Here is a 72089-nt window from a genome sequence, read left to right as displayed (position 1 = left end):
ACAAATGTATCTCTGCATTTATAAGAACAAATCTACCTACGTATGAGAAAGGTATATCTAGAAAGATCAAAGCCAGAGGGTGGACAAGGCTACCCATTTCTTTTTGCATTATTACTGTGCAGCAAACATATCTAAATTCATTTATTGAATTAGCACATTTACTGATGGAGAAGGCCCGACTTGGTCCGTCATGGAGCTACCGGCCAGTCTCCCAAATCCATTTCACTATTGTCCTCTCCATTACCTTTAAACCCAGGTACCTATATTGCAAATCCCACTGTAAAGAATTCCCTCAGGATCTGGAACCAATTCAGAATGCACTTTAATCTTTGTCAAGCAACCACATTTTCTTACCATCACAAATAGATCCAACATTTAAGATATGGCATAGAAATGGGCTGGTCTTTTCCTGTGACTTGTTAATCAAAAATACATTTGCCACATTTTACCAAATAGTATAGTAGTATCTAGGTCTCTTGCTCTCAAATTATCATACAAATATTCAAAAATATATTGAATTACTGTAGATACAAGTTAATCAATACTGATTTGAGTGTCTCACTTAAAAAATGCTCTTTGAAGAGACTTATAGACACATGGGACATGAGTTAGGGATACCCTGCACAGGAATATTGAAGGAAAACTCACCAAAGGACTCCCATCTGTCCAGCGGAACTCATTCTGCACATCTTTGTCATTGAGTCCGATCCACTGGTAGTCCTGAGCATTGGCTAGATGGAGGAGGGAGAAATAAGAGCGTACATTCAAAATATACACAAGAGCAGTTTTCCTGTCTTGTCGATACACAAGAACACAAAGCACACACACACACCCCTCCCTGTACTCACCGTTGACAAACTCTTGCTCCTGTTGGGAGGTGATGCTGACCAGGTGAGAGTTAAGCTCTCTGCAGCGCTGCTCCGCGTCAGGCCAGGTGTCCCTCTCAGCAAAGTGCAGGTAGCAGCTCCCCATGAACTCCACCCAGCCCTCTGCACAGCCCTGCACCGCTGCACACAGACAGGGGGAAATGGTGAGACCGTACAGTATCGATACCAAATCGATTTACTATGCTTTGTGGAACAAAAATATAGATTACATAAATGTTATTGGATGTGAAAAAAAAAACGTTTAGGATATTTGCTTCGTGAAGTACCTAATTATGATTTTTGTATAATGTGATAATCTCTAATACACGTGTTGGTACAATGACTCACGTGTGCTGCAGTCCTCTCCGGTCATTCCATGTGCGCATTGGCACACAGCGAGGTCACCCTGCACAGAGCAGGTACCTGCACCACACGGGTTAGGGTCGCAGGGATCAGGGGACGCTGGAAGAGAGGTTGCAGAGCAAGGTGGGTTACATGCAATGCATGGCATCAGTGATCCCTTCTATTTTGAACAATTAAACTATTACACTTAACCCCTAAAGCTTTTACAATTGTGGGAGCTACTCAGAGCAGTCATGCTTAAAAACCGCCTTGTTAGATGACATACCATCTACTACAGCAGGCTCCTCCACCACAGCAGGGGTCACCATTGAGACAGCAGGTGCTGTCGTAGGGCTGGAGAAGACAGCTGGGGATACAGTGACATAGATCTCCTCTGTAGACCCTGCAAGCCCTTCCTGTTCCACTTCTTGTCCATGCTCCTCCTCCAGACCAGAGTGTCCTAGACTGTCAATGTACTCTGGGTAGGTGAGGGTGGAACCAGAAGGCAGTACCACAGACATGCCCTCTGCAGACGGTACGCCCATAGAGACCCCACTGACCCCCGAGGTATGCTGGTCCCCACTGCCGCTCATCTTCACATGACCACCCCGACCCTGTTCAGGATGCTGTTTGGAGGGGTGCACAGTCACCTCCATCATCTCGTCCTCTGTCAGGATGATGACATCGTGGCCACTGGAATGGTGGGATCTTCCAGGTGAGACTCCGGAGGTGAAACCACTGCTGGGAAAATAACCAGAGGGAAATCCGCTTGGAAAACCTGAGCCGAAGGGCTGGTAGCCAGATACCTCGTGCTCTCCGGAAGACTTCTCAGTCAGGTCGATGAGGTCAGTGTCCACGAAGGACACATCAGGAAGTCCGGAGGTAGAGCCGGAAGTGCTGGTCACACCCCCACTGTAGAAGCCACTGATCCCCGATCCGGACATGCCCCCAGACCCACTGACATCCACACCCCCTTGGCCAAACTCCTGCTCGGTGGTCGGCGGCGTAGAGAAATCCACCATCTTACTGCCCACCATGATGATGAAGGAGTCCCCACTACCACTGAGGTCTCCAGAAGCCCCACTACCACTACCTGAGTGGGGAGGGAGACCAGACGGTAGACCACCACTGGTAAACCCAGAGTATTGCTCTCGTTGACCCGACCCCTTTTCCTCCTCCCCAACCTCAGACCCTGTGGGGTAGGTGATGGTGCTCCCCTCCCCAGCCTCCTGAAGCCCCCCGGAGGCAGACCCCTCCCCAGACAGGACATCCCTGCTGCCGCTGTAGGTGATGTGGATGCCAGACCCGGAGCCCTCTCCGCTGGCACCAACTGACGTGTCCCCGCTCGGACCAGTCAACCCACTGCCACTGCCGCTAGCAGACTGCTCAGCTGAGCCTGAGCCAGACACATCCACAGAGACAGGTGGCACAATGGGGCTTACTGTGGGGCAGAGAGAGAAGGGAGGAAAATAAATCAACTTACCTGTAGGTAAGCACCAGAATTGCATTCTGAAAGATAGTCTACTAGAAATATAGAGGGAATCAGAAAATGAAATGATTAGTATTTAGTTTTTAACAAGAATGGATAATACATACAGGACTTTGGATAATGGAAGTGGGTATGTTTATTACCAGGCGTAAGTTGGTCGGTTCTGGTTGTCATGTTGATGAATTCTTCCACCACTACTACAGTCACGTTGATTCCAGTATCATTGTGAAGGATTGTGCGATCAGCTTTAAGAAAAACTCAATTGTCATTCTCAAGCATTCAGAATTTATTATATGTTCCAAATTAATTTCTCAATGCATTTGTCATTATTACCTATAATACATTATTAACTATAATACAGTATGTAGTGGTATGACTGTTTCACATGCCCAATGGGACTTATCTACCAGAACCTTCCCTACCTCTCAAGCAGTAGGCATCGTATCTGGAGTGCAGGTCTGGGTGTCCTGTCTGGTTGGGGTATGCATAGATGGTATGTACCCCGGCCTTGCCTCCTCCACAGTGGGTTCTGGGGGTGCGGATGGGGTAGCGGACGCTGCGGTCCATCAGCCAGCCTGGACGGCATTTGTCCAAACCATGTCTCCAGGCTGCGTAGAGCTCCCCAGTAGAGGCCAAGGTGGCGTTTAACTTCTGACAGTGGGCCACCGCCTCCTCGTAGGAGAAGCTGTCATAGTCGCTGGTGTAGAAGACTTCCCCTGAGACAGAACAATGACATGAAAGAAAGGTAGTTTTAGTCAGAATTAAAATTTGTACTCTCTGTGGGGGGAAACATACTATATCAATGGACATTTATGGTTCACATTAATTTTACATAATTAAGCTAGATATACTGCCATAGAAAATAAAGAGAGGTCTATTCGCATCCTTCACATAACAGATATCTTTATTTCGAGATCAGTATAAGAATAACTTTTATCATAGATTGATCACAAATTATACACATTAATTCAATAAGAGTGGTCCATGTGTCTTACCCCTGAGTTGGTCGACGTAGCAGTAGACGTCATAGTGCTCTTCAGCAGGTCTCAGCCCATAAGACCTCACCCCTGGGAGATGCTCCAGATTACCTGAACACTTGTCTCTGGGAGACACGATGGGGTACCTGACCACAGGAGAGAACCACAGTTGTAAACTTGTAAGGGTTCTTCTGCTGAGAACCCTGGAAAGGGTTCCAAATGACACCAAAAAGAGTTCTTCAAAGGGTTCTCCTACACCAGGAGAGTCAAACTCGTTTTGGTCGGGGCCGCAGTGGAACAAATGCACCCTCAGGCAGGCCGAAAAAAAGAAAAATCTTAGTAAAATGAAACGAATGTCCACTGCTGTGTAATATTACTACAATACTCTATATTACAGTAACCTATACTCAGCCTACCCAACTCAATGCCTCATTTCCACAGAGCTACATATTACAGTGTTGAGGTTGAGAAGAATGCCTCTAATTCAAGATGGGTTCATCTGTGGGCATCTGAAGGTTGGAACAAAAATTTATCAAAAATTAATCAATAACTAACTAATATACTTGTAGGTCCATAGACAGATATACTTTAATGTCCTCCAATCAGGTGAGGTGGTGGTAGGGATTAAAAAAATACATTATGCAAGCAATGCTTTCTGATAGAACTTAATTGCTATATTCTAATTTCAAAGCTGATCTATCCTTAAAATATTTTTTTAAGGGATCCCAATGGGCCGTTCTGGCCTGCGGACCATATCTTTGACACCCCTGTCCTAAAATGTGGAACACCACATTTCTTGCTCTGTGGTCTCAATGTATACTGAAGCCTTATGGGCCACCCTGATCTCACCTGACAGTCTGATCCCTGAGCCAGCCTGCGTCACAGTGGTGGAGGCCTGCCTTGTAGGCAGCCAGGAGCTGCTGGGGACTGGCTATGACAGCCCCCACACTCTGACATGCCAACTGGGCCTCCACAAAGGACAGGCCGTAGCGGCTGGAGCCAGCCCGGTAGTGGAACACCACACCTGGAGGGAAGAAGGGAGGGGGGAGGGTAGAGGGAAGTAAGGGAGTGAGAGAGAGAGAGCGACAGAGAAGGAGAGACAAGGAAGAAGGACAGAAAAATGTCAGTGTTACACCTATAATCAACTTTGATATGGCTATAGTCTTTGTATGATTATACAATGTTTGTAATTACAAGTTACAACTACGGCTGTACAACAATGATTTCAACTACTACACTAAGCAAATTCACAGTCAAATTCAAATTATTCATCGAAATAGATTAATCCACTAACCAGTAGGAGCCATGGCAGTATCATTTTCATGAGTGACCTCTGACCCCAGGCCAGGTCTAGCAGTCACCATGCTGATGACCTCCTCCCCTACGACAGGGGTAACCTTGGTGTATGTGTCAGTCACACTGGGGGGGATGGGTAAGGGCTGTTCCTTTGTGGTGTCCAGGGGTGAGTGGGTGGCCACCTCCCCCCTTAGCTCCTTTTCTGGGGTGGTGGTACTTCCCGGGTAGACCACAGGGATGGCTGTCATGGTGACTATGTCTGGGAATGGGGTGGTCATGACTAAGCCCTCATCCTCTCCTGCTGTGAAAAAGAACACATCCTCATCAAATTCTTTTGTAATTACCCTTTTCATAGGGAATATCAGCTGCATGAAGAAGATTTGCACCCACTGCAATTTAGTCATTTATTTTTGATGCTTTGATTTAAGTACTTTTGCTCATGGTGGCTTAAAGAGATGAAATCACATTCATCACAGTCAAATTGGTTTTCAGATTCAATTAAACTCTTCTCATATCCTCAGTTTTCACACTTGTAATCTTCCAGTCTATTCTCGGAATAGCTCATCTAATAATTGTCACAGTGAAGACCAGCGTCCAAATGACTGCACTGAGAGAGTTGTAGTGCTCAGATACCTCCAGTGGCTGTTTTACCTTGGTAGCAGACAGCATCGTAGCGGGAGTCTGGGTAGGGGTAGCCTGTCTGGTTAGGGAACAGATAGACAGTCCTCACTCCCAGGAGACCTCCACCACACTGGGGTCTGGCGATGTTGATGGGGTATCGAACACTCCTGTCTGCCAGCCAGCCTGCGTTACACACGTCCATGCCACCCTTCCAGGCCAGGTAGAGCTGCCCTGTGGTGGCCAGACGGGCACCTAGCTTCGCACACTGGTCGCCCGCCTGGTCGAAGGTGAACTTCTCCACGGACATGGAGTAGAACACTTTGCCTGGGGTGATAGAGTGGGTACGGAAAGAGTGAGATTGACTCACACACACAGACACACACAGACACACGCACGCACACACACACACACACACACACACACACACACACACACACACACACACACACACATACAATGTCTATGTTACATGACGGACACACCCACACACATATACAGTCAAACACAATCACTTTGTGCACAAAGTAGATCAGATAATGAGTGTGTTTATTAAGTGCAGTTGAGTACCTGACATCTTCTCTGCAAAACAGTACACATCGTAGGTCTCATTGACATCCCTCACTCCGTAGGTTCTCACGCCTGCAAACTCCTCCTTGTCTCCATAGCAACCCTCTCGGGGCTCGTGGATGGGGTACCTGAAATAGATCAAAAGTGATACCAGATCAATAAGGTAGTCTATTATTGTAACTCTGGTAATACTTTATCTCTGGCTACTTGAAATCCAACAACTGGAAGCACATTATCAGTCCCAAGTAAAGCCCAACCATCAGTTCAGACCAATCCACACTGTTGAGTGCTGACACTAAAACAGGTTATGGTCAGGTCAGATAATAGTGCACAGTTCAGTTAATTATCAGACTTACCTGACGGTTTGGTCAGCCAGCCAACCGGCGTCACATTGGTTGTAGCCATCGTCAAAAGCAGCCTGTAGCTGAGCTGGGGTGGCGATGGAGGCATTGTTCTGGATACAGGAAGCCTTGGCCCTCTCAAAGTTCAGGGTGTAGCGAGTAGAGATGGCCCGGTAGTGGAACACAATACCTGGGGAGGGAAGAAGAGTACAGTACATTGCTTTCATAGTAATGGTGAATACTATTTATAGGCTAGATTATGTGTGCGTAAGAAAATGACGTGGTTTAGCTAGAAGTGTGAACTGATTGATTTGATGATACGCCACAACACAATGATTGGGACTTTGACACAAGCAATAACAATACTATTTTGAATAGCTTTGGTTATATATAATACCAAATGTTATTTAAAATCCCTTATCTAATACTGATGTACAATTCTATCTCATACCTTGCACCTGGATGTCCACCGAGTCGTAGTTATCCTCGATGCCATGCATGACTTCACAGCGGTAGGTGCCTGAGTCCTTGGAGCGCAGCTCCGTCATCTCCATTGTGGCATCGGTGGGCACCAGTGGGTAGTTGACCATGGTGACCCGGTCCAGGTACTCCGTCTCCACGTGAACTTTGCCGTCTGAGGCCACTAGGATGAGGGAGATCTTCTCCTTGGTGACATAGGTCCACTTGATGCGGTGGGAGAGGGGGGCGATGGTGGGCGCCCCGGGGTCGTTGACGGTATTGTCCTGGAAGTAGCAGGGCACAACCACCTTACCCCCTAGCAGGGGACGCAGTGGCACCTCCACGGGGATGCTGACACTTAGGGTGCCATCTAGATCTGTGGAAGGTAGGATACATGTTTAGTACTTTTAGTGCCTCTTTCCTTCATAGTGGATGAGGTGAGTTCCTCCACGAACAATGTTAACCGCTTTGGTTGTGTGTAGTAAAAAGCGCAATACAAATCCTATAAATTCTTATTTATTAGCATTATCCAAAGTGTTCACATGTCCACTTCCTCCAGATCAAGATTGTATGAAGGAAAGAATACAAGGAAAACAGGGCCACTTGAGAGTATTGAGACATAACCTCTATCTGTGCAAGGAGTTAAAGAGACTCTAACCCCTTGACCTGAGCGAGCTAAAGTAATCTAATGGGCATCCAAGTATTTTAGATTCTCTGTGATGTAAGATACACAAACCTGCATGGTCTTCAAAGGATATTGTAGCGGTGATGAAGGGCAGACACACACACAGTAGTAGCAAGGTGATCATGGTTTACCTGTCAGAGAAACAAAAATGGTTGTATTGTCAAAAAAAAAATCTGAATTCCTGCTCTAAGTAAAAGTGACAAGATTTTACATTTTATACATTGTGACATTGAATGAAAATAAATCAAAGACAGGCAATGTAAAATAATCCAAAGAAAGATACTGTTGGGTTCAGATCATTATTGTAGGCCACACATGTATGCTACGTAAGGGTGTGTAAAATTCCCTCCCTGGACCACAAATGGTAATGTGATGAATGGCAAGAACGGCTCAAAATGAATGACTAACTGATTTAATGGCACATGTACAGTACCAGTATAGACTGATTGTACCACCCCCACAGGGAAGTGGAAATATGATGTCAAAAGTCACTCTTCCATTCTCAAATACCACACACTCGTTCATCAGTGAATAAGGCATTGAATAAGGCTCTGTCCTTAGCACAGGTAAGGTTCTCAAAGCAAAAATAGATTATTCATTTTTATACAGCATAGGATGGAAGAGGGAAAATTATTCATTAATTCAATGATGCATTACCAGTTGTTTCCCTTGTGTCTATTAAAAATGGAAATACCCGGTCAGGGCTTTTTCAAACTTTTTCAGATACAGGCCCTTTCAGTGTAGTCTCCCAGACTCCGGAAGAGTGTATGTGCGTGCCTGCGGGTGTGTGTGTGTGTGTTTGTGTTGGGCATGGTTGTTACAGGTCACTTCAGCTGAGAGGAAAAATAGACCTCAATTCAGATTCTACACAGTAATGCCACCTTTGGAGAGTATCATTGATCATCATTTGATTACTGTAAACATCTGCATATGAGGAGAAAGCCCAAGTGTTTCCAGATACCTCACATGAGTAGTTATTTGAGAAGCTGGGGTAATGTCCTCTCCATTGCTGTGACGTACAGTAGCCATGCAGTAGCTTAACTGTACCTTCATTGTGTAACATTTATAAGCTATGCTAGCCTGCAAACCGGACCCCATTCTCTCCATCAGCCAAGCCCGCAATATGCTTTATTATGCCATAAAGCACACAGTGAAAGTACCTCAGCACATGACCTGAGGTAACGGACTATGTGGCGGTCAAAGGTCAAAGGAATCAGTGAGGTCAGAGCTTAGTGAGGTCAACTTTACAGGTTCGAAGGTTACATACAACCTTTTTGTATCACACCTGGGAGTTACTTTGTAGACACAACAGCTATTACATACCCAAACGCTATGAATGTTGTGACAACTCACACATAAATTACCCACCGACACAAACACATGAGAATTTGTCCTGGGCATGCTTGCTGTCACACAAATAGTTGTGTGTGTGTGTGAGAGTGTGAGGTGTGAGGGTGAGGGTGAGGGTGTGAGAGAGAGAAGGAGGTTCCACACACCAAAGAAAAGCAGGGCCAGTATTTGTTGGAGACTGATAATCTGTTCCCAAGCTCATTTAGGATATAGTAGCTCTCACAGCTCTGTTGAAAGAGTAAAAGTGGAGAGGAGATTTACATACAAAGAACTGAGGCAGATTGCACAAAAAAAAAAGTTGGGCCTTCATATAATGGATGAATATGTCAATCCCTTGCCAGAGGGGATAACTAACCCCTAACACTTGCCAATAGAAACACTCCAAATGGCCAACCAAAACCCTACACCCTGGTTACACTCCACAATATCTCTCTATAGCCAAACCAATCCACATGCCCTTTAATGTATCATTTAAAACCTGGCCACTTCACATCTACACTACCGTTGTGAGTGAGCCAAACCGGGGCAGCGGTGGCAGGGTCCTACAGTACCACAGTATCTCCATTCAACTAGTGTGGTATGTTCCGCTCCCCATGAGGTGGAGGCCAATAAGGCCTTAGTCTGTTCCTGCTGTGGTGGAGCCCTGTGCATGCAGAGCCCTGTGACTGCAGCAGGAGCCAAGGTAAACACAGAGGGCTGGCTTCCAGAGGAGGCCCCTACCCACCTATACCCTGCAGGCAGTCCTCTCTCTGGAGACCCCCACCATCAAGAACAGAGTGGACATTGACAGAGTTTGCAGAGGGGGGGAAGGCAGCAGGGGAACATGGGAGCCGTGCCTGCTACCCATCATAGATATACATGGGAGTGTGTGTGTGTGTGTGTGTGTGTGTGTGTGTGTGTGTGTGTGTGTGTATGTTTATGTTGACACACACATGCCACATAGGTACTCACACCCAAGGCAGGAAGGTACAGATGCTTATACAGCACACACACACACACACGTACATACACTTACTGTATACATGCATTTGCATAAATACACACCCTTATGAGCACACACATCCACACGCACAGACACACATGTGCGTGTGCACACACACACACACACACACACACACACACACACACACACACACACACATGCACACAGACACACAGACACACACACACACACACACACACACACACACACACACACACACACACACACACACACACACACACAGTACACTGTATACAGTATGTACAGCCTGACTCTGACAGAACAAAGAATCATTTATGTGTCTTAAAAAGGCTACAGAACATTCCCAAGTGAAATAGAACATCCAAGAGTAACCATAATTGTCATGATGAACTTGTTCTACACACTATATTCACCAATATCTTTATCTGTTGAAATTGTATATTGACTTTAAAAAACTATACTACATATGCTGCTGATACCTTGTGATACCTTAACAATTACTCTTAATATTTTACAGTTAGCAAATAGTAAACAGATCTTCAAATAGACAATTGTGTGGCACATCCCTCTCATAAGGGAGCCAACTCACCCTTGATCCTTGATCATTCATCCTTGATCTTATCATTCTATGTCCCGTGTCCTGACTGCCCTTCTCAATTGTAAATGGACTTATGTGTTGGACAGCAAGGTAAGTATTATACTACAGTATTATTTGATGTAACGCCTGATGTACTGACTCACTGATGATGCAAATATAAAATCCCAACATGCACAGCACTGTATCATGACTTTGTCTATTCTAGCACTACCTTACATAATACACCTCGGAATCTTATATTGAATTGTGTCACTTCAAGAAAACTGTGAATTCAGAATAAGCGCACTTCAGCCTCTCTTGAAAACACATTTGAAGAGATTTCAATGTTCAATGATAAGCATTGAAAACCTTTAAAAAATGTAAGATACTTTTCCTTCCTTTCAGTTATCTGAGGTATCACCAAAGACTAAGAATATCTTATCATCCTCTTCTCGCCCCATCCTCTCTAACCATTCCATCCGTACTTACACTGACAGCATAGAGGAAACTAAAGATGCTGCTTGATTGATACTGATGATACTGAAAACCAGACTTTACCTTGCGTTGCCAACCCAATAAGTCCTCCAAGCTGATAAATTCTCAAGATATTAAAGGGCTAAGTTGTATCTCTCGAAAAAAGATATGTTATAATGCAATGTTCTCATTCCTTGTTGGATTGGTGCACTCACTCCTGCAGTAAGTGTACAATAACGTACCGTTGATGTGTTGAGGCTTTCAGTTCCAGTGACTCCAACCTGTGAGCCAAATCCTTACAGTACTGTGTGCTTCTCCCGTGTGTGTTGGCAGAAATGAGCTTTATTCAAACTGAGTAAAGGTGTAGCAGTTAGAGAGAGTAAGAGAGGGAGGGAGGGAGAGAGAGAAAGTAGGAGAGAGAGAGAGTAGGGAAGAGAGAGAGAAGGGGAGTGGTATAGCTATAATAGAGTGGTCGTGTTGGCTCCTCTTGCCAGAGTGAGGTCATGTTAACAGTCTTGGGATTTGAACATTATAACAGAATCATACCACACTGGTCAATGGCTGCTATCAGACAAAGTGTGTTCACAACAACCCTTAAATTGGCAGAACACTTCTGCAGTTCATGTAAACTTAAACTAACTTTTTTCACCCCATCATTTGAGGAAAGTATCGCTAAAAAGAGAGAGAAACAGGGATGCTACTGTAAATGGATCCCAGTGAGTGACCTCAGACCATTGTAGAAAACTACAAGTACATACTTTCAGTATTGTCATGTAAAAACAAACTACTTTAGGAAAACACCAAAATATATACTTTCCAGTTCTAGTAGAATGATCCTCTAGTAGAATTTTCCTTTTACTGTATTTACAGTAGCGCCATACTGTATGAAAACTGTACCTTCCTTGCAGTGGATATCTAAAATCTCAGCTAGCTTTGAAACAGCATAGTGGATGTGTCAGGGGTGCTTTGTGCACAAACACACACTCTCTCACACACTCTCTCACACACACACATACACTGGCTGGGGAAAGACTGTGTGCCTTTCCTTTGACCTATTAACAGGAATACGCCATACATGTAGAATGGGGCCAGAGCATCCTGAACTCCAGGCATTCATCCAATAGTCTGTTAGGCCTACTGTACTGTCTGATAGCTACTAATTACTATGTCCTATGGCTATAAAATCTTTATTTTGAATACAGTCCTTCTGGATAGTAAAATATAACATGGAATATAATCTCATTATAATCTCATAATTATCATTAGGCTTTAAATAACAACTAAATAGCCTGTTTTTTGCCATTGCCCACCTGCTTTTGAGTGGCATTGAATATGGAGAATAAAGCGAATAGTTTGCCACGTGAAACTTCTAATGTTGTGCAAAATAATGATTTCCGCAATCAAGCATTCATGACCGCTGTCCATGGTGCTTATATTGCGTTGCGAAATCAGTGGTGGAAACGTTGCCGAACTAAGCCTTCAACTGTCTATCAGAATTGTCATGGAACTCCCAAAACTACAAACGTTGTCAAGGGAACGTTATAGACAAAGCTACTGCGGCGTATGAATATCATAATAGTGAATAGTGATTTAACCGAGACATTATCGTAATTAAATCATTGCTTTGGACGCCTCTCGGCCAATCACAATGCCTGTTTTCATCAACCCGTTGTATAATTGTGCAATACACCACAGGATCGATTCTTTTGGCTCTACACTCCAAAAGTTTGGATTTGAAATCAATGTTACCTCAATTAGTACAGTATGAGGTTAAAGTATACATTATCATCTTTTATTTGATTGTATTTGTGTAAATATTGATTAACACAAATTCGGCGGTGTAATGGAATGCTTAACTCTCTCCACTGCAGCGCCACCGATGTGGATGGGGCCAATTGATCTAATGTCCAAAAGTGCTTGCCGGTCATAAGAATTAGTAGCAGAAATGTTCTGCACACAAAAAGTAACAATAAGCACCAAAATAAAGAGCAAATACAGGGTTGAGCAGCAGTTTGCTGAACGGCGACCGTACATGGCGACATCTTGAACTTGTACCAGAGTGATGACGAGTAAAGTGTGGAGAAAAAAAGGAACTGCCCCATTTTCCACAGCACACCACCTCATCTGTGAAATATGGTGGAGGGGGTGTTATGGCTTTGGCATGTATGGCCTCCACTGTAACTGGCTCACTTCTGGTGGGGTCAATGGGTCGCAGACTTCAGGCCGTAATTGCATGCAAAGGATTGTTGACCAAATACTAAACATGAGTGCTTCATTTGGACATTATATGTATATGTCCCATTACATTTGGTGCCCTGAAATAGGGGGACTATGTATAAAAAGTGTTTTCATTTCAAAATGGTAAAACAGGTGAGTAGTTCAGAAACTATTGTATAGCCACAGCCCTTAGCACATATTTCAGCCTCATAATGACTTAATTCCTTTCATTAACTTATTTTAGTCCTGACAGACACCAAAGCCTAGAATGAATATTACACATTGACAGCTCTCTTATGCTTGCACAAATTATGTGACAGAATCTGACTAACCAGAAACACCTGTCAAGCTAACTGTCCCATTACTTTTGGCGTCCTGAAATAGGGGGATTATGTATAAAAAGTGTTTTTAAATGGTAAAAAACAATGTACAAATACCATGAGTGTGAGCTGGTGTGATACAGTATGTGCTTATGATATTATATTCATGATGATGTATCTGAAAGATTGCTGAGCCATGCTGTAGCTCTACAGAATGTTGTCACTCTACAGAAGTGGCATGGTCAGCATACTGAAGGGGCTCCATACGGGGCATTGCTAATATTATTACACACGCAATCATGTCAGACCCATATGGGTAAATAGTAGCTATGTTTTATTGGGTCAGAGAAGAGAAACACACTCAGTCTTTGTGTGGAGCTCAGGACTGATGCCTGTAATATAGTGAAAGCGGACTAGAATTTTGCTGGGTCGTCAAAAGTGTTGAGAGTACAGGCTTTATGTCTTTGTAGGGTCACTTACCCAAGGGAGTCCTTAGAACCAGACAGGTAGTGTTTTCATTAGTTTTATAGATTGGCCCATAAATGGATTGTATATGAGGACATTGTGCAGGGTTGACTCAAAAAAAACAATACAACACTATAAATGACTCAAATTCTCTTTTACTGACAACATGTCCATGTCAATACCTATTCCATGACAGAACCAATAAAAAATGTATTCAGCCCGTGAGTTTCAAGATATAATGCTTTTTTGTATGGAAAGGAGTTTGATGTTTTGAAGTTTGCTGTCACTGTTATTAAGATTCCAGATGAGATTTGAGATATTAAAACTCAAAGAGAGTCTGATTGGCATTTTTAGGAAGATTTCATCATGTCTTTTCAATTGGCTGATCCATAAAGCTGTGACTGACTGGCACATTCTTTGAAGGCTGAAGCACAGGTCTTGGCGTCTCCTCTCTACCCTCTCAAAATCTCATGAATGACTGACGCTAGCATTCATAGAGATCAACAAGGACGTAACAGAGGCTTTTTCTTTGGGGTGACAAATTTCAAGCTTGTGGAAAAGTGCTGAGGTGACTGTTTTGAAAGTGTATTGACACACTTTCTACTGTGTGTAGATGTGTACACACAATCACACAGACACACAAACACAGACACAGACACACACACACACACACACACACACACACACACACACACACACACACACACACACACACACACACACGCGCTGGATAAATCACTGGCATCATTGTGTATACTGAGCATACAGTACATCAAAGTTTTCCCAGCGATCATGAAATAGCTCTGGTCTGGTCTCTATGGTACAGTAGATCAATTGTCCTTGGAGTCCCCACAGTAAGCAGACCAGTGTCACTGCAGACAGACGGACAGACAGGCAGGTAGACAGACAGACAGACAGACAGACAGACAGACAGTCACATCTGAAATAGGTATGCTCAAATTAGATGTCCTGCACTCAAATTAGTATCATGTGGTTGAGTGCCTATAGAAACTTTAATGTATTTTAACAGCGTCAGAGCACTCATGTGAATGTCAGAGCATTCATTATAAAGTTTTATTTGATACATAAATATCCTACGATCATTTCACCCTATTACAAAATTGTTTGTAATTCACCAAATAACGATAAAGCTATCTTTGTTCTGGAACCTAGAACAAATCATATTTAGTATACTGTAGATACGTGTCTATATATTGAGGCCATAACTACATTGTCATTTCCACATTGTCATTTCAATGACCTTGAAAGGACATTGACGTATTTAGTAGCTCTCTGAAAGTCTGTATCGGCATTACATTTTTTTTTAATATCATAGACTCATGGTCAAGGTTTATGGACTGTTGTAATTCCTCACTATATCCAGCAGATGGCACTGCCTCGTAGAACCAGTATGTGATTTCTACCTCCTGTAGTATATCCTACAGTGCATGCATTTCAATGGATTAAGCTATGTGCTGCACTGTAATGCCCCTCCCCTGGCATTAATGCGCGTACTAATCACTCACCTTCATCATGACGTGGGGCCACAGGGCCGGCCATAAAGCTTCCATTCACTAAGCCTCCCATCTCCTCAGCTCAGGGCTGTATTGACACAGCCTCTCACTGTCTGTCAGGGGAAAAGGCCACTTTTTTATGGTCCTCCATAGAAATGAATGGCTGTATTATGGAGGCAGGGCCTAGCCAACCAAATATACATGCATGGCCTCTTCTGCTAAGCTACCTTATTGGGATGTCTGGACAAACTGTATGTACTGGAAATAATGATCTTTTGAGTCATAATCACGTTAATGCACTGGTGAATAAATATACTGTAGGACGCATTGTTGGTTAGTCATGGGATAAATAATAGGATTAGTATTTTTTTTAGATTTCAAACTGGCATCAACAGATGTTACGGTCATGCTGTGAGGGGACAACAGAATAAAGCAAATGTATAATGGGAATGAACATCACATACAAAACACAATACAATACAATTATTTGTCTCCTCTAGCTGCTGTGAAAGTTATAAAAAAAGGTATAACTTATAAAAAATAAAAAAGTTATAAAAATTCAGGTTCACAAATTCTTCAAAAAGTCTTTCATATTTCATGTTGCAGTTTTTTTTCTTTTAATCTAAATCTATTGACCAAAATACACCACTATACCTGTTCTATAAGTAGTTTATTACAGCGTTTACAGTTTATTACTGTTACATGCAGTGACGATATCTTAAAATAGTGGTAGGAAGAAATAGGGCATTGCACTGTAGTGTAGTCATTTTTATTACAGTATTTATTTTAGACAGTGATTTATCAATCATGGTTACTGACCGGCAACGTTCCTCTCCTTTTTGGGAGGTAGAACGCTAGAAAGAGACTTTGAACTCCTAACTTTTTCTATACACCATTGCAGACTAGGTACACACTCAACTAGTGGACAGACTATATCAGTACCTACAGGTTTCCTTTTTTCACTATTTGTTTGTGTAAAGTATGTGGCTAATTTAGTCAAAGCACACAACGTTTATCCACTTTTTTCTCTCTCAATATAGATATTGACTTATGTCCCCTCTGATAGTCCTAAATGTTGTCATTGCTCAGCACCGGGCCTAAATGTTACGCTGTTTGCGTTCTTTATACAAACTTCTTCACCCCAGATTTTCATCTCTACTTCTCTCGTCTTGTTAACTGAACGTCATAAACCCAGGAACAAGGGCCTGGTTTCTTCCCTGGGCAGGCCAAGCTAAGATGGCTGCCATTGACCCAGGAGCACTGGCACCAGGGCTTGTAGACCCATTGGGCTCCTGGGAGGAGAAAGGGCGCCTGCTTCGCTTGGGGCCACATTACATAATCTTGTCCAAATGTATACTGTAGAGTGGTTGGTGGCTGAGGGGTGGTGATGGGGAGAGAGGGGGGATTGGGGAGGGGTGGGTATTGGTTTTTCAGGGAACACTGTTTCCTTATGCCACAGCACAGACTGGTCTCTCATGTCCTGTTGCATGATGGGACAGAGCCAGGCCCACAACACCCGCACTAGCCTGTCTGGCAGCAGCTAGGGCTGTCTTTACATGTGCCTGAGAGTGCAAATGGAACATCCTCTCTTAATGTAAGTGGATACTGTATACTTACTCTATGGAATGGAGATTCATCTAAGTTTTGTTTCTAAATGTATGCCTCAGTTTGCCGTGTTTGGTTTCTGGAGGTTGGTAGCTACGAATATTCAGACTTTACACACCCAAGCATAACCTCTAAGGTGACAGCAGTTCTTCAACAGATGACATTTGCAGTGACGGTTTCTTGCAGTCGTGGTTTCTTATTGTAGGCATCTCATTCACCTGATGACACTATCTAGTTTATAGATCTACGATATATCAAAATAAGGCCTGATAATCATGACAAAATATAATCTAAGACAAATATCCCCTTGCTTATCCAAATGCTGACTAACTTCAAGAAATTCCTCCACCCCGTTCCCCCGTTCATAAGGACATACTACACACAACGTTTACAAATTGCTATCTCTTTGAACTTTTTGTGTCTTTTGGATTTTGACGTATGAGCAGCCAATATCATCTTCAGTTATTATATGTCGTCGTCGCCCCCCCCCACACACATTTTTTTTTTCATTTGCACATTTCAAAAGAACAAAAGATTACACTTTATGCTACCGAGAAAACCTAGCACATTGATTTGTCCTACTATAATTCATTGTCAATAGAGCCCACACTCCAGTCAGTAGGTGGCAGTGACGAAGCACTTTTGTTTAAAGGGCAAATTCACTTCAAAGAAAAAGAGGAAGCCCAACAAAAACATTTACAGAGGTGAACTTTCGCGCGTGCACAACTCTGCATTGAAAACTATCAGAAGACAAGGAAGTTGGCAGCTGGTTACGACTCTAACATTTAGTGGTAAGTTACTGTATTCAGTACTGTAAGTAACGCTCATCATTCTTCTTCGATGTTGCGGTGTGTGTTGTCCTTTGTAACAACATAAACAGAACTTTGGATGAGTTACGGCTGTAGTAAGTGTGGGCTACGTTGCAACAATGTTTGATTGGCAGGCAAGGAGGCGACAGAGCGCGCGCTTGAGATGAATTCCCTCTTTTGACAGAAACAACACAATGACCACAATTGACAGGTCACAGGTTCCAAGCATATACTTTTTCCAAGAGCGTTTTCTCTTTTAGCTTGTTTCTTTCGTAAGTTTCTTTTTCTTTTTATTATTGTAGCCTATTCTTGGTATTGTGATTTCACAAATTAATCTCGTGCTCTTTCTTAATTGAATATTGCGATGTTTCATGGTGTTAGCAACAGTTGGCTATTGACTTCTATTTGATTTCTTGGTGCAATAGGTAGAACTCTCTCATTGGTTGCTTGGACCTTGATATATGTCACAATATAGGCATAGCTATTTAGTCTATGTCTAACTATAAACAAAACAATGGTGGTCACCTGTCCAACTCAAAGGTCAAAAGAGAGAGGATCTTCAACTGGCGGTCCCAAGAAGGTCAAATGGCATCAGGGGTATCTTCCTACAAAGCATCATGAACTGGCACTTTAGACTTGAGTGTGAAAACAATGTCACAGTATTCTTACCTTGCAGTTAAAACTTGTGGGAAACATTTCTATCTCAAACCACAAGCAAAACACTTTGTTGCAGTCATGCTTAATCTCTCTCTATCAATGGCTGTAGACACTTTTTAAGGCAGTGTCAGAATGCAAATGCCTCTTGAGTGAACAGCTGCAACCGGCAGGGCACTGGTCCTCTCCTACCCTGACAGGCAGACAGAGACAGAGACAGAGCACAGAACAGAGCAGGTGTGTTAACCCCTTGATTCTGTGAATGAGCTAGCATACAGTAGCTGCACGCAGTGAACTGTCTTGACAGCATAGGCTTATGTCTTGTTAAAAGCAGTGTTATACATCTTATACCTCTTCTCCCTTTTGAATGTGTAGTAGTTAGTGTGGTAGGAATTGACAGAGGTTTGTATTAAATGTTGATAGCCCAGTCTAAGCACTTTGTTCAGTTGTGTTTGTTATTGTCTGTTGATAACAGACCTTTCTGATGTTGCGGTATCGCTAGGAGGCTATTTTGGTGATATGGGGCCCAGTGTGGGGGTATTTGCATTCCTCCTCAGTCCCTGGGTCTATAGAATTGAATAATGATTATCTGTTTTGTTAATGATTTAGCATCAGAGGCACCTCAGATAAGGAGCTGTTCACCTGTGCAGTCTCAGTCCAGTCTGTATGTATGGTAGCTTTAATAACCCTATGGCTCACTGATGATAAGGATTTCTGTTTTCATAGTAAAAGTAATTTGTGCTCACTGCTCACAAGCAAAATGCCAAGCTACATGATACTCCATATATGCCTTGCTTTGTTGTCTAACTCAATCCCTTCGAAAATTAAAAGCCCTAAACGGACAGTATATTGCCTGGCTATTTGCACAGTGCATCATTAGTTTTCTGTGCCATTTAGAGACGGTTACCATCTTATCAGAGACGGTGATAGTGAATGGCTTTGTGAGAGCTAATGACCCCTCCCTAATCATAAACAGAGGTGGGAGCCTTCCTTTCTGCACAAAACAGTCTCAAAGGTTAAAAACCTTTCTAGGGGTCGCCCCACTGTGGGTGGCGGTGATGACTCACTCATCAGTCACTGGCAGTCGATTCCAGATGGAGGGAGATTGGGGTGGATGTTAGATTCTTCAATTATTCAGTCCTCAGCAATTTTAGGGCAACCTTCCATTTATGAGCAAAGTTCTTGAAAACATTTTGTTCAAACAGTTAAATGATTTCCTTAATGCCAGCTGTACCTTTGATAAATTCTAATCTGGCTTCAAGGTTGTTAATGACCTTAAAATTAACGCTGAAGCCAAAAAGGCAATTCCAAGGTAACAGAATGTTGCTGGGACTCGATTTTCACCTTAAAATGTATGCCAAACAAAAACCTGTGATAGCTCTATGCACTAAGGACTACTCCTAACAGTTCCCACTGAAAATGAAAAGAAAAAACATATTTACTTGTGCAGATCAGTACAAAACAAAAATAGCCTACACCTTTGCCACCAAAAAACAGAATTTGAAAAGCTAAAATACAAGTAGGCCTATGTCATGGGCAGACACACAGAGACACCCAATCAGCTCTTAGTTTGCCTCAGAGATGGGCTCTGCAAAATGAAAACGTTGTTTATTATCTGAAACCGGTGTGGGAAGGATCACCACACACGTGTGTCAATGCACTCTTTAATGATGAAGACATGCCTTGCTGTCCATTTTGAAGAACAACATGTATGCCCTTTTGGAACCATTTTATAAATTCCATGTAGAACCCAAAAGGGTCCCTTAAAGGTTCTCCCACAGGAACAGCCGGAGAACCCTTTTAGGTTCTATACAACCTGTACCATATGTGATTGTACTATAGCCAATTAAGTGTCAGTAGTTCCGTTAGTGGTACCGTTTTGATTTCGTCATGCTGTTCCAGATTTGGTAACCGAATAACCAGTTTGAATCACTTATGAATTCAACTAAACCAATATCAGTAAAAAAATATATTTGGTAGGTCTACTGTACCTATACTCCTAATTTTTGTAAAGTTTCATTATCTTCACTCCTGGCAGAGACATTTGGAAATATCTTACACTTATCACAGCATACTATATGAGAACTATAAAATTGCATGTACACAATGTGATTATAATCAAATGACAAATAAATACATTTTAGCGAAACCCAAACCGTGGAGTCATGTCGGATTCAAGCTAAATCAGCACTCTACAGCAGTTGCAAAATAACTGACCCCAGCCTGTGGAGACAGGTGGCGAAATGCACATGGAACAAAGTAATGTAAAATGTATCTCATTGCATGAAATGTGTTTCTAATAGGCCAAATTCTGTACTGTTATATTAATGTATTATAATAAAATAATCTAATTGTGCCACAAAGCCCAATCATTACGAACATCATTTCATCTTAATGTTTAGAAACTGCTACAAAGAAAAGTCTACAAATCATTACCAAGAAACTCGCAAGTTATTTCTGTTTATTTCATTCCAGGTCAGTGGTTTCATTCTTTGTACTGTAGATTGATTGTAATCTATTGGATTAGCCATGCCACTAGCCATGATTTATTGAAGGAAACAGAAGGAGCAGGCATTACAGTAGCACTCTCTAATCTCTTTAGAACCTGCACTGGACAGATCTCCCATCTCTCACTGCTGGCCCTAATCCCCCTCCATGGGGCCATCCAATGTCTTCACACTGTTGTTGTAGCTATTTATTTATGAATTTGTTTATCTCTGTTAGTGTTCCCCCGGGCTCAGAGAGATGGGCTTCCTCTTGGTTTAGTGGGGCCTGTCAACGCCCCCCCACCCCCTTCCCCTTTCCGACAACCAGGAGGTGGGCAAGGCTATTCTGGGTGCCAGGATTACTCATGGTCAGAAGTGAGACAGTCAAGATATGTGCGAGCAGGAGCTGTCTACAAGCAGCATGCTGCTCTAGCCAGCTAAGTCACGCTTCAACAGCATGTATGAAAGGAGTTGTATTTCTCCTATTTCTGACTGTCAAGTGAAATTAGCTTTGAATCAGTTCCCACAATCAGAAAAAATCCTTCTTGGCCTTGTGGAGTGCCATATCAGCCTGTTGGCTTCTGTGAGTGGCGATATAATCTGCCCTATCTGTTTCTGTAGCGTTTTTCCCTGAAGTCAGCGATTTGGTAGGCAGCGAGTATCAGGGCATTGCTGAAAGACTCAGAAACCAGTTTTGGCAGGCTCCGACTAAAGACACACAGCCTACTTCTCCTTTTGGTTGTGCTTTATTTAATAGGCCACTTCTTGCCTGGTAGTCACTCAGAAATAAGTAATCGCATGTTGATTAGGCTGGTAATGTTTGGTGTCTTTTGGATTCATTTATACACGCACCACTGTACTGTATATTATTTGACCACTGTAATATATATTATAACACATTCATTGTGTTAAATCTTTTGAGACAAGTACCAAATAATTGTTACATATTTTCAGGGACCATATGAATAGTTGAACTCAAGAAAGAGAAAGATGCACTTGACCTGGCTCGACCTGGCTCAAAGGAGTTGATATCCAAGAAAGCTTTCTGCCAATAATCAAGTCAGTTAATCCAGTATCCTATAACTTTGTAGCTGTGTAGGCCAGCAGAAATATAACATGAATGAAGTCTGGTAAGTAATTTAGGGGCAGCTCTGTATTCAGGCTATTTGATTTGAAGCAGCACCTGACCCCAGAGTAAGATGATATATCTTTGGACACAAAAGGAAGGAAGACAGTTGTGCTCACCAGGACATGTGGTCATGGCAACCCCAAACAGTGGTATTGCACTTAGCAGGTGAGTTTAGCGGAGTCAGCAGGCTTAAATGAGACGGCATTATTAGGCAGGATGCTGACTTTCTCACAGGAGCTGAGCCAAGTCTTAATAGATGTTGCCTTGTAGATGTTGTTTTTGTAGAGGTTTTTTTTTTACTATGGGTAATGTTGCTCATATCACAAGGTTTGTTTCCATGTGTTGTTAGTACTTCTCAACCCTGGAGGGTATTTTACAAAGCAGAATAGAGATGTGTGAACAAGCGAGCTAACTATTGTAAATATTTGGTACCAAGTCTAGTTATGCTGAGTTTGTTTACCAAACTTGTTTGTTAACTCGTCCATCCCGCCTCAGGATAGTGTTAACCCATGTAGTTTTATCTAAGCCTGTGTCTCAACCTTTTCTCTCTTGTTCTCTTGTTTTACTTTTAGGTTGCAAGTGGTGTTAGGAGTGAGGATCACGTGAACTCCACATTTTGACCTCAGGCTGACCGATGGCTCTTTGCAAGATGAGACCTTTTTCCTGACGGTGGGAGGGGCTTGTACCCCAGCAATAGCAACCCTGGACTTTACTATAGCAAGTTTGCCCAGTTTGCCCTGCTACCTCATCCCTGACCCCTCCTCTTACCTCACCCACTCTAGAGCCTTCTCCCCTACACCCCCTCTACACACATACTACCTCACCCCCTCAAATCTGGAACCACCTTTTTTATACCCCTCAGCCTCCCCCTTACCTCACCTGTCAGAGCCTCGCTCCAACCCCGTCTCACCCCCATCATACTCCCCCTCTCAGTCTGTCCCTCAACCTACTCCAAAGTGTCAGTTTACTACCCAGTGTAAGTCAGAAGGGGTCTAGGCTTTTCATCACCTTCCTTCACTTCCTTCCATTACCTCACCCCCCCCGATTGTGTACTATCTGGGGCGATGATGCTACAGAGCTTTGAGTATCCCTGTGCATCCCTGTGACGTCTCCACCTGTGATGTCAAAGGCTGGAGGGGAGGGTCAGGTCCAAAGCGTGTTTCCCAGATTTATGATTGGCAGTGAGGATGAAGACCACAGAGACCTCGAGGACGGAGACATGAACAACGACGACGATGTGTTCAGAGGAGAGGAGGAGGAGGAGGAGGAGGAAGAAGAGGAGTATGACTCTGTAAGGGCCACATGGAGATGGATAGAAAGAGATTCAGATTTGATTAATAGATTAATTACTGTATTGATCAGTTTAGGGGCTAGGCGATAGGGCTAGGGGCTGATTTGGGATTTGTCAAGAGAGGCCGGGTCGGTGAGAGGGAGTTATAGTGGGAATGGAAAATATACAGAGAGAGATAGCAGTGAGTAATATGGGGAATAAAGAGAGAGAGGCTGATTTGATAAATAAACAACTCAAAGGCTTATTTGATACTATAAAAGGACACCATGGGGTTGTTTGAGTTGACTCTCTCTCTCTCTCTCTCTCTCTCTCTCTGTCAATCTCTATCCCTCTCTATCCCTCTCGCCCAGCCTCCAGAGAGGCAGATTGTGGTGGGGATCTGCTCCATGATGAAGAAGTCCAATTCTAAGCCTATGACCCAGATCATGGAGAGGCTGTGTAAGTTTGAGTACATCACCGTCGTCATCTTCCCAGAGGAGGTGATCCTCAATGAGCCGGTGGAGAACTGGCCTCTGTGTGATTGCCTCATCTCCTTCCACTCCAAAGGTACAAATGAACGTACGTATGTGCAAAGCATGGTACATATGTACATAAATGCAGGTATACATACTGTATGTACACACTACACCTATGCAGACATACTACTTTATTACTACCTCTTGCTCAGCGTCACATGTATCTGACTCTTCAGTCACTTGTATATCATACTACTGTTTGTCTGACTTGTTCATGGTAAGTAAGTTTTATTTATATTACATCAAGGAGATTTGTGCAGTGGAAAACTTCAATTTGTTGCATTGCTAATTCTTCACTTGTGTGTGATTATGAATGTATGCACGGGGTGCTTTCATAGGTTTCCCATTGGACAAGGCAGTAGATTATGCCAAACTCAGAAATCCCCTTCTCATCAACGACTTGAACATGCAGTACTTCATTCAGGACAGGTATGACGCTGAAGAAACAGAAACACACATGCACACGCATGCACAAAGATCGCCCTGAAATCGTATCCGTTTTCCTCTCAGGAGGGAGGTATACCGCATCTTGCAGGAGGAGGGCATTGACCTGCCTCGTTACGGTGTGTTAAACCGTGACCCGGACAGACCTGAGGGTGAGAATCTTAACAGCCTCTCATCGTTTAACTGTATCTTGTGAATACTTAACTGGAGGGTTAGGGTTAGCTATGCTATATACAATAGGGCTTGTTCAGGAGGGTGCGCAGATAAATAATATTCCGATAGAAATGTGTCATGAAGAATTATAGCCTTCATATTCTATCCTGTATAGGAAAGAATCATGTCTGCTTTATTACATCCATTACTATGCAACTTTCTTAAGTTTCACTGAATAAGACATTGAGGTCTGTCTGTCTGTCTCTCAGAGTGTAACCTGGTGGAGGGGGAGGACCATGTAGAGGTGAATGGGGAGGTGTTCCCTAAGCCCTTTGTGGAGAAGCCTGTGTGTGCCGAGGACCACAACGTCTACATCTACTACCCCACCTCGGCCGGAGGGGGCAGCCAGAGACTCTTCAGAAAGGTACTACTAATGTATTTATTTCATCACCTATACAACCCATCACTTTCTAGATAGGGAAGACATGATGGAAATTCCCTCTCTACTTCCCTCTCTACTGTAGATAGGGAGTCGCAGCAGTGTTTACTCCCCAGAGAGCTGCGTACGCAAGACTGGCTCTTACATCTATGAGGAGTTCATGCCCACGGACGGCACTGATGTGAAGGTACAGCTAGTTGTGCTTGTGCGTGTGCGTGTGCGTGCGTGTGTTCTGCTTTATGAGGTGTATTTTTTATGGTTGTTGTTTGGATTCATCTGTTTGTATACAAAGAATGTGAACCATGTCTGTTTCTTTATGCTGTAGGTGTGTATCCGTATACAGTACACAAGCAGACTGACTATGGCTTTACAGCCAAAACATTTGTACTGTATGTTGTACTGTATGTTTACTACACAAACAATTATTCAAAATAGATAGTTGATCATCTATCTGTGTGGTGTCCTCACAGATAGATGATGCATCTTACTGTAAATATATGAACCCTTTAGTTTGCTGTTTGTGTCTGTTTGTGTCTGTGTTTGTGTCTGTTTGTGTCTCTGCATGTCTATATGATTCCAGGTTTACACAGTGGGACCAGACTATGCCCATGCCGAGGCTCGTAAGTCCCCTGCCCTGGACGGTAAGGTAGAGAGAGACAGCGAGGGGAAAGAGATCCGCTACCCTGTCATGCTCACTGCCCTGGAGAAACTAGTGGCCCGCAAAGTCTGCCTGGCCTTCAAGGTAAGGCTTCTCAACCAATCAGATTGTCCTCTAACTCTTATCACATGAGATCATGTAACTCATGACTTAGTATGGATACATGTAAGTAAATAAATACATTTCTTCTAATAAATGCCTGTCTCCAATAATAGCCTGGCCACTAATGACATTTGAAAGCGCCAATCCCTAATTAATGGCAAGTCAAAATAAATTGTTTAACGGTATGTATTCTCTGTTGATTATTAATAAGCAGATTATTAAAGTGACACAGTATAGTTATAGTTCTCAATTTTATAGTTCTAAACTGTTGCGGTATTTATTATAACAGTCTGACAGATCGTTTACGCCAGTCTTGTATGAAAACGATAATTAATTACCATATCTATCAAAGATGAATCTGGTTCTGACTGATTTATTGTAGGTTAATAATTGATATATTGATATAATGTTGGTGGATATTTGTTCACGGTATTACAAATATTCAGCCCTGTCATATCGTGGGTGTGAGAAGCAGTTCGGCAACAGCGGGGGTAACAGAATAACCACCGGTCTCCAATAATAGTCTGTCTCAAATGCACGCCGGATGCGCTCTGTGTTTAAAGCAAATAAACGCCCAGGCTACTAAAATAAGTTTTTACGGTCGTCTAAAATGGCTTTGTCTCCTTAACCTGCACTGATGTGATAGAACTAGACATGTGGAAGCTAATTTTAAAGGCACCCACCATATTGCTGTCACCTATCCGTTGTTTCCAGATCATTGCACCCTAGTTGATTGGCTGACTGTATGTCACTTTGATCCACTCCAGCAAACCGTGTGTGGTTTTGACCTCCTGCGAGCCAATGGCCACTCCTTTGTCTGTGATGTCAACGGCTTCAGTTTCGTAAAGAACTCCATGAAGTACTATGACGACTGTGCCAAGGTCTTGGGGTAGGTGATGACTGTGATATGAGCTGTGATGATCACATGCGGTCCACTTAACTGACCGCATGCTTTTCTCATTGATTTGTATTTTAACATTTATTGTAGCCTCTACTTGGATAACAGCATATAGACATAATGAAATTATTGCAAACAAAATACAAACTTGCCCCATGTGACCAACAACCTGAATGAAGTTTAATCTGCCTGGCCTGGTATTCTCTTTGTACTGTGTCTTTATATTCTGTAGTTTCTATGAATTTTTAAAAATCTGTTATTTTAAAGTATTTATGATGGTAATATTTCAGAAAAGAGGTGGTGATTTACCCCTAAACCTGGAAAGATGGTGGTGAGGTGGGATTACAACTAGCAGTCATTTGTACTGTGTTTAGCTCCTGATTTAGACTTTGACTTCCAGGGAGCCTGGTAACTCGAGCTTAGAATGACTGAGAGCAACTTGGGAGAGCACAACATACCCCAGCAGGCCGACCCCAAGTGAACCTTAGAAATAACAAATACATAAATACTATGGACATGGTTTTAAAATGACCATGTTTTTTTTCAGTCAACCAATTATGATGGCATAATGGGTTTGCCATTGTTGTATTTGTACAGAAATGCTACTGAGAAATCTTGGAGGTTCAAAGCAATAGCTATGTGTGCTATGTACAACATGTTTGTTGTTTTTGTAATGTCAAACGATAGTCCTTGACGATGCGTTAATATATACAGTACATCAGTTAATTAAATAATTCAAATGGTGCACCTAATAATGTACTCATACCAATGACCACACAATCCCTTGTTTGACTCTTTCTAATGCTATATGGAGTGACCACCAGTCCCTAGTGCTCTATAATCTAGCTCTCTCTCTCTCCCAGGAACATGATAATGCGAGAGCTGGCCCCTCAGCTCCACATCCCCTGGTCCATCCCTATGGAAGCAGAGGACATCCCCATCGTCCCAACCACCTCAGGAACCATGTGAGTGCTCCTCTTCCTGTGCATGGAACCTTTGTTACATGTAGAACACTTTCCACATAGGTTTCTGCATGGCACCAAAAATGATTCTTCAAAGGGTTCTTCCATAGTCTCGCCGGCCAGACGTGCTGCCTCCCACGAATTGCATATGCTCCCGACATACCGTCTAGGACCATATTGTCTTCCGTGTTCTATAGAAGGGGAAAGACATGCACTCGCAGAAAATCCGTCTATCATTATTCGTCTTCCGAATCTGGTATACCTTATCGTCAACATCCCCCCGGAAAACAAAATTAGTTGCTAACTTCTATAGGCTTGTCAATGTTAGCTGTCTGCACAGATTTATAGAGAGCACAATTTCCACCTTCATTCTGAGCCCCACCTACCCAAACTTGTGATTGTCGGGAGAGGTGTCTGTATGTAGAAGACCCTACCCTGAAGATTTTTTTTCTCCTTTCTCGAAATTTCTTAAAAGCTTAGGGTTAGGGTTTTTATAAGGGTAGCACTGGTTGACTTTCACAAGATTTGAAGCAGTCAGCTGCAATCACCGCCTTCCTTCCTGCAGGATGGAGTTGCGCTGTGTCATCGCCATCATCCGACATGGAGACCGCACTCCCAAACAGAAGATGAAGATGGAAGTCAGACACCCGCTGTGAGTCTATGGCTGAATCTCAAAAAGTGATTCCTTGTGTCCTCTCTCCTCGCATCTGTCTCAAAACTAATTTGAGGTTCCTCTCCTTGGACCTTCTTCCCCTATGCAATTTTAATAGGCAATAAGAGGGGGCAAGGCCTCCTGGAAAGACTTACATTACATTACACCATTTCTCCATAACATTGCATTATCCCCAGTCTTGCTGCAATTGAATGGCTTTGTTGTGTTGTGTAGATTCTTTGAGCTGTTTGAGAAGTATGGAGGCTACAAATCAGGGAAACTGAAACTGAAGAAGCCCAAACAGCTACAGGTCAGCCAAATGCCCATAACACTTTATTATATATTATTTTATTTGATCTAACATGTATTTTGCTAGGTTTTTTATCGAAATGTAAAAACTCGTGGTCAAGAAAGAATGGCCAGAAATAGCCGCACACAGTTACAACACTGTGACAACATATACTGAAACATCAAAAAAGATTAATAGAAAGGAAAAAACTGTGATAACTTCACCAAATTTCAAAATCACAGTTACTTCCTTAGCTTGGAAAAGGTCTACGGACAAGGACCTATTCACACGCTCTGTTTATCTATCCACTGTCACTAACCGCTAGCTATTTTAAACCAAAAACCAATCTCTCCTAGCCTTTTTTCATGACCAAATCATCTCAAATAACTTATTATGATTATAGTAGTGGAGATAGTGGAGTTCTATGATTTATTTGAAGGACATGAAATTTAAAAAAATGTTAAATTGGGGATTAGAACCTCTGCTGGTTTTTTCGAAATGCTAGCAGTTAGCAGTCAGTAACAGTGTCTAGGTAAACAGAACCAACGTGTTTCTAGAAGTCTGTCCTTGTCCAAAGACTGCTTTCAGGGTAGGAAGCAAATATGTGATTTTGTAATTCTAGTGAACTATCCCTTTAATTGCCAGTGTTTTTTCCTAGTGATTGGGAGTCTCTTCTTGAATTATATTGTGCGTGTGTGTGTGTGTGTGTGTGTGTGTGTGTGTGTGTGTGCGTGCGTGCGTGCGTGCGTGTGTGTGTGTGTGTCCATAGGAGGTGCTGGACATTGCCCGTCTGCTGCTGGCTGAGTTAGGGCAGCACACTGACTGTGAGATAGAGGAGAAGAAGTCTAAACTGGACCAACTCAAGACTGTCCTGGAAATGTGAGTAGAACGCTTAGAATTGGATGATTGGCCAACAAAATTATATATGAAATGATAAATGATATGTGATTGGCCAACAACCACTGCACATGTACACACACACACACACACACACACACACACACACACACAGCTCTCATGCACAGCACCATAACCATGTCATGACTGCCCTGATCTGTTCATCTTTGCATCATCCATTCATAAATTGTGGTCTGCTCTCTCTGCGATGCTTGATGAAAGACTAGCCTTAGTCTCTTTGCCGTTTCCTTCTCCCCATTGTCATGCCTCATGTCTCTATACTCACAAAACACTAGAACCTTTCACATTTACTTTGTGAACACCCCTCTCCTCCCCGTGCCTCTAACTCTTTTTCTCCCTATCTCTTGCCTCCCACTTTCTCTCTCTCCCCCTCTTTCTCTCCAAAGGGAATCCAGCTTGAATGACGCAATGTACGCACCATTTTCCCCGCGTCACTTTAAAGGACGAGGTCTACTCCTCCTTGCTCTCAGCACGCACTGTAACCACCACCACTACCATTAACTGTCATTCGTACTGAGAGTTATATTGACCATAGAAGTAGGGACCACTTGCCGCAACCACTTTCGTTATGTTACAAGTGTCCGTGTGTGTGTGTGCGCGTGCTGGTATGTTTGAGTGAGTGTGCCTAGGTTTTTCATGCTATCTGCATGTCACCCCGGAAGTGTCCCATAATTCCTTTCACCTTTCACTCTCACCTCTCTTTGGTCCTCTATACTCTTAGTATCTAGGCATCTGTTTGACCATGTTGCTAATGTTATGGGATTGGAATTAACCCATTAAAATTAGCACCTCTTTGACGATAACCAAAGATAACACAACTTGGCTGGCTGAGCAAATGCATAGACCCTAAAGTCGGTGTCTGTTGGAGCAGGTCCAGGATTTGTTTAGTTATGCTGCATTTGATCTTTGTGTATAGGGTGGTGGTGGTGGTGGGGGGGGGGGGGCTGGATTGGTGAGTTAATGACACTGGTTGTATATCCTATCATGTGTATATACAGTATATCCTATCATCCACCACATCACCCATTTACCATCATGTACTCTGGTCTGTCTATGGTGTCCATCCTGATGCCTTACCGGAGGACTTCCTATTAAAGAACACTATGTTTCCATTAGCCGTGGATAAGCTAAATTGTCATAGCCGGTCCATTAAACAGCTGCTTTGTACTGTACAGCCTCAAAGGGTCCTATTGTAAGATTACTGTTCGGTAAATGGACAAGGGAGCTAAGTAAGCTAAGAATTGGGGCTAAGAGATGATTGCACAGCAGGGGTGGGGCCCTGTTGGTGTCGTCTTTCCACCCCTCACCTGGTCCTAAGCACAGCCAAAAGCCTGTCACATCCCAAAGAACAGGCCTTGGTATGGCACACAGAGAATTAATATTAACACACAGCAGGCTTATCACACACACACACACACACACAAACGTGTTTGCAGAAACATGGGAGTTAGCCTAGAGACTAACTGACTGAGCACTTGCTAATCGCGAGTGGTTACTTGGTTGAACTGTATGAAATTGGCTCTGAAATGTCATATCTTGTAGGGTGAAGTCAGTTCCATGTAAATTAAATTCAAGGACTGAAACATGCTATGTATTCACATTTAGGATTTTTCAATTCATAAATGGGGATTTCAACTAACCCAGTTAGTTAGTGGGCGTCCTAGCAACATAGGGGGACGTCCCCATTGAGTCTTTTTCTATTGTCATTTCAAGGACTTCCTGAGGACAGTCAAAATATGATGTCTCCCCAATATGATCCTGGTGACTTCCTGGTTTGGTCGCAACAGGACCAGACAGTTGGTGACCATTAAGGGACGTCACATACAGGTCGCCATTTGTTGGCTGGAGCACGTCTCAGTATGGGCTTTTGGGGACCATTAGGGGATGTCACAAACAGATCGTCATTTGGTTCTGAGTGGATGTTATCGTGTGTATATACAGTGCTCTGTATAAGTAATAGGACAGTAAAGCATTTTTTCTTCTTTTGGCTCTACACTCCAAATGTTTGGATTTGAAATCAAAGACATTACTATGACGTTAAGGTAGAGATTCTCAGCTTTTATTTGAGGGTATTTGTCTACATATTAAATAGGGGGACTATGCATGAAAAGTGTTTCTGAATGGTGAAAACAATATGAACACAAATACAAGCTGAGCATCTCTACTTTGACCTCACAGTAATTGTTTGATTTCAAATCCGAACTTTTGGAGTGTAGAGCCAAAAGAAGAGAAAAAGCTTCACTGTCCCATTACTTGCGTAGGACACTATATAAGGGCTGTCAAATAAAGAAATTAAAAGAAAGTATCGAGTTATATCGCATGGTTTGCTGTGATTAATCACAAACAAATCCCAATCTTGGTCAAATTTAGACCTTATTAAATGTTTTCACTGAGACTTTTGCATCAGATGTTTTTATTAGCATCGCAGCCAATAACTATTCAGCCAGGTGTGATAAAAAGTCTAGAAAAATACAATCTACAAGTGAGAAAAATGAAAAAGAAAAACATCCACTGGTTGAAGATGAAGTAACTTTTAAGGACACATTTATTTGTCAGATGCCTTTTAATAGCTTGGTCCCATTGTTTAAACCGATAGTGGGCCATTCAAGTTTGAATAGAATAAATAAGGCGATTGGTTACTGTGCTTTCCCAGAATTTGCCTTTCAAGCCTCAAACTCAACAGAACAAAGGAGCACGCTACAGAAGCAGCACCTGATTACCTTGTACAGGACCTATCAAGTTTGTAGATGTAAGTACAGTTTGATTTGTTTGGTGCATTTTCACTACCCTGTGTCAGCAGCCAAAAGTTTAAAATAACAATATTCAGTAATACATCCAATTTGTTTGTCATATGTTGGACTATGACTGAACTGAGAACTCCCTTTCCCTCCTGAATCTTCTCTTTCTACTCAGAGAAGGTCTCACACCCTGACTGCTTTTCTTACCCCAACTCTCTCTATCTGAGTTGCATACAACAATATCAAGTTTAGATGTTTCACCCTAGTTAGGTTAGAAATGTCTCTGACTACATTTTACATGTTATTCTGTTGTTGGTAAATTGGTGTCAGATTGATATATTTAAATTAGTTTCCCTCTTTTTCTATAGATCTCTTCCCAGGGAAAGTGTCACCTTTATGTGAAAAGGTAAAATGCATCTCTGCCCTCTCTTTCTCTCTCACCTCTTGGGGAATGATTTGCTCCCATTGATCTATATGTACACGTGCACTGAACCATAGTTTTATAATCCCATATTCCGGCAAATCATACTTTAAACATGTAGTTGACTCGCCCCTCTCTTAGTAGTTGTTGCTATAACAGAAATATGAGAAATAGCTATAGCATCAAACTTCCTCAAATTTCCTTCATTTTACATCTCATACAAGTGGTTTGGAAATGTATTGCGGTTTCCTGAAGTGAAGGTGACTGTCACCCCACACTTCATTTCAATAAAACGTCTCTTATTTGTTCAAGACGTCTCCAGATTTACTAGGTAAGGTAGCTTGCTAGTTATGATACATTTAGATAAAATAATAATTACATTTTGGGACCATATGAGTGGTGGGCTGACAAGAAATATCCCCAAATATGTATTTCTTTGTCAAATTCCGCACATGTTGCCGTTTTACATTGCAGCTATTACCTTACTACTACTACAGCATTATACTACAACACACATTTTATTACTGCTAGTAATTATATGGTAAAAATATTTGTTTTCTTTTCTCATAGACTGCAACTATCACATCCATCTGATCAAGACGTAACCCACCACTGTTGATCACTGGCAAAACCATTCTATCTAATGCATTTTGTAACAATATAATGTGCAACTACAGTTCCCTACATAAATATTGTAAAGAGGAAGCATTTTGTTAGTTAGCCAGTTCTAGTGGCAGCTATGCATGCCCAAACCATAACACCCCCTTCCAGACATCTGCAGGCTTTTTAAGTGCTTTTTAGGAAACTGTAAGTGACCATCCTTTTTGAGGATAACTAGTGGTTGTTGATGTTCCAAACTTTTCTAAAAGAAGACAAAACGCTTCCTCTTTCCAGTACTTATGGAGGGCATTCGTACATGTACTACACATTTTATACTTATTGAATACATTTTGAAGTATTATTTGTGCCTCTCTTTGTTCTTGTTGCATTTTTTATGTATTTTCTTATTATAATGTTTTCATACATGAATACATTCCTGTAATTCCATTTATCTGTTTTGGTATATTTTATACAATTTCTGGATTTTACTAAAACTTTGCTAATAAATTATTTCATTTACCATTTGACTTGGAATGGCCTCTCTTCAATGCACATAATCTGATAAAAGTACTATTATACGTTAAACTAAGGGCGTTTTCACACCTAGTTCGTTTGCTAAAGTTCGACTCAAAGTTCACTTGGTTGTTACACTGTATGTTTTTCATTTGGTCTGGTTCGTTTCACATTGCAAGCACACCACAGTTCCATAGAACATCATGTCCTGATGCAGGATCGTTCGCTCATTGGCCATAAATATAGCGGGGGTTCAACAAATAAATCGCACGCTATATAAAATCCCACACTTCGCAAAAAAGAAACAATGGAGCAGTATTGGCGTTGTGTTACAACTTTGTTGTTATTACTTTTGCTTTGGTGTTCCTATCAGCAACAAAACTTTGAGGAAAACGAGCGACATCAACACTTGTTTAAACTGAGTGCTGTTATCTACTGCTTCACACTCATATCATTCATCGGTTCAGGAGAAGGCAAGCCCTGATGTTGCGTATGTTCCAGGTTATCAAATGGACATAGTCACAGCATAAACAAAAAGGCTAAAACAAATATATATATTCTTACGTAAGTGAAGGGGCATAGGTTATGTGTTTTGTCGACCTGTTCTTTTATCAAGTCTTCCGCCCATATTTCTAAGAGGCATTTGACCTCTTCATTGCTCCATGTGATCCCACGACAATTTTTTTTTAAACAGCTTTTTGTCTTTTTGCTAGCTTTTGTTTCACAGCTGTTTGCTACCTGCATTCTCTTTTTGCTAACATCAACAACATCCACCAAACGTTAACCCATTTCCTGTGATTGGTCCGGACCTTTGACAAATTGTGTTTACAATAGTAAAGAACTGCACCTGTTCAAATAGAAGGGGACCGAGTTCAGATGGAGTGTTCACACCTGTCCAAATGATCCGAACTGAGCAAAAAGTTTGCTAAGTCCGCATCAAACAAGGGACGTGTGAAAGCACCCTAAAGCTTACTGAAGAACAAGAACAAAATATGATTATTTAAGATGTATAAGACTTCCTAAGAATGACCGGAGAAGGTCCCAATGAGGTTCTGATATGGTCCTGAGAACTTCCCAATATCGTTCCAATATGGTCCTGATTTGATTACATTTTGGTTCCTGAGAATGTTCCAATAGGGTTTCAGTATGGTCCTGACAAGGTCCCTGTAGTGTGACCTGTTACTTTTTCTTCAGGACTTCAGTTTGTTTGCAGGGAACTACCTGAATTTATCGAGTTCACCCCACCCAACACTGGTCTATCGTGTGTGTGTGTGTGTGTGTGTGTGTGTGTGTGTGTGTGTGTGTGTGTGTGTGGTGTGTGTGTACAATATAATGACTAGAACTTCATTAAGGGTAGATACCTTCCCCCCTCTTTCTCCTGTCCCTATGTGTATGTATGTCCCAGGTACGGCCACTTCTCAGGCATCAACAGGAAGGTGCAGTTAACCTACCTGCCCAATGGCCAGCCCAAAGCCTCCAGTGAAGAAGAGGGTAGGGAAACAAACTACTGCCACATCAATTGGCACTCTTATTGTTGCTCTGTACATCTTTGAAAACTGGTTACGGTGCCTGTTGATGATACAGTTGAAATAACAAAATGTGAATGGTTAATGTGTGTTTGTGGGTGCATGCATGTGTGTGTTTGTCGTGAATACACCTGCTTATAACCCCCCGGTTGTGTGTATTCCAGACTCTCAGAAGGAGGGTCCATCTCTTCTGCTGGTGCTGAAGTGGGGAGGAGAGCTGACCCCGGCAGGCAGGGTGCAGGCTGAGGAGCTGGGCAGGGCGTTCCGCTGCATGTACCCTGGAGGACAAGGTACAGTTATGCACCTCACCTGTACATACTACGCTTCCTCCATACCGCCGGCTTACCAACAGTGGTCTTGCCACTTACCAACAGTGGTCTAGCCACTTACCAACAGTGGTCTAGCCACTTACCAACAGTGGTCTTGCCACTTACCAACAGTGGTCTTGCCACTTACCAACAGTGGTCTAGCCACTTACCAACAGTGGTCTTGCCACTTACCAACAGTGGTCTAGCCACTTACCAACAGTGGTCTTGCCACTTACCAACAGTGGTCTAGCCACTTACCAACAGTGGTCTTGCCACTTACCAACAGTGGTCTTGCCACTTACCAACAGTGGTCTAGCCACTTACCAACAGTGGTCTTGCCACTTACCAACAGTGGTCTAGCCACTTACCAACAGTGGTCTTGCCACTTACCAACAGTGGTCTTGCCACTTACCAACAGTGGTCTTGCCACTTACCAACAGTGGTCTAGCCACTTACCAACAGTGGTCTTGCCACCAGCAGCATGCCTCCCCATTGCTGATAGCAGGCTGCTACAATAGGTGCTTGCTTGCTAGGCAGATTGGCCTATAAGTGTGCAGAGGGAGAGTTTCCCAGAGCTGCCAGAAATGATATGATGTATGATACCTGCTGAAGTAATTGATTTAAAATCAAATACTGTTACAAATACAATTTCCTCAAATACATTTGTAGTCTTCATGCACACACCTTTCTTTGTGTATGACGTTTACACCCTGTGATTTCACCCACCTTAGGCAATCTGCCGTGACGTTACATTTTGACACAGTGTTTTTAAATCTACTGGCTGTCATGGACATGCTTTGTTTTAGGTTCAGTGGAAGAGACCGATTTTCAAGCTTTCTGAATAAAGCCGACTGTTCTTTTCTCATCGCCTTACACTGTAATTTAGTCGTTTGTCATACGGACCTCATACTGAAGCTGAAGATGCACACTGCATTGAATATAGATGACCATTAATTCTACTCAATTTCTAACGGAATAGACTGTTCACTGACCAGATTGTGTAATTTTGCATGGCATTGTACGCAATGCATATTTCATGTTAATATGGGTGAAGTGAAAACAAAGTAAAAGGGAAGTTAAGAGACTTTTATTCTGGCATGAAACACAAACACTTGAGACATGAGCTCTTGTAATTTCATGTACTTGAGGTTGTGTTGCCATGTCCAATAGCTAAGCAAATGATATCTATACAATATATTGATATTTTTTTTGCTTTCCTTTCTTATGCATGCTTTTTAAAGCAATGTCTAAATTATCTACACTGTAGTGCATGAAAAACTACTTTGCCAAGCCAAGCACAAAGAAAGCTAAACTGTCGTGCAATGCTTTTTTGCTTCTTTTTTTCCAGAGAAATAGGAAATTACTCAAGCTATGTACTTCTCATCTTCCTGCCTAGTCATTTTTGATAGATTCTTGGACGAGTGTTACAGCACTTCCCCCTAGTGCAAGTGTCCTGTTAATTCTGCTCTACTCTTCTCCTCTTACCTCTTGCATTGTTAACTAGAAGGTAGCCGCAGGTCCCTTGGCTGCGAGTCTCCTATTGACTGTGGTAAGAAGGGCTTGGACTTTGCTATTAACACCACTATTAACACCAAACCATACTAATTTCTAATTAAGCCTCATATTTAAACCTGTTCTCACCCATTTTGTGAAGGGATCCTGTATTATCTGTGCTTGCTGTGGTTTGTTTGTGTCCAAGAAACAAGCACTCAATAAGACACTTTTTAAGCTACAGTTGATCATATTAATGCTGCTGGCAATTGTCGATTTGTTGGGATTGCTTGCATTGGTAAGAGTGTTGCATGGGTACAGTATATGATATTTGTGTAATATGCTATCTGACAATCTGTTGAACTACCAAGAAAATGCATGATTTAGAAGAAACACAGCAAGAATTGCAGAGCATCCACAGTTATCTATACACAATCAGAACATTTTTGTTTCATGCTTTGAACCACATTCCATTTTTTAACAATTTTCTTCCCAAATATGAGATGTGAAGGAGGCTACCCAGTTTCATTTTCAGGTGAACTGAATCAAGTTGATTTTTTTTTACCAGACAGTTACTAAATAACCAACGCTACCTCCATTTTTGACTGCAGGTATGTGTGTGTTTCTAGTTCTGCTGGTACTGAATGTAGGCTTGAGTGTGGCTCAGAGAGAGAAACGTGACACAGCACACCCAAAATGAGGGATAATCCTTGAGTAATCTTCTTTCTCCCTCCCTACCTCTATTGTCTTGGCCCCTGTGGTGACCTACAGTAGAAGCCTGATTTTCCTACCTTGCCTCACTGTGACCATATAGGTGACTATGCAGGCTTCCCTGGCTGTGGCCTGCTCCGTTTACACAGCACTTACCGCCACGACCTCAAGATCTACGCCTCCGATGAGGGTCGTGTACAAATGACGGCAGCAGCTTTTGCCAAGGTGACTATAGTACACACTATTTACAGTGCTACTAGGGAGTGCTAGCATTCTTTGGTCATCCGCTGTAGAAGTCTTCTTTGGCCTAGAAGCCTGTTTGCGATTGCTGAGCTCACCAGTGCTTTTGTTTCTTTTAATGATGTCATTTCTGTTGATTTTGGAAAACCTAGTTAGTTCTTTTCAAAATTTCAGCCTAATAATGCCAATTCCTTGATTTTTATTGACGCCTCTTTGATTCTCATGTTGATAGACACCAGTAGACTCCAAAGCCAAATGCAATCAATACTAAACATTGCCAGCTCTCTTATGCCTGCACAAATAATGCGACGGAACACACCTGACTTACCAAAAACGCCTGTCAAGCCAATTGTCCCATTACTTTTGGTGCCCTGAAATAGGGGGATTATGTATAAAAAAAAATTAAATGGTGGAACCATGTCCACAAATACCCTCAAATAAAAGCTGAGAATCTCTACTTTAAACTCATAGTAATTGATTGATTTCAAATCCAAACTTTTGGAGTATACAGCCAAAAGAAGAAAAAAATGCTTCACTGCACCACTCACACTGTCCGTGTGTGTGTGTGTGTGTGTGTGTGTGTGTGTGTGTGTGTGTGTGTGTGTGTGTGTGTGTGTGTGTGTGTGTGTGTGTGTTTCGGTCTCACCATTGCATCATTGGTTGTGTGTACAGGGTCTGCTGGCCCTAGAGGGGGAGCTGACGCCCATACTGGTTCAGATGGTGAAGAGTGCCAACATGAATGGCCTGTTGGACAGCGACAGCGACTCTCTGACTGACTGCCAACAGAGGGTGAAGGCCAGGCTCCATGAGATCATGCAGAAGGACCAGGAGTTCAATCAGACCGACTATGAAAAGGTGCAATAGTAGCGTCTACCTAGTCTTGTTTATGCTAACCTTTTGGGAAAAACTCAATTTGAAAGCTGTGCTTGAAAGTTTTTACTCTCTGTGCTGTGTTCTTACAGTTAAAGTAAATGTGACATATTGCTCTTACATGTTATTTTAACCTTTTTTGTTGGTCATAAATATCAGTGTAACACAGTTACCTTACATATTGTGTAACATAAGTTGCATAATTCTTGTGACTATGTCTATGTTCAGCTGGCCCCTACAGGTAGCCCCTCCCTGGTCAACTCTATGAAGATCATAGGGAACCCAGTGAAGACTTGTGACCAGGTCTACACCCTCATCCAGAGCCTCACCTCACAGATTCGCAAGAGGCTGGAGGACCCCAAATCAGCAGGTCGGTTTTCAGCTCTGCCTCCTTAGAATTGTAATGAAATTAAAGAGAATAGAGTGGAATCTCCAATACAATGTGGAAATCTGTCTTTTGACTCTGGTGTTTAGACAACCTTGGGTCATCGACAGTGGTGGACTCATAATATGTTATGAGTATATTAAATTCTTGAAACCACTGTCTAGGGCTAGGCCTTCAGTAGGTACAAAACCAAATTGAGTGTTCAGTCTTACACAACAAAAATGTGTCTTGATTCGATATATTGAGGTTGAATGTTGTGCCTATGAAATTCTATCCCTGTAAAATGGGAAAAAAACACTATTGACCCAACTTACTGTTAAGTATAACTTCAAAACTTGGCTAAGCTAACTATCTATGCTAAGCTAGTTACGCTAATACCCTTACCCAAACTAGCTATGCTAAGCTATTTGCTAAGCTAATGGTTCCATCTTGGCCCTGTTTTCCTCCCAGACCTGCAGCTGTACCACAGTGAGACCCTGAATCTGATGCTGCAGCGCTGGTCCAAGCTGGAGAGAGACTTCCGCATGAAGAGTGGCCGCTACGACATCAGTAAGATCCCTGACATCTATGACTGCGTCAAGTACGACACACAGCACAACTCCTCGCTAGGCCTGGAGGACACACTGGAGCTGTTCCGGCTCTCACGAGCCCTGGCTGACATAGTCATACCACAGGTGAGAATACACACACATACACACACACACACATACATTCTCCGCCTACCAATAGCCCTCTAACATGCTGTCACTATTCTTTTGTCCCAGGAGTATGGCATCAACAAGCCAGAGAAGCTGGACATTGCCCAGGCCTACTGCCTGCCTCTGATGAAGAAGATCCAGCTGGATCTGCAGAGGACCCACGAGGATGAGGCTGTCAACAAGCTGCACCCACTGTGAGTTTCAGTTCCACTGCACTGTACTATTACTGTACTGTTCTGTCCTTTACTGTACTGCACAGTACTGCAGTCAATGTCTGTACACTCAATGGAGCTGATCTAGGATTAATGCTTATTAGCAAGGCCTTGTGAAGTCTAAGGTTGTGTGTCCCTACTGAACCCCTGTTCCAGGATCTGTGGGCCATTAGCTCATTTTTATGCTACGGTGTATCCCTCGAGCCCCCGTAAGTGATCACCCTTTGTCTTTCATTCCCTCTGGTGGTTCAGGTACTCGCGTGGGGTCATGTCTCCGGGTCGGCACGTGCGGACCCGGCTTTATTTCACCAGCGAGAGCCACGTCCACTCCCTCCTCAGCATCTTCCGCTACGGGGGACTTCTCGACGTACGTTACTGGAGAGTTTAACTGTCTGGATAGATAGGTGGCATGGGGGCTATCCTTTACTAAGTAATATAAGTCATTTATAAACCCACTTTTGAACATTATTTCATTGAAAGAAGTTCCAATCCAACAGGCAAGTTTTCCTGTTTCTCTATCGCATGTTCTACACTCGTTTTCACTCCAGCTCTTGACTGCCTAGCCAATTGGAAGGGACCTCTGATGTTCAGCCTCCTGTCAATCACAACTGCTCCAAGAGAGGCAGATCCTTGCGTATTTTTCGGGAAATAAGTCCAATGTATTTAGTATGTTCAAAACCAAACTAGAAACTAAAAAGGACACATTTTACAGTTGGCAATGTATTTCAGAAATGAATTTGAGTCTTCTAGACTTTTTTTTTTAAAAATGATTTTCTTTAATTAACTATAACATGTACATATAGAAGAGCATCACTTTATAACAGGCATGCAGGCTAGGTGGTTGTTGTGTCAAGCCCATGTGTTCACAGGGCAAGGTAACACACAGACTAATTGTTGTGCTTCTAGGAGGGCTTGTGGAGGACTTGTAGCTCAAGGTGTGTGTCTGTGTGTGTCTGTGTGTGTCTGTGTGTGTCTATGTGTGTCTGTGTGTGTCTGTGTGTGTGTGACAGGAGGTGAAGGACCAGCAGTGGAAGCAGGCCATGGATTACCTTAGTGCTGTTTCTGAACTGAACTACATGACCCAGATAGTCATCATGCTGTATGAAGACAACAATAAGGTAAGTGATTTTATAAATATACAGTGTTTATATATCTATTTTTATATACAGTACCAGTCAAAAGTTTGGACACACCTTCTCATTCAATGTTTTTTCTTTATTTTCATTATTTTCTACATTGTAGATTAATATTGAAGACATGAAAACTATGAAGGAACACATATGGAATTATGTAGTAAACAAAAAAGTGTTAAACAAACCAGAATATGTTTTATATTTTAGATTCTTCAAAGTTGCCACCTTTTGCTTTGATGACAGCTTTGCACACTCTTGGCAAGTTTGTGTCCAAACTTTTGACTGGTACTGTATATATATTTCTATATATATATATAAGGATATATATCCTTCTGTCCCTTCCCCTCTCTCTCTCTCTCTCTCTCTCTCTCTCTCTTTCTCTCTCTCTTTCTTTCTCCCTCTCTTACACCCACTCTCACATAACATGTGTGTGTTACCAGGACCCCTCCTCAGAGGAGCGTTTCCATGTGGAGCTCCACTTCAGTCCTGGAGTGAAGGGTTGTGAGGATGAGGAGAATGTACCTCTGGGCTTCGGCTTCCGCCCTGCCTCTGCTGAGGTGTGTGTGTGTGTGTGTGTCTTTGTGTGTGTCTTTGTGTGTGTCTTTGTGTGTGTCTTTGTGGTGTGTGTTATATTGCTATGATGATCTCTGCAGAACCAGGAGAAGCAGACCAACCAAGGCAGTGTGGAGGACCTATCACAGGATGAGCCTGACCGGGCCCTGCCTCTCTCTGAGGCAATCAGCATCCAGAAAAGATCCCCCATGATTCGCAACCGGAAGACAGGCTCCATGGAGGTATTTAACAGGGCATACCATTCTACCATATTATTTATTACCTGCCATGTATCCTAGTTATAAAACTGATATTTTCAAATGATTGTTGAGGAAAGGGCTGTCTGAAATAACAGTTACCCACCACCCAACACTATTGTTATGCTATGACAACCTGTATGTGGAATGTAAATAATCCTTTTACTATTGGTGGACACTCAGTGATGTATGTTTTTCCCAGTGAGTGAATGGAGCCCTGCAATGTATCTATTACAGCCTGGTTCATTTATTTCATGTCTGTATGAGTCAGCTGTCTGTCTCACCCTGTGACCCCTGTCCCCACCCAGGTCCTCTCAGAGACTTCCCCCAGCTACTCCTCTAAGGGTGCTGCCTACCGCCTCTTCCCCTCCTGCTCACGCCAGTCCCCCGAGATCAAACAAAGTGGCCTAGGTGGGTGTCCTCTTTCTGCCCTCCCTATGCCAACCACAGCCAAAGCCACATATCTTCACCTGTCAATACCCGCTGACCTCTCAAAAGGCCTGTTTGACCTCTCTCCCTCTCTCTCTATATCTCTATCTTTCCATCTCTTTCTTTCTCTCTCTCTATCTCTCTCTCTGTGTCTGTCTGTGTGTGTCTGTCTCTCTATCTCCCGCTCCCTCTCTCATTCCCCCTATTCCTTTCCAATGGCTCCATAGCTACCATGGCTGCATAACAGTGAATCAGCCAAGGGCCCAGAGACTATGTAGGCTAGAGGGCAGTGGAGAGAATGTGCATACAGTCTTCATAAGGGCCCCCGTCCTGCCAATAGTGGCCTATATATGGGGTCTGCACTCAGCACCACACCACACCACAGCCCCCCCTCCAACATCAACCCAATTCCCCCCAGGGTGCTATTCCTGTCTGTTTCCATTCACATCCATCTGTCGAGAGAAGTTAGGAAAACTCCTGCAAGTGTGTTTTGATATTCACACCATACTAAAGCCGCCTCTTAACCCCAAGTGTGGAGTGGATACAACAATACGATAATGGGCGTAAATATTAGATTTGAATGTCGGTTGCAACAAAAGGGGATATGTGCATATACTGTGTAAACATTAAGTGAAACATTAACATTACGTTTTGTCCACCTCTACCTGTGCATTTACAAAACTAAAATGTCACCCATACTGGTAAGTATGGTACACAATGTAGTATGATTCAATTAGGCCCACTGTAACTCTGCTGTTACTATGATTCTTACTATTTGCTTTCAGCAATTAAGCACTACTGCCATGTAGAATGCACTCCTCGTATAAGAATCACATACCTCTTTGACCATTTAATTTTCATAACTAATTATTCTCGGGTAGCTCATTGCGAGTAACCAATGGGAATGTTTTTGTTCCATGGCGTGTTTAACACTTATATATACTTGAATACTACATACTTGACGTCTTAAACTCAAGATTTTTATAAGCAGAGTGCAGTGTATTCACGCTATAGAAACCCCCTTATTTCTTAAATCCCTGTCATCCTCTCAGGCCGTCCCACCAGTAGATTATGAGTGTAAAGCCCTCGTCAGCCTCCCTAGAGGGCTTGGACAGTGGCGCTCCCTTTTGATCAGTGACAAGAGGGGCAGGTGTTTAGAGTGACCTTGTATGTTTGGTGCACTTTGTTCATACAGAGACACATACACACACACACACACACACACACACACACACACACACACACATACACACACACACACACACACACACATATACACACACACACACACACACACTCACTCACACACACACACACCATGATACACACCCCCTTAGCACCAGAAAGCAGCTCTTATTAATAACTGCATGGTGAGTAATGACGACTAATACTCCCATCCCTCCCTCCCTTCCTCCCATCCTGTGGTTCTTCCACACACAGGCTCCCAATGCTCGGGCCTCTTCAGTGCCTCAGTCCTGGGGGTGTCCTCTAGCGCCCCCAACCTGCGGGACTACGTCCTCACACACCACCGCACCCTCTCCCCCGGTACGTTCTTCCTCCTCCCTGCTCTATCTATTTGCTCTATTTCTACCCCCTCACCTGGGCACTGAAGAAGCCTTAGAGCTAGCTCTCATCAGACTACAGCCAGCTCTTACCAGAGTCTACCATATTAAGAATGGCCACCACCGTTAATACTTTTTTCCTGGTCAAACTCCCTGCTCACACAATGGACAATAGACACAATGGTGTTATTTGATTTGTATTTGAGCATGATTTGTATTGAGCTTAAGAACCCCTCCCCCCCTGTTTCCTTCAACTTCTGGAATGGTATTCTGCTTGAATAATTCCCTGTACATTCACAGCATGAGCAAGAGCTTTGATTGGACACCAGAGTGATTATACAGTATATGCTGGGTGTGAATCGTTTTGGATTGTGTGAGGAAACACATTTTCAATAATCAATAATCTTGCCTTTCCTAATCAAAGCAGCATGACTGTTTGTTGATGTACATTATCCACTCTGTTGTTCTGTAAATTGTGTTTACACATTATGTATAATTGTGCATGTTATTCAGTAATTATTACATTCATCAGGAGAATGGATTTATTAATCCATGGTGAGGCAACTTTTCCTGTTTGGATATTAGACAGGTGATTTTTATCAACATTTTAAAATTTGTAATCCTTCAATTGAGAAACCTGTTATGCCGATCAAATCTGTCTTCAAATCCATTAATCCACCTCTTAATAATCCCCAGTTGCATACTTTCGATTAAAACTAGAAAAAGAGTGAAATGGTGAGTAGGCAATTTTCATACATGGCCACCAGGGGCCCTCATACATACTCTGCTTATCCCGAACATTTAAAGGGGGCAGAACTGATATGGCCAGGAATGTTGAATCACATAGACCTGCTTAATTTGATCCAAAACTGTTTTGTTGGGTCCAACTAATCACTCCAAACAAACTGAAATAATCACAAGCAAGTACTCAAAAGTACTCCAAACAACTACAAACAGGTACCTAAAAGTACCCCAAACATGCACAAACGGGTACCAAAAAGTACCCCAAAAAAACTACGAACAGGTATCCAAAAGTAGCCAACACAACCCAAAAGTAGCCAAAAGAACCACAAACTGGCAGCCAATACAACACAAAACCACCCAAATTATCTGTTCAGGTTGGTGTGTGATATATTGGGTTCAGGATTCTACATTGTTACGATAGCAGAGATTATAAAAACAAAGTATTTTTTTATTATAATTCGAAAGCTGAAAATGTTTTAAGTAAATGTATCCATCCAATGCATCCATTCTGAATTATTTGTCAATAGATTGACCATAGGAAACTTTTCATGTCCAAACTTTTTTAGTTTTTAGTTTTCGAATTATACTGAAATCTCACTCCCTGAATTGACTGAATGAACATTTCATAGCATGTTCTTGCCGAAATCTATTTCGTTAAAGAACCAGGGCATAAGTTTGTTGGAAATCTGCCACCTCTGGCCACCGCGCCAAAACTCAGTTCGAAGTTCTAAATGGACTTGCAGTGTTGGACATTAGCTGTTGTGTTTCTGCATGCGCGCATGATTCAAAGCAGGCAGCCACCAGAGACAGAAACACCCCTGGCAGTAACATGTGTCTATGCAAACCGAGTGTCGGGTAGGACGCTTTTTCTGGATTCGTAAATGAAATATATATATCAAGGGATCTCATTCCCTGATCGCTACCGATTAAACATAGTCATTACAACCATTAGGATGCGTTTAGAAAGCTTGAATGTTACATACTGGAGCTTTAATACTTTGTTTTTGTCATCTCTGCTACTGTGACAAGAATAGTATAGAATCCTGAACCCAATATATTACATACCAAACCGAAACGTGAACCTGAATTGACAATTTGGGTGGTTTTGTGTTGAATTGGCTGCCAGTTTGTGGTTATTTTGGGTACATTTGGGTTGTGTTCGGTCCCTATTTGGGGTACTTTTGGGAACCTGTTTTGGATTGTTTGGGGTGATTAGTAGGACGCCTTTTCTTTTGTTGAGTCAGATTAGTCGTTATCGCTACAGTATTGACACAGTTAGTGATATGAAGGACCTGCCACCTGCTTGTTGTGGACTGCAAAGATTGTTCCACTGCAGGTTGAGCTGAACTAACCTGTGTTATCCACTGGGGGTCACTGTGTCTGTATGGTCTGTACAGCTTAGGTCAGGTATACTAGTCAATAGCTGCTATATAGCAGTGTCAACATAACCCTTTTTTGTGTCATTACTGAATTATTGTTTAAACAAGGGTCTAGAGGGGTGCAGTGAAATCTCAGGAGCTGCTGATGTTGCAGCTCAACACCTTTCTCACAACACTGTGTTTACAAAGGTTTCCTTTAGAGAGAAAATGTGTAGGAATCTGAAAAGTAATTTCAGGATGGAAGACATGTTTGACATGTTTGACTCTCTTATTCGCCCTCATAAAATGCCCACTAAGCTGTGCTTAATGTCAGTCTTTTGCACATCATTCAAGAATGATCAAACCTAAGTGCTCATTGCCACTCATATTATATTTTATTCCTCTAACTACTCCTTCCATGCTGTCTCCCTTTTCCAGCATGTTCACACACAGGTTGACAGACAGAAAGATAGACCGACAAGATTGACACACACACACACACACACACACACACACACAGAGAGAGAGAGAGCCTGTAGCTCCAGTAACACCCGTTACCTTTCTTATTTCCTCAGAGCTGTTCTCTATGCCGGCAGTAAAGAGATTTTCTGTGTCATTTGCCAGGCATCCGACTAATGGTATGTCTGTTTTTTCAAGTATATCTCGCCACTCCTCAGTTTCCCTTAATCTTGCATGTCTTTTTTTGGGGAAAACATTCCTGTGTTCCATTTGGGTTTGGAATTGTCCTGCGAAATTACACTACATATATCAAGATCTAAATGTCTCAAGAGTTCCTCTTTCACAAGATGGCTTTGTGTTTCCACCTGCTTGATTTCAACCCTTACTCTTAACACCATCTGCACTCCCTTTACCTGTTAATGTGTCTCTCTGACTCACCATTTCTTCCACAGGATGGATATATGTATATGGAATATGTCCCCTCTTGATATATTGCCATGTGTGGTCATGTATACGTATGATCATTAATCCTCATGTGCTCCTTTTTGGTAATTCAACCCATTCACTGGAGAGATGGTTAGCCCCTTCACCACTCCATTCTATAGTTTGATGACCACAACCCATATCATCTTATGCTAGTTAGCCTTTTCCAAAAATCTTTTCAGCAATTTCAGAAATAGCACCACATCACCTTGATCACTTATTATGAGATCAACTCTTGATAAGAAATATCTCAGTTTGACCCATTGATAAATATTTGTCTTTGCTCAATAAGCAGGTAAACACAATCTTTGGTAATGGAGGTTTAACATAAAATCTGTCCCATGACATTCATAACCATTTCAGTTAATCCATTAATTTCATTTTAATACTGTTGTTTGGTGTTGAAACATGGCTGAACTGAACCAATTGGTGATTGACAAAGACAGTAAGTGTGTTAATTCCTTACAGCACAATACACTAATAACATTAATATGTCACTTTATATGTGTTTATTAGATGATTATGTGTTGACATCTCATGATCACCAGAGACTTCTGCTCTTGTGGCTATCAATTGAGGAGAAATAATAACCATTCAGTTCAATCTTCAGATTTTTTTCTCCCAGTGTCATTGGTGCAGTATTCTCATTGCAAAAGTGTTTGATCATTTGCCTGGTATAGATATTATGACAGTACTGCACTATCAAGCGGTTGAATGCGGTTGAATGCGTTTGCCTGTATGGATGGTTGGTTCATCCATACAGACAAACGCATCCAACTGTTTGATAGTGCGGTACTGATGGCAGCCGTATGTGCCAGATAACTGGAGTTAAGTGTTATGATAAGAAAGTAACAGTGGTGAATCCAGCATTGTGGTGAATCCAGCACTGTTTAACGTGTCCCTGCTGTACAGCATACAGGTGTAGGAATGGTTTTGAGTTCCACTAAACAGTCTTCTCCTAGCGTTGAAAGACCGTATCAATAGTGTGAAGACTGTTTATTCAAGCCTGGCTCCCAATCAGTGAAACAGATTGGGTGAATTTGAGATTGAATTAACTGTAAATAGGAGTATGAGAATCTCATCCAAGTGCCTGGATAAAATGACTAAGGGAGCCAGATGGACGAGCAAAGCCTCTGTAATTGAGAGATTCCATAGATGGTTTCTGACAGATATTTTGACTTTTGGATGGAGTTGGCACCCAGTGTAATGACTAGAGTGATCAAGTGCTTCATTGTTGATGCAGTGTAGCACATGCAGCATGTAGAGAAGTGGTGTGAACATGGCTTTTCTATGTCTCTATAGTCTGATGCCAACTGCTTTGGAACAACTCCATATGCTCTGTTCTCCAATCTTGAATTGGAATGTTGTCACTTACTGACTCATAGTAATGCTTCCATTCAAACTACCTGCTCCAACCATCCCATTAATGTAACCAGCCCTCTCCACTCTTCCATTATCATTTGCCGTTTAGTTCTGATATCTTTCCATATACAGACGGTGTTGTGCCATTGAGTTAGATTGACACATATGTGTCATATATGGTGTTGTTGTCTATGATACGTATATGATGCATCAGTTCATCTGAGATATGAGATTGATAGTTGTGCTCAAGTAGGTGTCATGTTGTCTCAAGTAGGTGTCTAGGTGGCTTCTAAGGGCAAGATTTGTGTATATTATTTTTAGGTATCACAGGTCTTCATGTCTTTCTGTTGTCTTTGGATAACTATGGTATTCAGGTGTTAACCTTTGTATTGTCTATTCTATATGTCAAGCAGTTCTTATAGACCAGAAAGCCTTGTGAGTGGCATAAACTCAACAACCTTGGAGAGTAAGGAGGCATCTTCTGTTATTTTCTATCATGTTAGGTTTCCATTGTGCATTACCACATAAATATCAAAGATGAGGAGAACTGTACTGTAGTATTGGCCAATGGTTTTTAGTCATCATTTTCCCACGTGTTACTAAATGGCAGAGATTCTTGACCTCCAGATTTGTAACCAGGGTCTTTTGAACAAGAGAGAGAGACTCACTGCTCCTTTAGCCCTGTGCATATCTCTGGCACATCCACATCATTCTCTTCGCTACTCCTTCTCTTCCTCCACCACTGTGCTCTCTTCCTCTTCCTCGCTCTACCTCTTCTTCCTCAGAGCCTCTAGAGGAGCACCATGTAGCCCAGCTGCTGAGGGGGCTGTCCACTGACCCGGCCCTCCACTCTCTGGCCCTGGACGGGGCCATGGCCCACCACCTGCACCAGTGCCCCTACCACCTGCGCCTCCTCAGGAACTGGCTGGTGTCAGGCCAGGACCCCCCAGAGTGCCTCTACGGTCAGCCCTTGTTGACCCCCCGCCCCCTCTCTTCCTCCTCCACCACCCTACCCTTCATGCATTGCTGGGGCTGTGGGTGCTGCTGCCAGTGCAGGCTCATCTTGTTTTGCTTCTCCTTCCCTCTCTCTCTATTCTCTTTCTATGTCCCTTTTTGCTTTGTGTCTCCATCATCTTTGTCCTCCTTCTTTCCACTGTCTCCATAACTTGGTATCACTGTCTACCATGTTTAGTACCCTATTCTCCTTCTGCTTTTCTCCATACCTCTTTTTCGGTTTGGCTCTTTATGTCTCTCTGCATGCCTGCCAGAGAATGCAGCAGTGGCACTTATGAAGGGAGTGTGTTTATGTTCTCCTATAAGTTTCCCTCTAAAGATATACCCCTTACTCAATTAGCTGCTAAGGCTTTGGATCCAAAGGATCTTGCCAGCCTGACTTTTCAGACATATTGTTTTTTTAACCGAGCTTCATGGATAAGAAAAGCCAAACAAAAGGCACTTTTCTTTTTCTTACCAATGCTCACTATGCCATTGAATGGACGTTGTAAAAGCATTATTCAGCAGTATTCTGTGTAGCCTCTGCATTAGAAACTGCATAACAAAGAGCTCAGAGCATGCTGGCAAAGCTACATGGCTTTAATCCTGAATGGCCACATGGACAAACCTCTTCTCTAGAAGGGTTTTCAGCTGCTGGGTGAAATTTACTGTAATGCATGCTACTCCCTCCAGTTATAGGGGTAACACAGCCAACACTGAAGAAGTGGAAATGAATGAAGTCATGAAATGCACACACAACTAGTCCAGATGAATCTGACTGTTGAAAGGGATGCTCTAGAAAGGGAGGACTTATTAGACTGATGCTCTGAGACAGTGCCCTGTGAGAGGTCCTGGCTAAGTATCAGTCCCTCAATTTCCATGAAATATGTTTTTGGTATCCTGGCCAGATTGCAGATTGGCTTCTGTGAAGAATATCTAGGTCATCTTATCATCTCTCATTTTAATTGGCTAATTAAGCCGTGGTCTGTGCTAAAACTGCTGATTTTAGGGGAGTTTCTAGAGCAAGAATCTCTGCTTTGTGTCACTCTTGTGGAGCAATGTATTCACTCATGGGAGTGCGAGACATTTGCAGAGAACTCTGTAATGACTTGGATATATTTTAGGAAATACTTAATATGGTATTGCTATTCCGTTAGTGGACTGAGAGATCTCCATAGGTAATTGACGTGTTGCTATAGTACAGTGGCTTCGGAAAGTATTTAGACCCCTTAATTTTTTCCACATTTTGTTTTTAGACTCAATTGGATAAAAATAAATAAATAAATCCATCAATTTATCCACACACAATACCCCATAATGATAAAGCGAAAACATGTTTTTAGAAATTTCTGCAAATGCATTAAAATTGAAATACAGAAATACCTCATTTACATACGTATTCAGACCCTTTGCTATAACACTTTTTAAATTAGTTAAAATGCAAAAATGTCATCAAGACGTCATTCAATAAGTTGAATTGAGTCCATCTGAATGCAAGGATAATAGTTCATGTGATTTTGGAATAAATATCTTTGTTTTTATAGGGTCTATATGATTTGCATAGGAATATATTACACACTGTGTGGATCAGGTTGTCATTACAAACTGAGCAAATGGAGAGGAACAAAATTGCTCAGGAATGCTACCCTGAGACCTGGGGAGACCAAATTGAATGGCGGAGAGGAAAAAGCACACTCGATGGGAAAACATCATCTCAGTCACTCAAAAAAAAAGAAAAAGAATCCCTTAATGGAAAATAATCTATTTATCCATTTATTTGGTTTTACTACAAGGCATTACATTTAGTGCAAATCCACCACATGGAATACAGTTTCCGCACCATCCCTCATATGAAGAATAGTGGTAGCTGCATCATGTTATGGTTATGTTTGTCACCGGCAGGGACTGGGGAGTTTGTCAGGATTAAGATAAAATTATGAAAGTTGGTGAGTTGGTAGTGACATCCTAATCCACACAGTGTGTAACTGATTCCTATGCAAACCAGAGACTATAAAAACAAAAGATATTAATTCCAAAATCACATGAATCCTTGCACTCAGATGGACTCAATTCAACTTGTTGAGTGACTTGTTGAAGACATTTTTGTATTTCAGCAAATTTTACGAGTATCATAGCAAAGGGTCTTAATACTTATGTACATGAGGTATTTCTGTCTTTCAGTTTTAACACATTTGCAAACATTTCTAAAAACGTGTTTTCGCTTTGTCATTATGGGTTATTGTGTGTGAATTGATGGCAAAAAAACTATATTTAATTTAATTTGAGTGTATAACACAAGAAAATGTGGAAAAAGTGAAGGGGTCTGATTACTTTCCAAAGTCACTGTACATGAGGTCAATGCCTGACATGTTCTGTTACCATCCTTCATTTGTATCCCCCGCCTTACTACTCCCTTTTCTTATTCCTTCTCTTCATTCACTATGTGTTCCTCCCCCCCACTCTCTCACAGGTAAATGGGTGAATGAATGGTGCAGTGTAGCATCACAGTGTTTTGCTGCTCCTGCTGCATCTGGTGTGTGAGCTGAATTTGATGTCCACATTGAGAGAAAGGGCTGCAACAGAGAAATAGAGAGAGGGGGTGGCAGAGAGCTAGAAATCTGATTAGGCCTTTTATCCATATAAGCCAGGGCTGTCATCAGAGACCTTGGCAAGCGGAATTTCTCAATTTCTACACTGACCTTGGCTTCAAATTGATGATGCTGAAACTGTTCCTGCGTATCTAAAGCTCAGCACACTAAAAGGCTCAAAGTTAACTCATTCTTGTGTTTATTTGTGACGGATCTCATTGATAATAATATTTTTTTTTATTTTAAAACATTTTAAATTATTATTATACCAGTCAGATATCATACTTTTTGGCAGAGCATACTGTGGTAATCGAACCCTCTATGCTTAATTTGTTGTTTCTTTGCTTGTTTCATTGAGCATAATCGATCGTCCCTATTGTTTGTGTTGATGTGGTTGGTATCTGGCAAGGATTTTAGCAATAAGGTAGCACAGTAGCTGGAGGACTGGTGGAGAAATGCAAGGCTGGCTGCATGCATCAGAAATGGATGGATGGATGCATTGCTTTATCTCATCCATTCCTTGTGTTTGTTGTGATATCGCTTCATCATGGGTGGTATTCTGGGCTGCACTGTATGTCAAGGATTGATTCACTCTGCTGGCCTGTTGGTGTGTGAAAAGGCTGTCGTCACACAACACAAGGTCGACGAGTAGAGCGACTGACCCGGCTGCTGTGTGTGAAAAGACCTGCGTTCGTGACACAAATACTCTCTTTGGTTGAGGTCTTTGGCTTGGAAGTGTGAATGACTCAGCTACATTTCAGCATGTCCTTTTCCAGTACCCTGAGGGTCATCCAAACTAGGTTCTGTTCCACTGGGTGACGTCACATTGATGTCGGTTTAATTACCGGAGAATGGGCCGCCACTTGGGAAGGGGCCTAGATACTGTACTGTGGTATCACCACTTCTCCTCGCCCAGATGGAGAGGTGGTACAACTGTGTGTTTGTGTCTCTCTCTCTCTCTCTCTGCTGCAGGCTATGAAGGCTGCTCCATGGTGCCCTCTATCTACCCACTGGAGACACTGCACAACTCACTCTCTCTCAAGCAGGTGGATGAGTTCCTCAATGCCGTGTGTGAGAGCAGCAGTGAGGCCCATGCCAAGACCATGAAAGGTAGGCATACACAGCACAGTCCCAATTCATCCTCCTGCATAAATACGAACCTTTGCTTATTTATTATTGATTTGCATTCATATTTTTAAGTTCCAAATTAAGTTTAAAGCATGATAGTATATTTTTGAGAATGGCATATGATGCATATCTAGTATCTTGTAGTGTACTATATTATGTGCATGTCTTTTCCTTCCAGCTCTCTCTGCACTGTTTGACACTACGAGCCAGCTACACCCCACCTACACCCGACCGAAGGCACTGTCCTCTTCAGAAGCTTCTCTCCGGCCCCCCAAACTATTGTGTGAGTATACTGACAGTCCTCCTTAAGTAGCTTTTTAGGATAACAGCACCTGGGGTGCTGGTGAAAGTGAATACCTGGTAGACATACTGTACATCAAATCATCTATAATATGTTTTCAGAATAGTGCAGATAAAGGCAGTAAAACAATAAGAGGAAGCCACTTCAGACTATTTAAACACATCCCGACTGTAGTTTGTGGTCCTCTGTGGCTCAGTTGGTAGAGCTTGGTGCGAACAACGCTTAGGTTGTGGGTTCGATTCCTGCTGGGACCATATATACTGAAAAATATATGCACTCACTGTGATGTAAGTCGCTTTGGATAAAAGCGTCAGATAATTTATATATATATATAGATTCCACCTACAGGAAGATAACCTCTGATATCAACACTGTTAAGCAGACAACAAAGCCTCGGAGTTGGCCAGGAAAAGAGAAAGAGATATAAAAAGCTCGGCCCCGGCCCTTAAACTGTCAGACAAGCTAAATAAGAGCCGGTTATTTTTGTCAGAAAACAACCGCCAGAGGAGTGGCATTAACAATTAAGACTTCAGTAAAAGTAGGACTGGGGATAATAACCCACCTCAGCCCTGTCGTGGCTTCTCCGCCTCGCCACTGGGTTCCAATGTTGTCAGCCTCCCTTCTTTCTGCCTCGCCTCGTTTATGTCTCCCGTGGATCAAATTGTGATTAATTTGGCCCCTTAACTGTGTTTAGGATGGGTTTAACAGCGGCTGTGAGCTGCCATGTCTCTCTCTCTTGCTCTCTCCGTCTCCCTCTCCCTCCCTCCCTCCCTCTCTCTCTCTCTCTCTCTCTGCCTCCCAAAAATCTAGGTTGCTGTAACCACTCCTTTTTATCTGTCTCCTCATACACTAAATGGGTTATGTTATCACGTAGAGGGAGGAGGAGAAAATATGCTGCAGGTTATAAGTGTCCCACAGATGAATAAGAGCTTTGTTCTCATTTTTCCCATTAGGCTGTTTTATTCAGTGCAACTATCATTTACAGTTGTAGGGCAGGTTACAAACACAGTACCACACAGTTGATATTCATACAAATCAGTTCAAGGATTAACAGTTGAGTTGAACTAAGGATTCAAAACGGCTACCCTACACTGTTGGCCAATGAGATTTAAAGGGGCAGTTCACTCTATTTGAAGGGTGTTGACGTTTTATTTTATAAAGAACAGCTAGTGCACTTAGTGCTTAGCATTGCAAAATAACTACCTAACAACACCCTACAGTGTACTACTGTTGAAAATATGGTAAAATTTGTTTTTATATGTCCTTACTTATTGTGTGTGTGTGTGTGAGAAGACAGCAGTGGCCCCTCCAGTACTGTGTCCAGTGCAGGGCCCTCCTCCCCCACCTCAGTGAACCCAGCCCTCCACTTCAACTTCAGTGAGTAGAGACCCCTACAACACACCTGCTGGCATTGAGGGACCCAGGGACACACCCAGACCACCTGAAGAGGGTGTAATTTATCCATCCATCCTCACCTACACCTGAGTGAGAGCCTTTTTAGTCATCACTTTTTAGATCTCACTGGACCCAAACCTGCTAGCCCCCCCCCCCACCCCTCGGGCTATTATCTTATCCAACCAGCACTCACCCCCTGTTGAGTGGCAGCCTGGTGTGCCTATCAGACCTCAGACCTCAGACCTCCCTGTAGGGTCCATGCTCTCTTGGATTTGGACTGTGCCTACAGCGGATGCTGAACAGAGGGAGACAAAAGGAGCTGTGATTTTTATGCTTTTCTGCGGAATTAGTGTACCCAAAGACACAGACAGACAGACAGACAGAAAATAATCGGGCTCCTTGTATACAATACAATGCACTGCAAATGTCTTGCTGGACACCCTCTCTTCTCTATGTGCAGGAGGGAGGGTTTAGAATCTCCTTAATTTTTAATCATGGCAGAAATGTGTAATGGGATACAGGGAAAACACTTGAGCCAGTCGATTAATTTTGGTCTTGTATTATTACATTTATGTATTCGTTCAGTTTGAAGGAACTGTTTATGAGTGACCATACTTAACATGATTTGGAGTAAAGGGAAGTGGGAGTGGTGGGCAGTACAATGCAATACAACTTCACATGTTCAATATTTGATATAGCTCTCTCCTCCTACTGAAATCTAAACAGTATTGTAGTGCCTCAACTCCTTACATGAAAATCCATGGTATATATTTTTACAATGTTTCAAGGGAAAACCACTCCAGAGTAGATAGATACCTGATGACTGCGTATTTGAGCTACCTCAGTCGATGCTGAGTCCTCAAACTATTTTAAAATGTCTGCAATCTGCTGTCATGCCAAATAATGTTATTATGTGTTTTAATGTGCAATTAATTTAAATGGTAAATCAAATTATGTAATAAATATTATCTGGGTGTACATGTATTTATGGCTGAAAATAAACCTTTTTTTATGTGAGGCTTACCATGAATGGTTACGGTTATGAAATTCAAGCGTCATAAAAAATGGTTGTTTGTGCCTTATTTTTTACTTTATACTCTCAATTGTAAAACCTAAAGGTTTATTGGATTGTGAAGAAAACATGAATGTCATTGTATTTTTTTGGTTTTCCATGTGCTTGTTGGTTTAAGAGGCTCTCAACTGCATTAATGGTCTGCAGATTTTTTTTTAGAACAAACCGCTGTTATATGTATGTAACCCTTGTTTTCTTCCTTACAATAATGTTTGTTAATAGCTCCATAGGAATGATTCACTTAAAGCTCTGAGATGGGTGTATGTAGGTAGAATTAGGGTGGTATTTATCTAATTATTTAATGTGGTACTTAATTTCAGCCAAAGAGATTTGATGCTGTATAGAATTGTCTTTGTAGACTTTCATGACTATGTTCTATACATTAAGCGCCATGGTTGCTGTATGAAAAGTAATATAGTTTGAACTTTGGAGGTTGTTGTACACACCATTAAGCTCAGACAATATATCTGTAAAAATAAAAGATCCATAATTTCCTGTGTGTGTGTGTTGTGAGTGTGCATGTACATTTAGCTCCCGGTGTCTGTGACTCAGGTCTAGACAGGTCATGTTAGTGTTAACGGCCCATATGGAGGTGAAGGTCTAGACAGATAGGGGAGGGGGGGGGGTGTTATTGCTCTATAAACAAGAGACTCTCTCTGACAGCTGAGGGCCTTAGTCACCGCTTTGGCGGGGATGCATCCCCCTCCCTCCCCTCTCTTGTCTTTCTCTCCCATCCTCACCTCTTGTCTTTCTCTCTCTCTCCCCCTCCCTCTCCTCTCTTCTCTCCTCTCCACTTTCTTTCCTCTTCCTCCCTCTCTCCTCTCCTCTTCCTCCCTCTCCTCCATCTCCCTCCCTCTTTCTTCTCCCCTCTCCTCTCCCTACCCACCAAACAATAATGATGACTCATTCCTCCTCTCTCTAACTCGTTGCCATGGAGACAGCTTAACCCCCCCCCCCCCCCCCTTGTAATTGCCTTCTCCTGAGAGACGGTGAATGAATGGAGCACTGCGTCACCCTACACGGAGAGAGAACAGTGAGTCTGCTTTTTCACAGGGTGCTAAATGCTGATGTCATTCATCCCCACTGTTGCCACATGCACTCTCTCTCTCTCCCTCTCTTCCTTCCGTCTGTTTCACTTCCCTCTTTCTCTTCTGTCTGTTCTCTCCCTCTCTCTCTCTCTCTCTCTCTTCTGTCTGTTTCTTTCTTTCTCACTCTCTCTTCCATCTGTTTGTCTTTCTGTCTCACACGCACACACACAAACACACACTCTCAGCTCTTTGATGCATTCTTATTTATGAGCGCACAGCTGGAGGGGATGTAACTTTAATGTCAGGCTGTTTCCCACACAAGCACAGCCTACATACATACTACTTCAGGATACTCTGTACTGCAAATCAACATGATTGTGCGTGTATCAAAAGTCCCTTACATCCTGGCAACCAGCACCTGATCAACACGTGCTGAAATAGCCTGAGAGATGGGTGACTCATTATTACTGTGCTTCTAAAGGTCGTTCGTTGTATGTTTCTGAAAAGAACCGCTTGCCATCAGCCTTGGTAAGTACAATCATAGATACAGTATACAGAGTGGCCTTGGAACAAGGGGCTGCATTCAACACACTCAATGTCAATTGTTGCATACTGTAGCAGAGAGGGACATGGAGGATGGACAAGGAAACAACAGAAGGGACAACAACTACAGTCTATGTTACTGTGTTACCTTGCCCTGTGAAAACATGGGCTTGAGAGAGAGAGAGAGATGCAGTGTTTATGTGACATTTCTGCTGCTCCATGGGTATCTCCCCTATGATTCACGGACAGATCATGACAGGGAAATCAGGCACGCAGTCATCGGTATCCAATTAGACTTTAGTGCCCCCTCCACTCTCCCAAAACCACTCCTCTGCCCGCATCCAAATGGGTCATCATGGCAACCCCAGTTCTGAAGGGATTGAGCTAGTGTGGGTGAGTCTGTTGTGCTTGGCAGGGTGACGGGGATGGCAGTGATGTGGGTCTGGTCACCCAACACCACACTACAGAGATGGAGGGCATAGTATAGTTAAGCTTGCCAGGCTAGAAGGTTTGCCAACTGGATAAGAACCAGGCTCTAGCTCTACTACACACTTCGATTCCTCTCGCTTTGAGTGTGCGTGTGTGTGCGTGCGTTTGTGTGTGTGTGTGTCTTTTTGTGAGAGAGAGGGAGGTAAAAGAGAGGGAGGCTGAAGAGGGGTGGGACAAAAAGAGCAGCGACCACATATCCTTAAACATCCATTCTTCATTGGTTGAAATTAGTATAGCCTTCAGGTTTGAATCAATAAAATCATCAATTCAAAAAAGTTTTGGGAAAGAGCTCTATGGATATGAAGTCATCTGGGAGAAAATATTGATTTGAAAATATTGATTGATTGATTTGTTTCAAAACAACTAATTTACTTACTTAGGGTTCATATCAAAAGGAAATGTCAGACTTATTTTGACAAATACAGAGTGAGAGTGGTGCATCGCAGTTCAAATTTTCTCTCATTCTTTGGTGGTGTTTCACCTGACTGAAAGTGCATATGCTGACTAAGCCTTAGCCTGTAACTAAGCTACTCACATCCACTCTTAACATACAGGTCAATATCATGATGTAAATGGGATATGCACAGAAGTTATAGTCTTGAATTAGGATTTCGAGCCCTAGCCAACATTAGCCAAATACCTGGCTAATGGGAATGCCCAAATAAGGTAATATTAGTACAAAAAGCATAATCTGATTATCACCCACGCTCAGATTCTAGTGACGTATGTTTGAGTTTATTTATGGAAAAAAAATGGTTTTAGATTAAGCCTGACATTGTTGGAGAAAATGCCACATGTTAAATTGATTACTGTATGTAGAGAAACCTAGCTGCTGGACTTACCCTTTATGAGGTTTGTTTGGTTAATGGTTGTGTAGAAGATGACTTTAAAGGCACCATATGCAGGATTGCACCCTCTTTTCATTGCAATGGGAATTCAGAATAGTGTCTCTTCTCTTCCTCGCCTTGCTCAATGCAAACTACTTCTAACTGAAACAATGATGTTTTTATCCAGCGAATGTCTTCGTTACATGACCTTTAAATACTGTAGCAGAGGGCCTGTGTGGTGAAATGCAGTCATTATTTAGTTTGGAAATGTTTGCGGAAACAGTGGAGACATATTTGCTAAACCCAAAGTTTCAAACAAATCCCCTCATTCCTTAAACAAAACTTAAAAAAGGCTGTCATGTCAAACCGGCAGATTTACGAAAGCATTTGCACACAAAGGCAAATTCTGACAAAAGGGCGGGGTCTTGGCAGGTGCATGTACTGTTACAGACTGCCAACATAAGTAATGATTCAGCATGGTTATTTAGTGACATTTTCAAGGGGAAATTAATAAAATTGTTGTACATGTTAATTATCAATGGAACCTGAGATTAACAAATGTAGTACTCATGTCCAACAATTATGCCTGTCTTGTTTATTTTTGTCATACAGTATGACTTGTTGCTTGTTGATGAGGTCTGTGACAGGACTTATCTGTGATTACTGCGTTGCATATGTGTGTGTACTACAGATCAACAGCTCACCACTATCTTTATGTGAAATACAGAACAGGAGAATGGCACCTTAATGCTAGCTTTTTGTGTATGACAGAAAGAGGAAATTGTGTCTTAATGTGTTTTTACAGTACTATAGAAAGACAATGACAGCATTCAACTGTAAGACAATCATTGAACCCTGAAGTTGGAATATTATTGCGAAAACGGCTCTCCTTTTCTGGGAGTTAAGTCTGAGAACAAGCTAGGACCGGGAATGAGAGACAGTATCTCCTGTCACAGAAGTATAGCTCTGATAACACCCTTCATCTCTCCTTACCACCAACCACCTTTCACAAACACTTGCAACCTGTATGGCTGGTGAAGAAATTCTTCCTCTACGCAAAGTGTTGCTCTCTGTCTAGAATGTTGTACTGAACAATATATCCACATATTATCTTTTATATCTTTTAGTCATTGACATTTCTCCATATGTTAGGCATTGGGCCATATTCATAAAGTGTCTCAGAGTTGGAGCGCTGATCGAGGATCAGGTCCTGTCCATATCATATCATCAAAAGGCAAAACTGATCCTAGATCAGCACTCCTACACTGACTATGGGCCCTGGCTTTTCCCCCTACAGGGCTGACCCAGGCCATACTGTGGAAGCTCAGATATTGTATTTTTACATTGTCCTTTCCAGTACTGTTCCAGAAATGATGGTGGATGCATAACTAGGCCAGCACAGTAGTGTACAGCCCAGCTCAGTTCAGCTCAGTAGTGTGAAAGGTGTGTGCCAGCCTTCTCTCCCCCCCTCCATAGGCCTGCTGGAGACCTACAATATAGTACATGGTAAGTCCCAAGCCTAATCACGAGAGAGACAAAAACAACAGCAGAGGACCATGTTCTGATTTCAATAAATGTACTTTTAATGATGATCACCAGGCTGTTTCCCTTTTACAATAAATCTGCAGTAGTTCTAGTTTTTGCATGTTAGATTTAAAGAGATAGAGAGAGAGATACAGAATATTGCACTGAAGAGTAACAGAACTAAGATTAATACAGCGCCAAAAAACAGAAGAACTACATTAATACAGCATCTTCTTAATAACAACACCTTAGGGCAAACAGTGAAGCACAGCCCTGTATATTATGCCATCTCATTGCCAGTTAGACTAGTAGCTTTTTAAAATATACCGTTTTAAAATAGCATTTTCGTTTTTAATTTCCATGTTAAACAATTACATTCAGGATTATAACTTAATAGATCACATGCACAGAGATAAGATGGAGGAATGAAATATGTTCAAATGATGTCATCTTTTCATGGCGAGAGTTTGGAAAATGGAACTGAACTGAAAGATGTTTTTCATCTATACTCAGCATTGTCTGGGTTTCTTGATTCAAGGCTTGGGCGGGTTGGTCATACACTTGATAAATGATCTGAAATGAAAACGTATCACAAGGATCATATCATAATGTATCTATTCTGATTAATTTTAAGATGTTTATACATATTTGTGTACACCAGGTGAGGCTGGTGGAGGTAGAAATCAGAGGACAAGTTCATTGTAATGCATGGAATGAAATCAGGAATTCCTTATTCCATTCCATGCATTACAATCTGTTCTCTGATATCTACCTCCACCAGTCTCCCCTGGTGTAGAGTACATACATGTACATGTATCATTTGTTAGATTTTTTTTCTCGCATTTTAAGTCTGCATGTGTTTCAAGTCTTATTCAGGAAAAGAAAAAGTTGCAGCTGCAGTAAGTATTTTTTTCCATGTGTTACTGTAAGTATGTTTCTGTGAGTATGGGACACCAACTCTTTGAAATGTCGGAAATCACAGCTTGCTCCTTAGGACAAAACTGTAAACAACAACAGCCATTACCTTATAGAACTGAAATATCAATTTGGAGTAACTGGATATTCAATCAAAATACAGTAACTGTCCTCGTCCATTTCTTCCATAGGCTATCCTCCATTGATATATTTGTGATATATTGTATAATGTATCTATGTTTGTTACTTTGTTTCATTCATTACCAACTCTACATTAAAAATATATTATCTTTCTGGTTAGTGCATTCTCATTCTGTTAAGTCATATAGTTTGTATTGAATGTTCACAGCAATCTACCAAGGCCCCAGTGCTTTATCCTAAGGCCAGGCATTTAGAATCGAGCCATCAAAATGCTCCACAATTTAAAACATACTCAGACTTGAAGACAATACATATCAATACAACATATCAGACCATTCAGAAAACCCATATCATATTACGAAAAAAGCAATATCTTGCTTGATCCTTGACCCTGGTTTATAACTCACTCATCCATTACAGTACTAGTCTGTACACCTTACAGGGGTAAAGAGACTTTGTTTGATATGATCAGTTTAGAGCAGTTGTTAGTGACATTGTAATATCCAAGGCCATTCATTTGTACCTCTTCAATTACATCCTCTCATAGAGACCCTAGGAGGAAGTGAAGTCCTTTATGTGGCCTTGAACAGTAATTCTGTCTCTCCTGGGGTATATGTACTTGTGCGTTCCTAGCTTTTTAATATACAACCTAAGATATTCTGACCTTCTGACCTTCCCCTGCTCTGCAATATTAAATATGACATGCATATCAAGGCTATCGTAGCGCATAACGCTGTATCTTAAACATCCGATCCGAGCTGTGTGAGTTGGCTAGCTCTGCTGCATTAGTAGTCAGAGGGGTGGACCGGGCTTAGAACACACTTGGGGGTGGGGGGGCAATTTGCATACTCTAGCAGCTTATAGCATAGCAGCAATTTTAGTAAACTCGGCAAAAAGACAAAAATGGCACTGTTCCTAGGCTAGTGCAAGATACTGTATGCCTAGCTATAGACTAGACTTTCTTAGCCAACAAGCAATCTCGATTTGGAGAAAATCTGATGGAGGCAGAGGATGTTCCTCCTGGCTCAGGTCGACAGGGAGTCTGTCTGCAGATAATGCAGCAAGGCTATGAGTCAGAGACCATTCTCAACAGCTACTGTATGCCAGCCTGCCCCACCCAGCCCACAGCTCAGGATCCCAGAATACACAGTGCAGCATCTTTACAGAGAACATGTTACATTAAAGAATCACTAAGACAAAAAATAAATAATCTAATAACTCAGATGATTATAAAATATATTTTAGGTCAGTTGTCTTTTCAAAAGTACCGCCAAAACAAAAAGTGTAAACAAATCAAATCATAGTTTTGTTAGTCCTACATGTACAGTAACTACAAACAAAACAAATACAAATAAAAATTGAATACTGACATTGTATACATCACTGTAAACTATTAAGACTCTTAATTAGGCTACAAATGAAAATCAAACAAAAGATGTATTGTAACGTTGTAACTACTTTACAAGCTTAATATTTAGTTGAACGCAAATTAGGAGTGACAAAGTGTAACAAAGTAGTAGGCCTAAGAGGCTCCTTCTCTGATAAACTAAAATGAAATGCCCATCACACTGGCTAACGAAACATGAAAAACAAATTGCTGTGCCTCCAAACCAACCCTGTCTGTGTGTGTACATCTCCAACATCTCCAACAAAAAACTACATTTCACTTCTAAGACCTGTATTAAACATTCCACATCCCTACCCATTACAATCAACATTACATTCATGCTCTTTTGATAAATTAGGGTTGAAAAGTAAACTATGTTTTTAATTAGATAAATACCTGTGTTATTCTATGCCTCTTCAATGAATAAAATCATTTTGAAGAACAACTCCTTATTTGCATATCGAGTGTGTTTGCAAGCTACCTGTTCTCAAAACAAATGCTACCATAATTCACATTATGGTAAATTTGAGTAATTAATTCTACCTAGAACCATAACCCCACTCCTAAGCCCTTCTCCTTTCCCGTCTGAAAAGTGCATTCTTGCTTGGTGCAATACCTTGCTCTTTGATAATGTTATTGTTTGATACATTTTTGGGTGACACTTACAGTAAGAATATTGGACATGTGCTCACTACTGTAGCAGATAATTCACCAGTAAGCAACTACATCCAAATGTCTTAGCCATTCTCTTACCAGTTATGCATGGCCAGTTTATGGATATCTGGCAAAAAAAAGCTAGGCTATTCTTGGACAACAACATTGACTTTGTCCACTATTCTCAAGTGTTGCATTTGTTTCCTGGAATAATTTCATTACACAGTTTCATGTATTAACCCTGGATTCATGCTCTCCTCAAAAATGGCTGCTATGAAAGAGAAGCCCTTAAAGTACCCTCTCTAACCCCTCTTTTTCACCCTGTACCACAACCTAAAGGCACACGAGAGAAACTGACACACATCTTGATCATGCTTCTGAAAAATAAACCCTACATAAGCTTCAGACAACCTCTCACAAGGACAGACATGCCTCTTTTACTACATTCACCATTGAAGGTCACTGACATTTTCATCACTTATAATCAATCAGGAAAATCACTCAAACATAACCCTCAACACACTCATCTCAAATGCATCACTGTGTCTTGACAAAACAAACTGCATTCACCTCATCATTGAATATCATTCTCTGCTGTGTTATCACAAAAATATCATATTTCTAACATTATCTCTGATTGATATATAAATGTTTATGTTGTGTGTACATATTGAGTATTAATCTAATATTCAACCAACAAAGACTATGACAATGACTTCAGATATTTAAAATGGACCATTACATCCAGCAAAAATATGGTCAACGTCAATAAAGAAATATCATCCCTTGGCCTGGCACCTACACTATAACATTCACTTTAGCATACACAGCCATACGGTTGGTATCATGAACACGTCTAAAGGCTACTCTCTACTTGGAGACTGCAAGGACTAGACACAATGCCAAAACCCTCTATCTCCTTAGAGAACGTGTCTGAGCTAAAATGCATGCGTCATGCTTTACTTTAGCTGTGAGAGCTGAGGGAAAGAATTTAAAAACGTCAGTTCTTGAAGAGTGGCAACTTCAGGCACCTCCTAAAGTTTCACAACAAGCTACATAGAATGATAATTTTTACTGAAACATCATTTGATATAGTTAGGGTAGCCTACTGATAAAGCCCAATCTTATTTTTGTATACTGAATTGAATCTTACAACGATGAGACCATCTCATAAAAATAAGTAATATCTAATATATTGAAAACAAAGCCTCAACTTAGGAAACATACAAAAATACTACCCATCATACCACATTGTGCATACAATCTGGAGACCAACAAATAGTTAATCTCCTAAAGGTTCTGAAGATATTTTGGAGAGGGTTAACACTGTCTTACCTCAATAGTGTTTTGGCACTTATTTTGGCCCTTTGGATTCAATATTTTTGTCTCCTTTCATGGGATGTTTTTCTGTTGCGCTTAAGACAATAATCAAGACTGTTCATGGTCCACATCTTGGATGGGATTTAACTGTACACCATCTTAACTGAGCAGGAGTTGTGCCATGAGCGTAAGTTAGGCACAAGATCCCCAACAATGCCAGACAAATGGAGGCATTGTAAAGATGGCACTTTTAGTTGAAAATGATGTCCATTTAGATGTGGATTTGGGTGCAGTATGATGTGAAGAACATGATGAGGAGGTCATATATGAAAATGATTTTAGCTTTGACCAAATCCAATCCTAAGAGGTGGCACTATCTAGCAATAATGTGAAAGCGTGCTTGAACATAATGTGCTTTAGGAATCACCATTCGTAATACCTTTTCAGAGCTATTATATGGAACCTGTATTAATGCTTCTGCCTGACATTCGTGTCTGTTCTCAGATGACAATGATTAGCTAAAATCCAGTGAACCAACAGAAGTATTGTATATAGAAAATGTAATGAAGTCTGATCAAGAGAGCAAACATTATGTCAAGTTGATGCAAGAGAAGGCTATGGGGTGAGGTAGAGAGTAAGCCCACTCTCTACCTCCAGAAATGGATAGATGAGAGGTGTATGGGGCTCAGAACTCAATCTTGCAGGCGGGGAAAGACTCGTCCTGCATGACGACTGTGCTGCTGCTAGCCAAGACCATGATGTTGAGATCCTGCTGTTTCTCATGGGTCTGCTGGTACCAGTCCCGTGTTACCTCTGTGTCATGAGTAGGGATAAGAGTCACCTAGAGAGGACAAAGAGTATGAGTAAACATTAGAACATCATTAGATTGATCAAGTAATCAGTATTGTCTAATATTCAACAGAAAATGTGACATTCAATATCATAATCATGATCATGAATACGACAACAGATCATAAGATACAAATTGATTGTGACATGATCAATGTTACAATCTGGCTATTTATAAAAAAAAATGTACAACAGACATTTTCAGCGGCTGTAAACATTGTCAAACATCTGGTGATTCTACCAAGTGTATCATTTAAAATTTTACGAGTGTTTGGGATCAGTGATTCTGAAATATCCCTCAGGATTCTGGATTAACCATTGGGGCAGAATTCCTTCACAGTATGAATGCACAGAATGTCTAATAAAATATACATAATGACAGAGACTTCTGCATGCTGACAGAGAGATTAAGAGAGAGAGAGAGATGAAACAAAGAAATAGAGAGAGCAAGAGAAAAAGAAAAAAATACAAAGATGGTAAGTACCTGTAGATTGGAGCCCCACTGTGCCTTGCCCTCTAGCAGGGCATCCAGGACACCACGACTGGGCTCTCCACTGCCCGGGTCATTCCCGCTCACTACGTAGTATGCAGCGCGCACCCGCTTGAAGAACTCCTGGTCCACGTTCTTGGCACTGCAGTGGTTGGGCACATAGGCCAGGTCCACATAGATGGGTGGCCCAGAGGGGACGGCTGAACTAGATTTCTGAGGGTTGGAACCTGGGAGGAGAACCATAATGTAAACCAGTAGACCTCCCTAATGACTACATAGAATGACTAATCACTTTTTTTCCCTGTTTGACTGAGGGAATATAATTCTTCTGAAATCCAGTGTACAATTTTTATGAGGCTTGGGGAATTTAACATAATGGATTTTTTTTCTATCACCTTTGAGAGAGAACCTTTCATAGTTTAACTCTTCAGAAGAAAAGTCTCTCCCAAAATCGAAATATAGAGTAGTTTCATAATCTTCACATACCTAAGTTGCTCTTGACGCCGTTGACGAGTCCTTTTCCTGGGGTGTGTATCTCTCCCCGGGACCCCTGCCCTTCAGACATCCGGGACAGTCTAGAGCTCCTTTCAGTGTCCCTCCTCTTAAGGGAGGCTGACCGAGGCGAGGAATCCTTAGAGGCCTGCTTCACTGGAGTGGAGGACCTCTTTCCCCTGGCATCACCTTTCCGGGCTGGTGAGGCTGACTTGGGCTTGCCGAGGCCCTTCCTCAGGCCCTTGGTGGTCTTATGCTCCTTCTTGAGCAGTTTCTCTGTGTTGCTCTGCTCATTGGGGAGGGCTTCTGGGTCCACCATGCACACGTCTGGGTGTGGTGGGTGGGGGAGGGGATCTTTCATTGGGGCGGGTGGGGGGTCATGGGCCTTTTGAGAAGATCTAGGTGAGGGGGAATGGTGGGCCCCTCCTGCTCCGGAGGCAGATAGTTTATCTACAGGCAGGTGTTCTGCATCCTCATCCGAGTCCAGGTTTCCTTCGGCCGTGATAGACGGACACTCCTCCGTCTCTGGAGGGACATCCGAGTCTGATTGTGACGGCAAAGAGTCACTCACTGAAGTGGGTGGTGTCTCTTCTCCAGCTAGAGTTACCCCAAGTCCAGTTGATGTAGCACCAGGTGGCTGGCGCGAACCCTCTCCTGCATCTACCTGCTGACCTTGGACCTGATGGTGCTTCTGCTTGTGAGACCTCCTCTTGACAGAGTGTTGCTCGCAGTCGTCTTCATCCCCCACCCGAGAGTGATCACTCCCTCTGTCATCCTCACCCTCATCACTGGAGAGCTGGTGTGGGCTGGGGTTGATGAAGGACGGAGAAATCTCTCCTTTGCGGTGTTTGTATTCACAAGAAGAGTAGCCAGGAGGGGAGAAGGATGGGGTTGCCCCCATGTGCAGGTCAGTGGGACGACCGGATTCTTTATCTGGTTTTCCAGATGCGTCTGAGCTTTGGGTATGTTCTGCTGAGAATGGAGTAGGATGGGCTGGGGTTACCCATTGTCTTACACCATCATTTTCATCCACCTCTTTTCCCTCTTCCTCATCATCTCCATACCCTGGTGGGGGTGTACTTGGACATACTCCTGGCCCGTGGAGGAGTTCCCACTCTGATGTGCTGCTTTTCCTCCTTTTGTCCATCTTATCTTCCTGTTTCTCCCCCTTTTTCTCCTCTGTTTTGTCTTTCTCTTCCTCTGTCCTCTCCTTGTCTTGCTCACTCTCATTCTCATCAGGTTTGTCTTTCTTCTCATCTAACTTAATGTTTTTCTCTTTCTCCTCCTCCAATTTCTTTCCCTCAATTTTCCCCATCTTTTCCCCATCAATTTTCACCTTTTCTATTTCTCCAAACAACTCTGTCTTCTCGTCTTTGTCCTTCTGCTCTGGCACCTTGGTGTCCTCCTTTAGGGTTTCAAACTTGTTTTCCTTCTCCTCATCTTTCTCCTTCTGATCTGGCACCTTGGTATCCTCCTTTAGGGTTTCAACCTTGATTTCCTTCTCATCTTCTTTCTCCTTATGCTCTGGCACCTTGGTGTCCTCCTTTAGGGTATCAACCTTGTTTTCCTTCTCCTCATCTTTCTCCTTCTGCTCTGGCACCTTGGTGTCCTCCTTTAGGGTTTCAACCTTGTTTTCCTTCTCATCATCTTTCTCCTTCTGCTCTGGCACCTTGGTGTCCTCCTTTAGGGTTTCAACCTTGTTTTCCTTCTCCTCATCTTTCTCCTTCTGCTCTGGCACCTTGGTGTCCTCCTTTAGGGTTTCAACCTTGTTTTCCTTCTTATCATCTTTCTCCTTCTGCTCTGGCACCTTGGTGTCCACCTTTAGATTTTCAACCTTGCTGTCCTCCTCTTTCAACTCCACCTTATCTTTCTCATCCATCTCTTTTTCCTCCATCTCTCTCTGATCTGATTTAGGCAGATCTGATGTTGTGGCACAGGAGGCTTTGCTGGCTTCACTGAGGGCATGTTTGGGAGTCATGGTTTCTTCAGTGGGCTCAGTGAATGAGGCTTCAGTTGGCTGTTTTGTTTGTGTCACCACATCCAGTGAAGACAATGTGGTGCTGGTGGTAATGGTGACCATATGGGACTCAGTAATGGACAGCATGCTTTCCACTACATGTGTCTCAGTAATGGATGACATGCTCTCCTTTTGCTCTGTCACAGAGGATGTTGGGCATTCAATGCGGGAAAGAAGTGTACTATCCTCCATTTTGCACATGTAGGACTCCTCTCTGCTGCCAGCTGACTGCTGGGATTCTCTGTCTGATGAGTCAGCTCTCCGCAGTGGGGATACATCAAAGAGAGCCCCTGAAGTGGGTAAAACTTCTGTAGGTTTCGTCAGCTGGGTGCTAGGTGGATCTGATGTCCTAACAGATGTTGTAGTTTGGGTTCTCATAGTCATTTCAAGTTTTTGAAAGGTATCAGAGGTCTGCTTGTCTATTTCTGGTCTTGTCCATTTCAGGGGGTCTTGTTCGATAGCGTCTTCAGCTGGGGTAGCTAAGACTGGAGAAAATGGTTTTGTCTCCTCAAAAGGACTGAGTGGAGAGAATTTTGTGAGACTGGATGTAGTTGTTGCAGGGGTAAGCTTTTCAGACACCTCCAGGTACTCATCCTTTAACATCCCCCCAAAGCTTGAGAGAGTTGATTCCAGGACCGGGGAGTGTTCATCTTTGAAAGATGAATACTCAAAGGAAGCACCCTCAGAATCGGGCCTGAAGGGGGCACTAGATGTTGTGACAGGAGTCTCCACCTCTCTAAATTGGTGGCTGGTAGAGAGAGACGCTGAGGCAGATGAGGGGTGACTGTAAGATGAGGATGAGGAGTATGCTGTGGCAAATGTGTTAGCATAAGCAGTTTCCTCAACTTTTTGACTCGTGATATCTGGACTCATCAGCCTCTCACTTTCAATGTCTCCCTGACTGTCACGTTTATCTTCACTGGACTTGGTGGAAAGAGAGACATCTGAATGGTCAAGGCTGTCATCCTTCTCCTCCTTTCCCCCCAGCGTGCTTTCCTTGCCACAGGAATGTTCAGATTCAGAGCAATATCCTTGAGATCCTGTCAGTTCCATCTCAGTGTAACTGCCAGACAGGAGAGGGGAAGCACTAGCTACATTCTTTGAAAGAGACTCTGCAGTATCTGCAGGCAGAGGGCTGCTTGTGGTCATTGAATGGGAGGGGTCTTCCATTTTGAGGCTGGGCTCAGGTTCATATGAGAGGGTCCTTTTTGTTTCAGGGAGTTTAGAGGTGGTGGCATCATCAGTTGTAGTTTTACAAATTTCTTTTTCAGATTGCTCTCTTGCGCCTTTCTCCACATCCAAGTCACTGGCCTCTTCCTCTTCCTCCTCTTCCTCCTCATCTTCATCTTCGTCATCATCATAATCCTCTCCCTCCACAAGTAGCCTCTTATCTATACTGTCTGGAGTGTATTCTCTCTCAGAATAGCCCATCATTGACTTACTGGAGACAGAGCTGCTTATTTGAGTGTACTCAGATGCAAGAACATTATCATCTATATGCTGTCCTGAATAAGTGGCAAGGGGGGGCGCACTTGCCTGATTGTCCTTTTCCTCAGGTGAAAGATGGGGTAAAATATCTTTCTCAGCTGGTGAGTAGCGACCAGAGGGAGATCCTTCTCTTTCAGTATCAGATGTGTCCATTTTGTCTTTCACTGGCTCAACCTTTTCCTTTTCCTCTTTCTCGTTGTCAGTGATTTGCTTCTCAGGAACATCTACAAAATGCATGGCAGTAGGTAAGGCTTGGGCACCAAGATTGGATTCGCTCCATGAGGGAGAGGATGATTCCTTTCTGCATGACTGGTCAGGTGGATACTCCTCAACATTAGACGATGCCCCAGTCTTGTCTGTCTCTCCTGCAGATGTGTGAGGGACAGAGCTGGTACTGTCTTTCAATTCGTCCTTCTCTTTCTCTAATTTCTCAGGTTTATCCTCTTTGAGACTGAATGCAAATGAACATGGCTCAGCTGGTGGGGTGGTTTTATTGTCTTGACCCTTTTCAACATTGGATGCATCTGGTCTCTCCTCCCTTTCACTCTCTTCCTCTTGTCCCTTCTCTTTGTCTTCGTGTTCAGGGAAGGCACTTTGATTGTAATGGAGGCTTTTCTCACTGTCCATGAAAGATGCTGTGCCGTAATCAACTCTGCTGAATGACAACGGTTCCTCTTTGCCCTGATCGTCTGGGTGGAATGCAGCTCCAGCAGTGTCTGTCTGGCTCATTCTCCTGTTATCATCAATGCCAATGTCTGCTGACTGATCAAGCCCTATAATCTCAGTCTCTTCTTTAGAGTCTGAATCGTGATCTTTTGAGACAGGCTTTTCATATGGATCATACTTAGAAAAACCAAAGCCCTGTTTTTCTTCTTGCAAGCTCACACTGATTATCTCCTGTTCTGGTGTCATTGTGTCAAGAGCCTCCACTTTTTCAGAGGCTTTGTCTGCTTTTGCAGTATCAATGTGATCAGCTCTCTCTGGAACCTTATCAGAGTCCTTTTCCAAGAGAAAGTATGGACAAGGTTGTGATAGTCCTGGGGAAGCCACCTCTCGCTCTCCCTCCATTTGCCTCTCAGCTTCCTTCCCTGGTTTCTCTTTTTCTTCTTGAACAACCTTCTTTGTCTTTTCATCAGTATCAAGTGGTGTGCTTGTTATGGTAGGCAACAGTGTTTCCTGTTGTGAGGATTCATCCACACTGGCTTGGCTGTCAGTGCTAGAAAGTGTTGAACTCAAAGCCTGGCTGTCAATGCTTGATAGTGTTGATCCTATAGTAATTTTCTCTGCAGCGATGGCATCTAAATCTGGCTGTACTTGAGAGGCAGAGATACCTGACACTGGCTCCTCTTTAGAAGTAAGAATACTAGAGCTTGGTTCCTCTTTAGTGGTAAAGAGCCCAGAGATTGGTTCCTCTTTAGAGGTAGAGCTAATGGTTGGCTCTAGCATGGAAAGGGGTGACATGGTCTCTGTTTCCTTCATGTCCTTGTCTGGTTTAGGCGAGAGTCCATGTTGCTCTTTACTCTCCTCTATGAGATCTTTAACAGAAGACAGGGACCCAGTGGCCAGTTCAGAGGTGATATCTTTTGTTTGGTCACAAGGCACCTTTTGTGATGGATCAATTGAAGACAGGTTTTGAGGCATGATGTCATGATCAGATTTTCTTGGTTCCACTGACAGAGGTCTTGAGCCTGCACCCCCCATGCAGATGGCTTCGTCCTCATCTTCCTCCTTGTCTTCGTCTGAGTACTGAATCTGAAATGTAGTGTCAAGATCTGACTTAGATGTTACCTCGAGCTCTCCTAATGTTGTTTGTGTGGTTTGTTTTACTGCCCTTTCCATATCTTTCTCTTGCATCTCTTCTTTCTCCC

General features: G+C 42.4%; 3 protein-coding genes across 6 annotated transcripts in view; 1 reads left to right on the top strand and 2 right to left on the bottom strand.

The window, feature by feature from the left end:
* Positions 1-11325, bottom strand: part of acanb (aggrecan b) — a 13872-nt gene extending 2547 nt beyond the window's left edge. Inside the window, exons 1-15 of the mRNA XM_083666533.1 lie at positions 11251-11325; positions 7689-7774; positions 6951-7328; positions 6515-6689; positions 6159-6286; positions 5622-5915; positions 4969-5271; positions 4524-4698; positions 3693-3820; positions 3120-3413; positions 2841-2942; positions 1495-2649; positions 1215-1328; positions 831-1007; positions 649-731 (exon numbers count right to left, since the gene is read on the bottom strand). Of these exons, the coding sequence (XP_083522659.1) occupies positions 649-731; positions 831-1007; positions 1215-1328; positions 1495-2649; positions 2841-2942; positions 3120-3413; positions 3693-3820; positions 4524-4698; positions 4969-5271; positions 5622-5915; positions 6159-6286; positions 6515-6689; positions 6951-7328; positions 7689-7767 (3585 nt within the window). The 5' untranslated portion in view covers positions 7768-7774; positions 11251-11325. The remainder of the gene's footprint in view (positions 1-648; positions 732-830; positions 1008-1214; positions 1329-1494; positions 2650-2840; positions 2943-3119; positions 3414-3692; positions 3821-4523; positions 4699-4968; positions 5272-5621; positions 5916-6158; positions 6287-6514; positions 6690-6950; positions 7329-7688; positions 7775-11250) is intronic.
* Positions 11326-17866: 6541 nt separating this feature from the next.
* On the top strand, positions 17867-56552 carry ppip5k1b (diphosphoinositol pentakisphosphate kinase 1b). Of its 4 annotated transcripts, none has more exons than XM_083667198.1 (30): positions 17867-17920; positions 22780-23498; positions 23849-24044; positions 24352-24442; positions 24524-24609; positions 24880-25034; positions 25135-25236; positions 25630-25791; positions 26577-26698; positions 27571-27672; positions 28235-28321; positions 28556-28631; positions 29380-29489; positions 35206-35291; positions 35491-35616; positions 37940-38061; positions 38749-38931; positions 39175-39316; positions 39782-40005; positions 40096-40223; positions 40494-40608; positions 41252-41359; positions 41815-41931; positions 42028-42168; positions 42492-42594; positions 44053-44157; positions 49366-49542; positions 53134-53271; positions 53468-53572; positions 54884-56552. In XM_083667198.1, the coding sequence occupies exons 2-30, from the start codon at positions 23328-23330 to the stop codon at positions 54973-54975; spliced, it is 3672 nt and encodes a 1223-aa protein (XP_083523324.1). In that variant the 5' UTR covers positions 17867-17920; positions 22780-23327; the 3' UTR covers positions 54976-56552. The 4 variants fall into 4 exon arrangements, with proteins under 4 accessions (XP_083523324.1, XP_083523325.1, XP_083523326.1 ...); XM_083667199.1 differs by lacking the exon at positions 49366-49542 and adding an exon at positions 46852-46914 and having other exon boundaries at positions 23849-24056; XM_083667200.1 differs by lacking the exon at positions 49366-49542 and having other exon boundaries at positions 23849-24056.
* A 9018-nt stretch (positions 56553-65570) lies between these two features.
* The window catches only part of map1ab (microtubule-associated protein 1Ab), a gene marked incomplete at its 3' end in the record, with an annotated part of 39643 nt that continues 33124 nt past the window's right edge, over positions 65571-72089 (bottom strand). Inside the window, exons 5-8 of the mRNA XM_083666532.1 lie at positions 67941-72089; positions 66711-67895; positions 66219-66451; positions 65571-65726 (exon numbers count right to left, since the gene is read on the bottom strand). The exon at positions 67941-72089 is cut by the window's right edge and continues 4969 nt beyond it. Of these exons, the coding sequence (XP_083522658.1) occupies positions 65571-65726; positions 66219-66451; positions 66711-67895; positions 67941-72089 (5723 nt within the window). The remainder of the gene's footprint in view (positions 65727-66218; positions 66452-66710; positions 67896-67940) is intronic.

Source organism: Argentina silus, assembly GCF_951799395.1.
Source record: "Argentina silus genome assembly, chromosome: 3".
NCBI lineage: Eukaryota > Metazoa > Chordata > Actinopteri > Argentiniformes > Argentinidae > Argentina > Argentina silus.
Note: the sequence above shows the minus strand (reverse complement) of the source record. Positions and strands in the feature narration are given on the sequence as shown.

Excerpts from the sequence above, each read along its gene's own strand:
- ppip5k1b (XM_083667198.1), top strand. The coding sequence starts at position 23,328 with ATGTCAAAGGCTGGAGGGGAGGGTCAGGTCCAAAGCGTGTTTCCCAGA. Across the intron at positions 24,045-24,351 it reads CATCTCCTTCCACTCCAAAG|GTTTCCCATTGGACAAGGCA; the intron begins GTACAAATGAAC and ends GTGCTTTCATAG. Across the intron at positions 39,317-39,781 it reads GGAGGACCCCAAATCAGCAG|ACCTGCAGCTGTACCACAGT; the intron begins GTCGGTTTTCAG and ends TTTTCCTCCCAG.